Raw genomic sequence first — 72,089 nt, forward strand, 5'->3', positions numbered from 1 at the left:
AGAAGGCACAGGGGAAAGTCCCAGGCTAGACTTGGTGGTGGACAGGAGCTGGATTCCAGATCTGGAGTCAGGAATGCTTGGATCAGGATCAAAGGCAGACGAACAGGGTCCTCCTCGGACGTCAGCCATTGAAGGAAGAGAGCTGACCCTTTGATCCCTCAGCTTTTATACTGAGCATGATGCAGATGGGATGGAACACCCTGTTGGTCAGTTTTGGGTCCCCTGTCCTGTCTGCTCCTCCCTACAGGTGTGACCCCTCTACGCTTTTCCACTTCTGACCCTCCAATGGAGCAAATAACAAATTTACCTGACCTTGGCTGTTATAGCAATAAGTATAAGCAAGGACCTCTCTGCACACTGTGCCTTGTTATAATCAGGTCTCATGAGTATGAGAGTAAGCAGTTTCTGAACAATATGCTCTTAGTTTCAGAGTTTATTTAGTTAGAAGAGGCCCAGCTAAAAAAGATAAAATTGCTGAACAGAAAATTAGTTTTGTTTTACCTCAAACCAGGACATCAGCTAAAGATCACGTTAGCTGTGTTGTTAATAAGGCCATAGTTTCTTTCATCAGAAAGCCAGAGATACCTCACACACTACACTGACTTTTGAATCTTTGAATCACATCCTGGACTAGTCTTGGACCAAATTCTTCACGAATAAAACTTTGCAAAGTGTCTATAAAAGTTTGCATCTCTTAATACAAAGTTCAGGTAAGCATTTCATGTGCTAAGAGTGTTAAGAACACCTTTCATAGTTAAGTGAAACTGAAAACTTTTCACTGGACATGCTGATATTAGACAGTATTGCAAAGCAACTTCTTTAATGAAAACAAGTTCTTTTTAGGGTAAGCAGCTTTTACATTCATGAGATAATAGTTTAACAGTGATGTGCAAGTCAGGTGAATAATGAAAGACATTGTCAAATGTATTTAAAAATACTGAGAAGTTCATCAAATAAATGATTCAATCTATGTTACAGTACTTATCTGTGTAGGTATTTCTACGACCAGAGGTATCTGGCAGCCTCTAGGGTAACCATATTTTTTATTGTTAAATTATTAATGATACTTTCATACCTGAGGCCTTACGGAATACTACATAGCACCTTTTATCTAAGGATCGCATCATGATTCACAAAGATTAAGCATCATAACATGCCCATGAAGAAAGTCGGCTGTACAGTATAGTTGTACTGTACTGAGTTGTGTAAAACTACTGTAAATATAAACTCAGCACTCAAATGAACTTGGATTTTACTCCCTGTGCTTCAGGGGCTTAAATCTCAAACTCTCAGTTCTTGCAATTTGTGGAGGAAGTTCTAGGCAAAAAAGGGTGAGAGAGAAATTAAGTCTCAAAATCACTGAGTCCAAATCATTTTCAATTGACTGCTCCACCGCTGGTCATCTTTTCTGTGGGATCTGAGGAGTTCACCAACAGCTCTCATTTTGCTGCACTGAACAAAGCTGGAAAATCATTTAAGAAGGTCTTCTTCCAAGATAGCTTTGTGGCAGGTGTTTAAACATATGGACAGTGCCTTTGATCTAAGTTTCTAGATAGATGGGAAACCTGTGCTATGTTTTAATACATGTTGCAGTTGACCAGGTCCATGGTATCAGAAACTTACAGTGCCATTGGTATGAGTTCTATGATTCTTCCTTAATCTCTAATAAAAATGGGAGTTAATGTATCCCAGAGTGGAGCTGAAAACACAAGCTATAGTTTACAGTAATGAGCCTGGCCTTCCGACTGTTTAGAGAGCGATTAAACTGTTCATCTTCTCAAGTGCTCAGTAAACTTGTGGCAATGTCTGGGAACAGCTCATGTCACCTGCATACAGCATCCCTCCTGGTGAGCGTAGTGAGACTTTCTGGTTTGAAAATAAGCAGATGCCCATTTTACTAAAGGCTTAAACTAAGGCAGGAATCTTAAATCACTTGTCTGAGCTACTAGGAGTCTGTAAAATAAACATTCCCAATAGAATATTTCAACTACCAGGTTGGTTTTGCTGTTTTCCTTTATTTTTTGTTTGAGAAATACAAATGAAAGTGCCACCAGCCTGCCAACACTGACTGCTCAGACCTAGGGAAGCAGAACATCAGTTTTATACGCATATATTCCAGGCTCACTAGCATCTTGCCCTCAGCTTTTTCTCTTGTATGACAAGCACGATCAAATACACAGAAACCAAGCAAAACAATACCCACAAAATCTTGCCACACAGCCTATGGAAAGAACTTGTCTGAACACAACGGGGAAGCAGTGCATGCAGCATGCTGCTGTTGAACACTGAGGTTTCATTTCTGATCTGGACAGTCAAGTTGGGAATTGTGTCTGTGATAATAATGGCATCAGGCAGAGTGAAGCTATTTTTAAAAGAACTGCCTGCAGGCCAAAGGGTAGCCCCCAAGGGGAAAAATAATCAGCTCTGCCTTCTTTACATTTAAGCCTACAGCACTGTCAGGGCCTGACAGTACCGACCAGCATTCATTTAACATAAGCAAAGAGAAGTAAAAAATAAATACAGGAGACAGATGAGTATGCATTGGATGGACAAGTGTCCCTGACTCTAGAGTTAACCTTTGCATGGCTGAACCAAAGCCCAGCATACAAATGATGGATGCAAAACTTGTCTCCCTTGCACACCTGCAGCATTAGAAAAATTCATCTACAAAGACAAATGTTTCTATGAAGATTTCAGTTTAAATAATATGTAATGGATGCAAGGAAGAGCCTGCTGCCAAATTTTAAACTGACAACACAGTTCCCCAAAAATATTTTGCTTATTTTGAAAATCACTAAAAGAAGTAAAAAGTAGAAAAGAGTAGAAGTAGTCTGATATAACTTTTCACTGCTATGTCTGAGCTAACCAGTGAGTAGTCAAAAGAGGAAAATAGGCAAATAGGCATTCATAGTTTCACAGGACTGAAGGATAATTCAGGTTGGAAGGGACCTCATAAAGTCCTCTTGTCCACAATCTTTCTCAGGTTATTCCTAGGATGCTTGTAGTTATACCCTAAAGTGATGTCTAAAGGGGTGAGGTACATTGCCTCACGTAGCTGCTGATTCCCAGAGAGCCAGGGAAACTGGACCTAATATGAATGCCTGCATCGTGGACATCTAAATGAGGCAAAACGAATCTCACTTCCAGTGCATAGTGTTTCTGCAGATGCAGGGGTTAGAGCAGGAAGAAGTAGGAATTCTGCAGAAATACCTCAGCTTGCCCAAAGGTAAAGGAACACAGTAGAGAGCTACAGGATATTATAAGGATATTAAAGGAAGAAGTTGCTTCACATGAAATCTTCTGTGATCACAATTTGGTAAGTGTGAAGGGACACAGGGAGTTCCCCCAATTTTGAAATGTAGCATCCCAGACTTTCTGTGCAAGCAAAGCAAGTCCAACAACTGCTAACATGAGTTCTAGCAAATACTTGTACTTTGGACTCTTATTCTTTAAAGGTTTATCTGAAACACTTACAAAGGTCAATCTGGCTAGATTAAGGCTGTGATTTTTAAAAGCTAGTTGGGAATCCTGAACCCAGTCCCAATGGCAATCTAACGTGACCATAAAGCAATTTCTATTCATAAGTGGTCCATTAAGATGTCATGTTTAATATAAAATTCTAGTCCTTGTACCACTAAGTTGCTTTATTGTCACAGCTTGGCATTTTGCATTGGTTAACCACTACAAAGAAAGAACAGTGTGTTTTCAATAGACTACCTGAGACATAAAGAACTAACCTATATTTGCTTCCAAACTCTTTTCTACAAGTACAAAATAATATTGACTGCAGACCCATAATTACTTTCCTCTGAAATTACTAGTCAAACAGTGTTGATAAGAAACTGATGATATTCTATAGGAATTGCTTTATAAAGGGACATAGAGATGGAGTAGGGTCTTGATGTTAAATATTGAAACTTGTTTCTTCTATTGCCTTTTAAATGGCTGCCTGCAGTGACTCTGGTCATTGAAGAAATTTTGCCCTTTAAATAGTTAAAGGAAAATGAACACAATCTCAAAAAGTTGTGAAGGTAGCAAGCCAAAAGCAAGTTCCCAAGCACTAACTGCAAGGAGAAGAAACAGTGGATCGTTTCTTAGCCAATTAATATCTACTTAGAAGCTTATGCCCTGGTGTGCACATGTAACTCTATTTAATGTTAATGAAAGTTATGTGCATGCTATGGAGAAGGCTAGACTTCTTAAAAGGGGTTGTTCAAATTGCTTCCTACAGATGCAGGTCAAAGATTAATCATGCAATTTGGCTTCCTCTGCATTACAAAAAAAAAAAAAAAAAAAAAAAAGAAAAAAAAGAAAAAAGAAAAAGTAGATATTAACAACAATACACAGTACTTAACTGCAATAGAGGAATCTACAAGTATTATTCCTACTGTATTTTTGTCCAGCTTTCAAGCCATCAATGCCACTTCATTTTCCAACTAAAAGGAAAGTGACAGATTACTGCGATGAAATGTTGAGGTTACTTGCACAAGCGTAAAGGCAGCTCGGAATCTGGAGATTCATTTGTCATTACATGTGGTTTTGATTCTTTCACTGGTTAAGTAAACAGAAAAAAATGGAACAGAGGGTCTAAAGACTTCAGTGATACATAAACAGTAAGAGATTAGTTCTGTTTTGCTGGATTTGAGTAGCTCTACTAGGCAGATGTGGAGTTAAATAAACTGATATAGGGCTTAAAATTGGATGTCAATGGCCTATTTATCACAACAGACACAAATATAAACCCATCAAAGCATTCTTCACTAAATCTTATTTTCTCTACTCAAATGTAACCACTAACTGAGCGACAGGAATAGAGGATGTTCTGTTGGTCTTTGACTCATATGGTCATTTACATTTGGACTTCATATTTGAAATGCCACTTAATGAAATCAGTGGCTAATCAAGGCAGAATCCTTGTGTTTCCACTTTCAGTAGGCACAGATGACCAAAGAAAAATGAAACGAATTAAAAACAGGAGTTACTAATCATATTCTAATGTGAACACTTTCTTTTGGTGTATTGTACTTTGAAAGGGCTATGTTGAGGATAAGGAAAGTCTAGACTAGTAGTTCAGATAGTGACACATACAGCCGTCACTTAGGATTTGATTTAGTTGCCTAAAACCAGGCATTTCATGTCATTTGAAATGCCCTGGGGTACCCAGAACATCTGTGCAGGCCTGGAGGGTGTAATTCAAGACCCTTGGGAGAACCAAACATTTGTGGAAGTGCAGATGGATGTCAGATCCTAGGAAATCTGAAATGGCATCAGATATCTATGTTTGAGTAGCCAAGTAGAACCTCAGACACCCACATTTTGGACTATATATTTTCTATACATAGGCATCTACATGACAGCTGTAAGTCTAAGATCTTTTATAGTAATTGAAGACCTATGGCCTGACTTGTTTATTCACACATGGGCACATAGTGATATTTGAAATGCCCTAGATCATCCTGGTGTACCATCTCCAGCTGTTGGTCCAGAAGGACATGGATTTTCCATATGTTCTATGTTGTAGCTGTCAAGATCAAGCTAATGTTTTGGAGTCCTTAGTTCATATCAAATGGCATTAGGAGTTTGGGATATTTTAGTGGGTAGAATCTCCAGTCAATACACCTAAGGATAGGTTTGAAAACTAATAATCTCGGTCAACCTAATTTCATCATTTATGTATCACCTCACAAAAAACCAAACTAAAACAAAACCAAACAACCCCCGCAAAAAAACCCTTCATTGAGTGCACTGATTAGAAGTCCATTGACTAGAATATCCCTTAAACACCCTATAGAACATGTAGGCACCTCAATGTACACATCTACATGTGTCTTAGCTGTGCTGTTTATTCTCACACTCCAATTAAATTAAGCAAATCCAGCACTGAATGCTGTTTGAGATGTCCTAGTTACTCGTAATGTGTTACAAGTGTAATAATGACTGTCCCTCTCCTGGGGACGCATGACATACCACTCTAAAGACCCACTAGAGTTCTTCTGCTGCTTCTAGATTCTTGTATTCTACTTTTACCAGTTGCTCACCCATTGCAAAAGTTGTGTCAGAACTGTGATTGCATTATCTGAGGACCCAATAACAACCCTAAAGCAAGAATAACACTGGCTTGGTAACATTTAGAATCCTACAGCACTATAGAAATTACTCTTCCTTGCACACTTGACATGGTCTATAGAATAGTGGTAGTTTGAATGGACAAGGAGAGAAAAAATGGGGTTTTGTTTGTTTGGTTGGATTGGATTTTTTTCCTGAGAGGAGTGATGGTGATGTTAACAAATAATTTGTTGAATGGATTTAATTAATTAAAGGAGGTTGAGGGGAGGTCTTAACGCTCTCTACAACTAACTGAAAGGAGGTTGTAGAGAGGTGGGGATCAGTCTCTTCTCCCAAGTCACAGGTGATAGGACAAGAGGAAATGGCCTCAAGTTGCATCAGGGGAGGTTCAGATTGGATATTAGGAAAAATTTTTACACTGAAAGGGTTATTAAGCATTGGAATGGGCTGCCCAGGGAAGTGGTTGAGGCACCATCCCTGGAGGTATTTAAAAGATGGGTTGACATAGTGCTTACTGACATGGTTTAGTGATGTTATTTTTTTTTAATCAGAGTTAGGTTGATGGTTGGACTAGATGATCTTAAAGGTCCCTTCCAACCTAGACAATTCTATGATTTTATGATTTCATAAGGATTGGATGGTAGGGTTTGGCAGGTCTTTAACTTTAGAATAGGAATATGGTGGCAGAAGACAGGTAAACAGGGCATAGGCATGGGTCTGAGATTATACTGGTGATGACATAGATTTGTACAGCAGGATGGACTGGCAAGGAGAGGCAAGAAAAGCTGATAATAATACCTGCACTCATAATACCTGAAGCATGCTCTCATGTTTGCTTTTATGTCTGCTGATGTCATATATCACTTACAGCTGTGACGGAGTGAAAACAAAAGGAAACCATGCAGTTGCCTCCTCTCAAGACTTTCAGCCCATGACTCAGGTTCTCTGGTCACACTCTTCCAGTAATGCCCTGTGAGATCTTGTCCCTGCACTCTGTTTGAATAGTTGATCAGCCTGGAGCTAAGTAAGACTGTGCTAAAATAGTCAAAGTTGTTCAGGTGAGTTCATAGAGGACTGATAGACACAAGGGAGAGTTTTGACAAATGGGACATAAATGAAATGTTTTGCCAAGCATCAAGGTTTGAGCTGATAATTCTTCTATTACTCACAAAAAGACACCTGTCTGGTGGCTGAATCTTTAAGGACTTTAAGGCCCTATTTTACCTTCATGCAAACCCATATTTTCAATTAGGAAAAGTAAATTTGTCCTTAATGAAAAACAAGAACAACGAAAAAGGGAAAATGATAGGATAAGAAAAGCAGTCCTAAAAACTGCTATATAATCTGAGTGGTTTGCTTAAAGTCATTTGGTATTTAAATGCAAAGTATTTTTATTCCAATGATCCCATAAAACCTGCATCATATTTCTATGTCTTTACTTTGCTCTTCACTCTTAATGTAAAATTAACTCCAGCTAGACCGCTGAGCTTCTGACTAATACTCTCAAATCAGCCCCAGTTTTGCATTTCAGAATCTCTATCAGCTCTGCAAAACATTGTCTCCTGAGGGAAGGTAACAGTCGGCATTTTTAAAACCTAGAAGCAAGTGTTTGAGTTTGATGAGGCTATAAACTCGCTGACTGATGTTCCGTGCTCAGCAGGAGAATGGGTACAGGGAACAAAAGAGTCTCTAAGGAAAAGGTCTGCTCAGTGTCCAGACCCAGTAAATCCTTTGCTGCTTCCTGAGGTTGCAAACAAGGCTGCTGATTACAGGCAGTCTTATCCCAGGGTCTTTATCATTCTTCCTGACAGTTTGAGATTAGTTATCAGCAAGATCTAATACCTTAAACATTTTTGGCAAGTTGTCTCCTTGAAAACACTGTAAGAAACAGTGGAGACAGACAGACAACACAGTATTCCAGGAGGGGAAACAATTCTTTAATAAACCTGATAGTTCTCTATATAATATTCCGTCAGTAATATTTCTGTAATGAAGCATTATTTGACAGATTCCAACTACTGCAGGATAACTTAGAATGGCTCTGAAAGCAAGCTTTAAAGCCTCAGGAGGTCAAACTGACTACATCTTTTTAATGGGTAGGCATGGAGCAAGGCAATGACCTAAGAGCTGCGAGAAATAAAGAAACATTCTGTCATTGCTGCCTTTCTGATTAACTCCCTGGCTTTCTCCTGTGATTACTGGAGATTTTCCAGTCAAGGAACACCTTCTGCCTGACACTGATACATGCTGCTTATGTGACATGAGGAAATGTAGGAAGTTGTCATCTGCTTTCTGAGTGGTAATACAGTAGGGAATGTTTTTTCTTCAAATTCATAACACTAGTGCTGCTATAAAGGATTAGGTTTATGCTTTTGGCCAAGCAAGAGGAGGAAAGAAGAGAAAAAGAAATTTTCTTATTGATTGCAGTGGTTTAAGAATTTCATTGGAAGAGTAGTTTAATATAAGAATTTGTATTTTCATACAATTCTAAGGTTCTTTGTCAGTACTGTAGAAAAACTAATTCTTTCTGTGAGACTTTTAGGATTTCACAACAATGTAAAATACTGGAAATGGTGTGTTCATTTCCAGGGACTGCAGGTCTCCTCACCAAAGCCACCTGATGCTTTCCAAGTAATGCAGTTCACAAGTACTATTCAGCCTATTAAAATCAGTGGGCTTCTTCACCTGTGCTGTGTCACATTAGTTGCTTTAAATATACTTGTTTAAATAAGTCAAGACTTATGGATACTGTACAAGAGACATCACACCTGGGTTGCACTTATGCCGCTTGGAGACAGAGTTTGAGAAAGAAGGTTTTAATATTCTCTTTCTTTTCAAATGTATGTTGGCATTTTTTTAGCAGAGGTGTCAGACAGATGAGATCTTCATGTAACCTCTTCGGGGAGGGACTGCTTGAGGTTTCCTCTCTGTTTCTCTGTAGTGAGTGTGATTCGTTAGTGTAAGGTAGAGTTACTCAGACTTTAGCTCAGGATGTCTCGGGTCAAATGCTGGTGTTTTAGACATTGAAACTACTGAGCTCACTTACTGCTCTTGTGCTGGAAGCAGTGGAGGTGACAATCAGCAAAACTGGCAATAATACAGCAGGTCTCATTAGGACAGCCACAGTTTAATGTCCTGGATAGTTCTCTAGTATTTTTGGTCCCATAGCCAGCCCATAAGATTTCTTGTTTGGCATAAGCTGGAAATGGATTAGAAAAGTCTTCTACAAACCTGTTCTGGGCAGGCTAACACCAGGGGTACAAGCATTCCCAGTAAAAATCCAGGATGGACGTGTGTTTACTCCTTAGGTATACTGAAACAGAGGGCATAGCTATTTCAGTCTAGCGATCAGGAGGGGGAAGATAGCTGGCATTGGAATCATCCAATTTAACACACAATCGAGCACAAGCAATCACCCATCTCCTGAAGGATATGAGCCTTGTGACAGAGGTGATAAATAGCATGGAAGGAGATGGACAGACAGATCATGGCATCACCTTTTTTTTTTTTTTTTTCCTCACAGGAGCAGCACTTTCAAAATCTGACTATGGTGATGGAACAATTATTTTAGTCAGGACTAAAACACAAGGGTGAGAATATAAGAACATCCACACAGAGAGGCAGAAGGACCATATAACCCTGTGAATCCTGTCTCTGAAAACGTCCCACAGCAAATGTTTAGGGAAGAATATAAGCACACGCCAAGATGCAGTGATACATCCATGGAAACTGCAGTTCAGGGATTTCTGGGTAAAAAAGGGTGGGTTTGTAGTTAACAGATTTTACTGGATTTTATTTCTATGAATTTTTGAGATTAGTATTTGAATCTGTGCATACTCTTTTAACATCTGCAGCATCCAGAACATGGAGTTCACAGATGTGCTCAAAAACTTGACACACTCTGTATAACAAAGGTTCTGTTTCTGATTTTTTTCACTACTTCATAGCATCACCAAGTATCTTCTAGTTCTTGTGCTGGAGGAGACAGCTATCTATTTACAGTTAACATTCAACCCCATGGCACTGAACATTATGCAGATTTCTATCATACCACATCCAGTCATTTTTTTTCCACACTGAAGGATCCTATTCCATTTAGCTGTTCCTTGCACAGAAACCATGTCACATCTTTGATCACCCTTTGTCCATTTTCTCTGGGCCCATTTTACTTGTAGTGTATCTTATCTGAAAAGGAGAGCCAGAATTGTACTATTCAAGGTATAGACATGGTAGTTTAACAAAGAATAACAAAATTTTCTTCATTGTCTTCTGTGCTTTTCCTCATAATCACCAAAATTCACTTTGTCTTTCAACAGCTCCTGAACACTGATCAGATATTTTCAGCTAAGTATCAATAATAAGCTCAAGATCTAATTTCTGACAGCGCAAGTTGGTTGATCATTGTATGTATAAAGTTAAGACTGTTTTCTCTCAAGTGCATTTCTTTGCATTTATCAACACTAAATTTCATTTTCATTCTTCATTAACCCCTAGTTATTCTGTAATTTCTTATTATCTTGAATAACCCGAATGTGTTGAATAACACAGGTGACCAACCACCTCCACTGCCATTTGCAACCTTATCCAGAACACACATGTTGAATGGAATTAGTCCTGGATGAAGCGTTTTTAATTCTTTTCTTACCCATTGTGGAAGAACAAAACATGAGAAGTACTTCTTTCTCTAAAGAAACTCTTCACATTTCTTACAAGTAAAATAGGGTAGCTTTTTTCTGTAAATTCTATGACATACTTGGAAAACTCTATTGACATTTGAAGGTCCAATCGACTCCTCTCACTATTAAATGGATTTAGGTTTCTTTTAAAGTATCCAAATTGTGCTGAACAACCTGCCCTTCCAGAACTATTACCAAAATTACTTTCAGAGCACTTGTCCTAACAAGGAAGTGACAGAAGTCTGGGAACAAGATTTCTTACCTCACTCATATCCGTATCAGGCCATTTTATGGCAAAATTTGAGCATGTCAGGATAACTGGAATGGCACAATTAGAGGTAATTAGTCCAGCAGGAGAGCCATTGCCACAAAGGTGTCTGGGAAGTTTGCAATCTAAGAAAGGTCAAGATAGTCACTTGAAATGGATATATAATTTGCCTATTTAGATCACAAGCTCTTCTGGGCTCACAGAAAGTCAAGTACAATGACCTCTTTTTGGGCCTTGGAGTGCTAGAGTGAAAAAATGCAAACGTATTTAATGATAAATGTAATGATAAAGGTGACCCCCAGTGAGAAATCTGATCTAGGTGAGGAGGATACTTTCTTTCAGGGGCCATAAACTTACTGTAGACATAGTAGACTAAGTTTCAGGAGCTCATAATCACTGAGCTATCACTGAACTATGGATTACAAGGTTTGGTCTTGTTAAAAAACAGCAGCAGTCACAGTCTTCATCTCTTGAGCACAACATAGTAAGTATATACTTGCATTTACTCCTAAACTATTAGTTTATTAGGTTAATTGGACAGTAAAACAGATTATTTTCCTTGTGAAAGTTCTGCTGTTATATATTTCAAGTTTGGCATCTCGACCTTCGGTGTTGAACTTTGCTTCTTTCCTGTCCCATGGTGGTGCATAGAAGCAGCATGAGCCAGTACAGTCTAACCATTTGAAATAATCACCCTCAAACTGTGGGAAGTGGGGCAGTTATTCACGGGGAGAAAGCCCACATTAAAATGTACATTTGATGCTAACTGGTATCGCAGACAGCTCTATCACCTGTCAGGATTTCACTCGGCACTCCTCAAATTGGGCATCTCTCCATTTGGTAGTCAATAGGATTTGTCGTGTGAGAACGGCTCATTTGGAAGCAGTGACCTGGCCCAAGTCCTCTGGCACCACTTAACTCTCACATAGGTCCTTGTACTCAATGAATTCAGCGTGACTAATGGTTGCCGAAAGCTGCCGTCTCCTTCAAAATTCTACACCTGAAATGAAGACGGGCAGTTCTGTACTAGGCTAATGGAGATAACCTTGGGGAGTAGTTATGCACTCATTTCAAACACTTGAAAGAGGAACAAAAAACTATGAAGTTGCTATTGAAGTATAATTAAGATGGTGTTTTCAAGTACAGTGTAACCTTAAACTGGAGGAGTAAGAGAGTTAAAATAGAACCACTTACAAAGCAGTAAAAGCTCCACTGCATGAGGCACTCTGCGTGCACAAAATTATAGGATTAGAAACCGTTCAGCCAGTCCAGTGCCTGTGTAGACAGGTTTTTAAAGGACTTTTTTAATGTTTTTCTATTGAAAAAAAAAAAAAAAAGAGAGAAATGAGAAAAAGAAGGCTGACAAAAGAGAATAGCCTTAAGTGGCCAGAGGGGTTATTTGGCTGAAGTAAACAGAAGTCCAGAGCATCTCCTTCTGAAGCCTTTTTTGAACTTGTTTAAATTTAGATAAAAAGATTGAAGCTTCCTCTATGGCTTTAGCATATGCTTATTTTTTTCTCAGACCAGAGAGGTCTTGGGATCTGCTTACAAGCAATTTAGATTTTCAATCCTTTTCTTGCTATCAGAAAAGCTGGAAAACAGTGTTTTCTGGTGAAAAATTTAAATCTAAAGTACCCTGTCTGGAGAACTCTTGTGTGCTCCTATTTTCAGACCCTGAGCTCCACTGAGGAAAACGAGTCCTCAGTGAAGCTTCCAAGATCATGTAATGTGCTGGGGGAAAAATATATTTATATGTACATAAAAAACACAATAGAGCTTGACTTTAGAAGAGGGTTTGGGAAGATGTTATATTTTTGAGTCCAAATGTGAAAATCCCAGGTTATGTTTAGTGAACAATTGTCTAAGAAACATAAAGCTCTTCCCATACCTCTAATTCATTACATCCAACACAGTTGTCCATTACTCTCCATTAACAAATAAGGAAGAATTGGATGACTACCTTTAGAGAGACACTGGAACAGGTTGCCCAGAGAAGCTGTGGATGCGCCATCCCTGGAAGTGTTTAAGGCTAGGCTGGATGGGGCTTTGAGCAACCTGGTCTAGTGGAGGTGTCCCTGCCCATGGCAGGGGGGTTGGAACTAGATAGTCTTTAAGGATCCTTCCAACCCAAACCATCCCATGAATTTCAGACAAATGTAGTTATGTCAGATTAATCCCACTGGAAATAAATCATGACATGATATGAATACATAGCACATTTAAATTAAAAAACAAATCTCATTTTGTCAACTTAAAATTTTGAGCATGGAAAATATCGCAAAAATAATTTTTTTTTTCCTGCAACAAGTAAAAAATGCACATACCATACAGGAGAGGATTTTGGTGGTTTTTTTTTTCTTTTTTTTTTTTTTTTAAATGTGTGAGTAACAAAAGTGAAAAACAGAACTGATGAGGGCCAATTACTAGATGGATGTGGAAAAGCTGTTAATAAAATCAGAAATCAGTGGTACTTATTACATATGTCCATTTTCCTTTCTGAGTACTTCTCAGTTTATTAATGGCTAAGACATCAAACAACATCCACTAAGGGATTTTAAAATGTACAGGCTTATATACAAGTTTTTTCTCATGTGATCTCTGACCTACTAGTGTAAGTTTTAAATAATTATTAGAATGTTATAAAATTTCCAGATGATTTGAAAAAAACTAGTTGTTTAAGCAACTAATCTATCAATCCTAAACAAAATAACAGAAAGTATAACAATAGCTAGAATTGATAGAATTATAATTAATTCCAATCAGGATGGATCTGTGAAGAAATCTGTGCCAAAATGTTGTGAGTTCACATCATGTCATCTACCTTGGTAGATGTCATCTACCTCTACCATCTACCAAGGTAGATAGATGTCATCTACCTTGACTTCAGCAAGGCTTTTGACACAGTCTCCCATAGCATCCTCATTGGGAAACTAAGGAAGTGTGGGCTGGATGAGGGGACAGTGAGGTGGATTGAGAACTGGCTGTGTGACAGGACCCAAAGGCTAATGATTGATGGAGCAGGTTCAAGCTGGAGGCCTGTAACCAGTGGTGTCCGCCAGGGGTCAATACTTGGTCCAGTCCCGTTCAACATATTCATCAGCAACCTGGACGAGGGGACCGAGTGTATCCTCAGCAAGTTTGCTGATGATACCAAAGTGGGAGGGGTGGCTGACACCCTGGAGGGCCGTGCTGCCATCCAGCGAGACCTGGACAGGCTGGAGAGCTGGGCAAGGAAGAACGTCATGAGGTTCAACAGGTAAAAGTGTAGGGTCCTGCACCTGGGGAAGAAGAATGTTAGGCACCAATACAGGTTAGGTGTGGACCTGCTGGAGTCAAGTTCTGAAGAGAAAGATCTGGGGGTCCTGGTAGACAGCAAAATGACAATGAGCAAGCAGTGTGCCCTTGTGGCCAGGAAGGCCAATGGAATCCTGGGCTGCATAGGGAAGAGTGTGGCCAGTAGGTTGAGGGAAGTCATTCTCCCCCTCTACTCTGCACTGGTGAGGCCACAATTGGAATACTGCATCCAGTTCTGGGCTCCCCAATTCAAGAGGGATAGGGAACTACTGGAAAGAGTCCAGCGAAGGGCAACGAGGATGATTCAAGGATTGGAGCATCTCCCTTATGAAGAAAAGTTGAGAGAGCTGGGACTCTTTAGCCTGGAGAAGAGAAGGCTGAGGGGAGACCTTATCAATGCTTATAAGTATCTGAAGGGTGAGTTGAAGGAGGAGGGAGCCAGACTCTTTTCAGTGGTTGCCAGTGAGAGGACGAGGGGCAACAGGCACAAGCTGGAACATAGGAGGTTCCACTCAAATATGAGAAAAAACTTCTTTATGGTGAGGGTGCCAGAGCCCTGGAACAGGTTGCCCAGGGAGGTTGTGGAGTCCCCTTCGCTGGAGATTTTCAAGACCCGCCTGGATGCAAACCTGAGTAACATGCTCTGACATGCTCTGGACGATCCTGCTTCAGCAGGGGAGTTGGACTAGATGATCTTTATGGTCCCTTCCAACTCTAAAATTTCAGTGAGATTCAGTGAGATTCATGCTTTGGTGACAATAAATATGAAATTATAAATAATATACATAACGACAGATCAATGGGGAATCACCATCACATTTGGGATGCTGTGCTGTGTTCTGCATGCTGGCACTAAAAAACTAAACCACTTAATCTGCTGGAGTGGGAGACTTTTTTTTTAATCTCATGCACTACAGGAATGGCAGGTAATTTGATGACAGTGTTTCAATATGATTCGTAAAGAAAATGCTGGGTAACATTAACATTCTGAAACCCAGAACAGAGTGCCAACAATTAGCTGGGGGAACGTATTACTACGTCTTAATATCTCCGCACTCAGATATTCTACCTACCTTCTCAGATGCTTCGTTTTAAACAAATTCAACTTGCTAGGCTCAGTACAGAAGCAAACTGGTTAAATTTAATGACATATGGTATAAAGATGTCAGACCAAATGATCCAGTAGTTCCTGCTGACTTCAGACACAATGAATCTGTGAATGAATTGTGTTTAATGACTGATTAAAGCCATATTCAATGGGGAATCTAGATTTGAACAGAAGAGGAAACCCTGCAGGGATTCTTAGTGTGATACACATGCTTCTCTGAGACTTGAAGAGTCAAACGTTTCCACTCAGGCTACTCCTTTTCTTGTTTGTGAAAGGGTTCAGGTGGGCGAATATAGTAGAGGAAAAAAAAAAGTGTAAATTAAACTCATCAGTGACGTTGGATCTCAAGAGCACAGAGTCTTCCAGAGAGTTTCATAGATCACCGCTCATTTGTTTTGCTCTTCCCTGCGTCCCTGCACAGCTTGAGTTCTGGAAGTGCTGAGATTTTTGAAGTTAGGCTCAAAAGTGAGATTTTGGTGTTAGGGCCTGAGCAAATCTACAAAAGTCGGTCAGGTCAGAAAACCTGGAGGTTAGATAGGTTGACATGTTATTTGGACAGGAAACAGCTTGCTGTGGGGAGCTCCTGGTTGCTTTATATTTTTGGAGTTGTCATCAGAATCAAAACAGCTTGAAGCAGCACTTATGACTCATTTTCAGTGTGGAACAAAGCCATAAGTTAAGCACCACATGCTATGAGTGCAACACATAACAGGCCCCTTAGCTACACGGAAAAGTTTTACCCAGTTTTCAAGTGTCAATCTAGTTTTCCTTGTGCCTAAGGCTCTGTGACATCGAGACATTAGTAATCAGGTTCATTTCTATCTTCACCACCCATTATAACCTGTCACTCCTCAGCTTCTTCACTTACTATTCCACTACTACAGATTTAATCTGCAGTTTTCTATGCACTAAATTTAAGGCCTAGCAGTTTTCATGTATTATTCACTTCCATTTGCTATACTTGTTAAACAGTATATGTTCATTGGAGTTAATAAATCACCATTCACTTTCCTTTCCGCGTTTCCCAGAACAGAGTTATTACTCAGTCTACCGACAACAGCTTCATAGCTTCCACAGATTTCTCTGTATTCATGAAGCTATTTATCACTGTACCTGTCTTAAATATTAGCAAAGTAAGCTTGCTCGAAAGGCTTAAGCTATAATCTGTTGGAGGTGTATGTGGAGGCATACATATGTCTGACTCTAAATCGTGTGAAAAGTCTACCTATTGGTTGTGTGACATCCACCTCACTTTGGGTAATCTGAGGTTATTAATATGCTTATCAAAGAATAATAGAAAGTTGTGTGCCTTTTACAGATAAAGAAGGGACCAAAGTCTGAAGACCTTATTAATTTTGCATGTCTGCTTTTGCTCTCATCCCCTCAAAAGCGTATTACTGGAGTGGGTGACTGGGGTTTTTGCCCTTTCTGTGCCTCTGAAAGTAGATGCTTAACTCCTTACTTCAAGAGGATGGGGCCAGATTCTTTTCACTGGTGCCCAGTGACAGGAAAAAGGGCAACAGGCACAAGTTGGAACACAGGAAATTCTGTCTGGACACGAGGAAGAACTTCTTTACTTTGAGGGTGGCAGAGCACTGGAACAGGCTGCCCAGAAAGGCTGTGAAGTCTCCTTCTCTGGAGATATTCAAAACCTGCCTGGATGTGTTCCTGTCCAGCATGCTCTGGGTGACCCTGCTTTGGCAGGGGGGTTGAGATAGATGATCTCCAAAGGTTCCCTCCAATCCCTACCATTCTGTGATTCTGCGATTCTGCGACTCCTTTAACACAAGTATGAGGCTGCAGGTCAGAAGGTCAGGGTTACCTACACAGGCAGCTGCAGGCAGGCACCAGTGCATGCTGTCTGTGACTTTGGTCAGTGAAAAGTTACTATTTCCATCATCGAAGCTGAGTTACCAGTACTGAAGTGAACAAATCCATCCTGCCAGCATTTCCCTGTGTCATTCACAGACCCACTTCTTTAGGTATGACCTTCATTCCTATTTCCCATGTCAATTATTTTTCTCTTGGCTTCATTCAAACATGTCCTGTTCTGTTGCAATCATTTAACTAACTATATCAGATAGACAATTTTTCAGCCATAATATGACTTTTCTTAATTTACGAATTCAGACATCTTTGTGTCAGCAAAAAAAATTACATCAATGTAGCATGAACGGTAAGCAGGTTACCATTGAACATAACCCCATTCATGAACGTTTCTTCATTATATTAATCAAACCAACTCTTTGAAAAAAACAAAGAACTAATCAGAAAGTTTGAACCGCTTCTCCAGAACGTGAGAGATTTTTTTTTTTTTTCCAAAGATTATTACCTTGGACTTTTATAATTAGACATGATATTTCTTCAAAGTAGAACACTGACTTTTGACAGATTTGAAGAATGACAAATTCAGTTGAGTGACAATTCAAACAGTTGACCTTTCATTACTAAAAATCTGTCTGACTAATATGACAAAAAAACCCAAAACCTGAATAGAACCCTTTAACCAACAGGAAGGAAATAATAGTTCTAATTCTCAGCTTGAAAAGAAATATAGTCAACTATATGGCCAGCGACACTAACATGAAAATATGATTTTAAGCACAGGTTATTGGAATGTTCATAAACTAAATGTTTAGGTCCAGTTCAAAGAGCATGAAAGTGCCCCATGCACACCATAGATTCAGATCAGGTATTCAGATAATGAATTTCTTTGAGAAACAGGGTAACATTCTCTCGGGGTGGGGAGGATATTCATAATGGTTACATTTGTCAAAGGAAGAAAAGCTACTGCATCATCATCTAGAGGACTTTTTCTCTCTCCAAGAACTATGAAGTCAGGTAGTTGTGCTAAGAAAGATGTTTTGAATAAGCCCTCAGAGCCCCACTTTTACATGTGAGAAGTGGGGATAATACTAGATTGCCCTCCTTCAAAATGGCATCATGGCAAACGCTGCCAGGCTGTGGGATCTCTACAACTATCTGAGGTATTTGGGACCTAAGCTAGATATGCAGCTTCATTATCTTCCAAAATAATAATATTAATAAAAGCAGAAGCACATTTTTAATTAATCTGATGCATAGCTCTCAAGGAATCCTATGCTGTCATGATACTGCACTGTCAGAGTTTAGAGCATTTGAGTATGTGCAGTCCAGCAGTCACAGAGAACATGTGGGAGGTATTAACATTAGTTAGTGATAAGAAAGCACAGTATTTTTCTTCTCTTATAAAATTCAGCAAGATTTCAGAAATTTTGAAATCGAATTTTCACACCTTAAAGAATCAATGTAAGCATTTTGTTTTTTCATATGTGGCTTTTTGAAAATCCCACATTAATGTGTCAGGAATGAACAAGAAAATTATGTTCTTTCAGTTTTTTATTACCTTTTCCAGTTCCAAATATTTACTGTGCAAAGCAGATATTCGTTCATGCATTCACATGTACTAATGCATAGGTAGGTAACTACAGGGAAAGCAGGAATCATTACCTAATTTTATCCTTTTAAATTGCAGACACACATTTGAGGTCTCATGTAGTTGGTGGAAAAGGTAGACACCTTCACACAACAGTTCATCCAATACTAAAGTAGATGTTCAAAGTAGTTGGGACAGTCACGTAATCCTTGCACAGTTAAAATAGAGCAGATGAATCTCATCTGAATAGGAGACACAGAAATAACGGGTGTCTATAGATATGAACCCAAGCATGAACTGTATTAACTGTGTCACTCTAAAGGTGTCATCATACAGCAATTACTGCTATTCAAAGACACTGTTTCCTCTGCCTTTCTAAGAACTGAAATTAATTGCTGACCAATGATAGCAGCAAATTTTTTTCTCTCTTAACATTAGCTCTGTTAATGAAGAATGGTCGGACCAGGACCCCACGAATAACATGCTGAAAAGTGTCCAGTGGAAATCTTGTGTATTCACACTCAAGGCCTAAGGAACCCACATACACCTGCAAAAGCAAATTGCTATATCACAGTTCTAGTATGCAACTGAGAACAAAAAGTAGGTGTTTATTTGCAATGGATTGACAAAACCATAAGAAAATGTGCTTTTTCACATTTTTACTACAGGACTCTTCAGTTAGGCTCATGTATATGTGTTCTATTACTGATGGGCTAAAACTGCTCTTTGACCAGACTGGGTTATCTTCAGCTTGCCACTGCAATCTTGCAAGTATAAATTCAGGCACAGTCTAAATGAATTCCCTAGGGGATGGTGAATCTGCTGTGTCCAAGCATGTTTGGGTTACAAAATGTCTAAACCAGGTATGTGGGCAGAGAGCAAACAGAAAGCAGAACAAAACGGAACATGCCATGTCTAAGGACACTCCACGACCACTCTTTCAAGGCCTACCAGCACTAGTAGCGTTTGCAAAGAAGTTTCCTGCTACGTTCTGGCAGATTTTTGACTCAGTGGTGACAGAATTTGACATCTGTGCCTATTTATTTCCTATAGCTCCTTTTTTTTCAACTTCAGCCCCCGTAGCAAGGTGACATTTTGCAGCCAGTGTTTCCATTAACTCAAATCAAGTAGTGTCTTATTTCTGAAGTAGCCATATCTATTTTAATGGAGGTATTTAATGGCATAGCACCCTCCTCAGTAAAAATGACAGTGAGAGAATAAGACCCTCATTCTGCACTATATCACTTAGAAACACAAGACAAGAATAGGCCATAAAAGCAGGATTCATGTGAAGCTTTATCTAGTTTATCACCAAGGAAGGTGGCAGGAGTGAGCCATCATACATTTCTAAAGAATACATTAGATCAGGAATAAAATAGTGGTTATTGGTAAAAAACAGGTAAGCCTTTCAGCCTTGCTAAATATTAAACCATAAATACTAATACTTAATAAAATGTTGTCTATGAAGACAATGAAGAGTTACTTTCAAAGGAAGAAAAAAAGGAGACCTGGTTGCTTTTTTTACCAATCCTTATTCTGTACAATGCAAGCAAAAAAGAAAACATTTTATCAGATCTTAGTAGACTGAATTATAATGTTTCAATTTTGGAAAAAAAAAAAATCATGTTTCAATATTACAGAAAAAACCCAAACCAACAGAACGCACAAAGTTTGTGGCCAAGTTTTTGAAACCCACATTACAAATACAGCTGATGGATGGATGTTCTTCTGTCTCATAAACTTTGCTTAAAGACAGTTCTCTGATTGGGGCTTTCATAATCTGTTTTTTACCTTCCTACCTGGATTCTCCAGGGTCTAATAAGAATTCATATTGTTGTCTTCCCCTCATTAGAAGGTGTTCTTTCCTCAGTCTCTGATTTTTGTAAGATGTGTCAGACCTTCATAACCTTGAGACCACTATTACATCTGTAAAATCTGGCTGAAATGGGCCAGACAATTAAAAAGCAACTGGGGTGTGGTGGGGGAGAGGGAGACAGATAGAAAAAATACAGAAATTCATGCACATACTGAGCAAGTGTCTCCTTTTCTTAAGAGTCTAAGTGAATTATGTGCTTGAGAGAAAGATTTAGAGCACTCATGCTGAACAGCGATTAGCTCCCTAATTTACTTGGCAATCCTAAAAGCCCAAATTTCTTATACAGAAGCCAGACAGAAGTAGGATGTTACCAAATGGAGATTCAGGATATTTGCATCAATTATTCAGAATAAGGAATGAAAATACTATCCCTTTGTACTCGTCCTTGTTCATTTGTGACTTTCACTGTCACAAAGGGCTTCAAATCTTGTTCACTGTGCATTTTGCAACTTCTTCTCCAAATAAAGCCTGAGTCTTAAACTACAGCCTGTTCAGTACACAATCATAATTAATTTCTTGATTAACATCCATCATTTAGAGTGTTTCAAGGAGAGCTACTTTCAAAAAACAGTATCTGATGAAGTAGGTAGCACAAGGTCACCATTATGGAAGAGATTCATCTTGAATCGTCTGGCGGCTGAAGTGGGCATTTATTCATAGGTTAATCTAGAAACATTAAAGCTAGCATTTCTTCATTTCCCACTGTATTTTTACCGCAAGTAAAAATAAGTGTAATATCTAAGACCTCTATTGTAACATGAACTTTAAGGTTTTAAACCTAACATCTCTACTAAGTTGCATTTAAAAATAAAGACAACTGAAGAAAAAGTATCAGGTAGACATGAGAATCTTTGTCTAGTGTAGATCAGTCCAATTTAATTTAGCACATTGAATAAATGAAAGCTTATATCAGCAGATTTGAAAATTTAATTTTTGCTTTTCCTGGCTTATTGTGATTTTAATCTTTTGTTAGTCCATATTTTATTATACTAAACAAGAGAAGTAGTAGCTCTTCCAAGACATCAGAAAATAATTATTCAAAATGCCCAGTGAAAATTAATTGTTAAAATCAGGTACTGATTATCTAAAAAAGCCTTCACTTTACCAGGGTACCTGTACGCTGCCTACTAATTGTGCATGGACCCTTAGAGTTGTGAAAAATCTTGACAGACAATTGCTCATTAAAATCTGATAATTGTAATCAGAGTTCTTTGACTCCCTCTAATTGGTAACAACAGAACTAAAGTAATTTGTGCTTCTGGCATTCTGTCTGTCTAATGCATCTCATAAGAATTAGAACGCAATATATAGAAGAAAAAATGCTTTATTAGTTATAGGATTTTAAGGACATCAATTAACTTCTTTAAACCTCCTCTTTTTTCCCTTTAAAAGATGAGGCAATTTGTTTCCTTGATGTGTGAGCCATCATCAAATCTAAATTCACAGCAAGAACACTTCTGAGATAGTCCAAACTTATCATGAGGTTAATGAACCATTGCACTAGTCCGATCAAACCCATTTGTCAATGAATAAAATTTCTCGTCTTCTATCTTGCAACATAATTTGGAATAAAACTGCCAAAATAAGAACTTATTTATGTTTTTCTTTAGCAAACATTGCTCCTTCAGATTGTAAAATGTGTGTATAATAGGTCAGTAATGTAAGGAGGGCTTATTAACTTGCAACAAAAGTCACATATTCAGTTTGAACCAATTTCTGATTTTGGAACTTTGATGCTATGTGAGAACAGAGTTGAACCTACAATATTTCAAGTAATTTCTGTTGTGAGGCCTATCAAGACAATTTAATACACGATTATGTATGGGTTATGTGACCCAGAATCTTTCAGGGGAAATCAGGGCTGAAAATTTAAGGATAGCAGGTCACTATTACTCTGCTACTCTGTCATTGCTACTCTGTTATTGTTGCATTTATTTATTTAATTAGTTATTATACACGATAAGCACAAATTAAGCTGGATGTGGTATATCAAAACTTGAAGGTTCCAGGTTTGAACCAGTCAACAAGGGAAAGTTGCTGACAATTAATTATTGCATTAGTCACAAGGTCTTTTTTGCTGTTAACCAGAAGACAGAGGAGAAAGGAAGGTAAAGTGGGTGACATTTCTGTTGCGCAGAAAGTGACGATATAGTGGTCTTACCCATGGACACTGAGTGCAGAGATGCGAGCAAGCAGTCTGGGAAACAAGTGGTTTAGAAGCTGAGTAACGACCATATCACCCACAGGTATTGCTGCCCCCTTCAGTCACAGGTGAATGAATCTTGGAAGTTTGGACAGAGTATAGCAACAAACCAATTAAGTCGTCTTAGACCTCTTGCCCAAAAAGGGTGAAAAAGGCAAAAATGAAGGATAGGACACTTGCTGTGGAGTACACTTTCGGATTAACTCCCCTGAGAAAACTTTAGGAAATTCTGAAAAACCCCTCCTGTCTCCTACATCATTTTGTTGTAAACAGGAAAATGTTCACAGGGCTGCTTAATTCTCCCCAAGTGACCAGAGCTGAAACACAAGAGCCCTGTTAGATGCTGAGTGTGTGGGGTGACCCATTGTGTAAGTAGGGTGGTCATTGTGCATATGGAAAAATCTAGGTTTAAGTTTATATTCACTCATATGATACAAAAAGCCTCCAGTGGCACTTGGATATTTTATGTCATTTTCCCTGTCTCTGGAAGGACCAGTCCTGTGAAGCAGAAACAGAAAATCTTTAAGAGATGATAAAAAAGTCCCATATTGTTCCAGTGAAGGCCATTAAGTGCAGGATGATATTTCTGCTTATTGTCTACATACCAGTTTTTATTATCATGGCTCACTATCAAATGTTCAGTCATGGGTGTAACCTGTAGTAGAATATGGGACATAGAATCTTCCCCCAGAAACGTTACCTGGTCTTTAGACTTACAGCACACTCTTGTAGTCACCCTTCTTCCTTAAAGTTCTTTCTTTTCAAATTTCTCTTTGCAGTTCTCCAGATTATCAGCTACATTTTTCAATTAGAGACAAATTAAAAGCATTGAGAATGTGTGTTCCTAAAACCTACAACCTCATGTTTTATTATGACAAGCAAAAAGATAAAAAATTGAATACTCTGTTTCTGACACCATGACTTTTTTTCTTCCCCAACAAATTCCCATTCCTTCACAAAAAGCACCTGAGCATTCTTTTTTTCTTTTTTTTTCTTTCTTTTTTCTCTTTCTTTTTTCTCTTATTTGTTTATTTGTTTTATTTGTGCTTTCTAAATATTTCTCTTTCTTACAGGGGCAGAAAGGGAGTGAACACAGAAGAGCTGGTATTGGCATGGTTGAAGGAATGGTTCTTAAAATAAAAGTTCTCATTTTGGGAACACTATTTTGATTTATTTGTTTTCTCCGGGCTTAAACTCAGAATCAGTTACAAAAATAGAATAACACCTAAAACTTTTTCAAACATGTTGATTGTATACTTGCCAGAGGAGAAAAAAAAAGGACAAAATTAAAAATATAAATGCAGTAAAATTGTAAACATCTTGAGGGAAAGTGCTCCGCATAGACAAATAAATTCAGAAGTCATAAAATTAAAAAGGGCTGATGAGATCATTGACTCTGCCTATAACACAGATGCATGCAGTTTTAAGAATCTGTTCAAAATGTAACATAACGTCTGGATAAATATATTGAGTATTGCTGATCATGGAGCAATTGACATTAAATTATTGTAAGGGCTAAAAAACACCTCTCATTTTCATCTTGTAACTTCAACTTTCCACCAGTGGGCCCTGTAGTATCTGATCTTATGAAGAGGCTGTTAACAAAAAAACTTCTGCTCACTTGTCCTTATAGATTGGGATCAAGTCATCCTTTGAAAATCTTATTTATAACATAAAGACATTGATCAGATGGAATCTTTCATACTAAGGCTTGCAGAGAAAAATGGATAGGGCAAGTAATGCAGCATTTTGTACTCTCGGGAGCAGAGTTATGCTTGAAATAGTCAAGGATAGGATTTTTCAAAGCGATCTTCAGGAGATACCCAGCCAATTCAGCAGTAGATGAGTGGCTCACTTTTGGACCTCTTTGAAAATCCGAGAGTTAATTATCAGTGTTTGTACAACTCTTTGAACCTTCAAGATGTTCTGAAAAAAAGTAAATGCAATGATAGTTTGTATTAAACACAGCTTGTAAATTATATAAATCACACTTTAAATCCCCAAATAGATTGATCGTGTTCTGGGAGTTTTCCCCCTAGGACATGAAAAATCAGATTCAGTTACAACTCTATACTGCATAACACAAGCTTATTAAGCATATCATTGAAATCTACAAAGCAAGAGACTCTGGAACTGACCCTGAGGTAAGCATCTAAGAATTTCACCTTATTTTCAGTGTCATGTTTAAAACACACACCGTATCTGAATTCTTTAAGTGCTTCTGGTAAAACTAAATGATTCTACTTAAAGGTAATTTGGGTACTAATAATTCATGATCTACCTCTTTAAAGACTGAGGAGTAAAGGACTGTCCCACATTGCTTTTCTTTCTGAAGATTGACAGCTCTTCCAAGGTCTACAAGCTTCCAAATTGAGTCTAACAAGTAACGTATAGAGCTAAAACTCATATGGTTGGAACAGAAGAGAAAAGGTTTTGCGTAGATTGTATCAAGTTATTATTATCCTATAGCTTAGTTTTGAAAAGGATTAGTTACTCTACAATGCCACATAAGTGATTTTCCAGTCCTTCTCTGACACCCTGGTTGCTAGAAGGGGAGTTCATTTGGTGATGCTTTGGAGGTGTTCTAGGTCCATGGGATGCCTAAACAGCATTAGCTTTTTGGCGTTATCAGTGCTGCAACCAATGCGCCAAAGTCCTGAAAGGAAGTTAACGTTAGTCATTTGTGTGGAGTGCAATAAAAGCGATTACAGACAAACCAGAATACAGATATGGAAATACATCTTCATAATCAGTGTTACAATAACATTAAATGGCTATAAAGGTTCCCATTATGCTAGGTAAGTACTATCTATATAAAGCTTAGGGTTCAAGCAGATCATGTAGCCGGTGTGAAGAACAGAGGCACAGAAAGACAGGTAAAAAGGATATAATGGACAGAAGCAACCCCACCTCACACCCTGTCCTAGATCTCAATCACTGTTATACCTCTGGCATTATCTTTACTTTGAAGCAAAATATTAACTAAGATTCACGTTGAAAAAGAAAAAGTGAGGAGCAAATAATTTTTCTCTTCAGGGGTGTTTTCTTTGATAGCAAACTTAGTCAATTTAAATGCTTTTTCTGTTTTCTTTATGTCAGACCAATTAGGTTGAGAAAACCAGCCTGTTTGGGACATAAAGCAATAACAGGCCTTTGATTATCATTTAATTTAAAAGTTTGTTTATCTGAAGTTTAATAAATAGTGTCTGTTTCCTATGCAAAACCAACATTTAGTTAATATCTTTTAGCACCATTTAAGGTATTTTATTTTTGAAACCTATAAAGCTCTTGTGCTGGCATCCAGCCTGTGGGCATTCTAACATAGCAATAGCTCTTTATTTTACATATGCTTCCCTAGATATTCTCATGACACAATTTCCATACTGCCTGCAGGTATATTCTAGAAACTACACTGCAGATTTGTGCGCCTAGCAGCTACAAGGCTTATGGACGGTGGCTCAGTCTGTATACACTATGCACGTAGTGAAAAAGCCATTTGGGCTTCTGTGACTTGTCATTTGTAGCAGTATCGGCTTCCAGGTATAAAAGACTCAGTATTACAAAGGCTTGCACTAGGATGCTACTTAGCGCGAGTACCTGCACTTTAGTACCTAGCACTAAATATAGGGAAGACTAGTGGTTAAGTCAGACCTTTCTCCACAGAGAGATTACTGCTAAAAATGTTTTAAGATGCCATGTTAAAGTATTTCCTAGAATGTTATTATTTTTGTTGACTGCATAATAGTAGTTCTTTGTGGCCCAGCTTGTGCATTACACATACGTGGTATGAAACAGCCTCTGCCATTCCTGCAGAAATTTCAGTTTAAATAGAGGACAGTGAATCCTCCAAACTACCTAGCACAGTTGTACTACCTGCCTTATTCTTTTCTTTTTGTCTTTTAATTACTTAAATGATGACAATTATTAAAATTATGACAATTAGTGAAAGGGTGATATTCATCCAATCATTTTTTGGTCCTAAAATTGGATTATATTGTAAGGACAAGTAGAGTTTGTTCTTTGTATTATAGAAATTGGAGAAAAGCTTGATTTGCTTTTTCTTGAAGAAAAAATATCTGCCTCCTGGTCATTAATGGATGGAAGTAATTCTCAAGGGAACTGTGCCCAAATCACCAATTCATATTCCTAACTTTCTTATTTAAATGTGTTAGTCCAGCTTTCACTGAGACACACCAAGTTAAGTGAAAATGGAATAGTTCCAGCAGAATTTGCGCAATTAGATAAATGCTTTTCAACCAGCTTAAGTTAAACCAAGGAAAAAACCAGTGCACTTACACTAGAACAAATGTAATTCATTTTTATTTATTAATAAGATACAACTCCTCTCTTATCCCTTAGTTACTCTCACCTTTAATAGGACATTGTTAGGGTTTTGTTACAGAAATGTCTCCACAAAGGCAAGTCGCTTATGGGTTCTGATTCCATTCCACTCCACAATAAACACAACAGGAGGAAATCATGGCTCCATTGAAGTCAAGGAAGAGGAATTTCAGCACCCTGCAGTTCAGAGTCATTTTGCTAACTTCACTGAAGTGATGTTTCACACAGTAATGTTTGCAAATAAAGGTAAGTTTTTTGAGTGATGCTGGTAAATAAGGCAAATAAAATGAGTTACATCACCCTGCTCAAAATTCTTCGTATTGAAAAAATATGTTTCCTTTAAAAATACATTATCTGATCCTAGTTAGTCTGGGAGCTGGAGAAGAAAGTTACAGAGATCAAAGAAAATATTCACAGTGACAATGGGAAATGATAATACATTTCTAAGTATAGGTACCTTTGACTAGATTGGTGGTTTAATAGTGTACAACACAGTGGTGTTAATTAATTTATTTTTTTTCCTCCAAATTACATTTACAGTCCATATATAGAAACAAAGCAGTACTTGACTGTTAACTGAGGAGCTTTGCGTGTGCATTTCTGGGTCACACTATCTGTGTTTATCTCAACTACCTTCTATGGATTGCTTGTCTTGGTTAAGTGGAGCTTGTGAAAGAAATGGAACAGATATGTTCATAAAAAGCAAATGTCTGACTTAATTCCTCACTTTCACTTTGTAAATGTTTTATGGTCAGATCTTTCTGTTTTCAAAATCTTAGATATTTTCAATAACTTGGACACTTCTTGATAATAGAATTCAGCATATAAAGAGACCTCTCTTTTCCCCATAGAAGAGAATATAAATTCTAATTACCTTCCAGTCCTCTCTGGAAGGTATTTTTCCAAAAGGCTGAGTTCTCATGTTGTTCTACAAAGGCCAAATTACACTCTGCTCTCTGATATGTTGCACTGGCCAAGACTGCTCTGCTTGCTTTATTGATCTTTTTTTTATAACTATCAGCACCAAGTGGCTTTTACATATATGACTGCTTGTAACAACTGTGAGCAAGTATTTCTTCAACCTGAAGAGAATATAAATCTAACCGGATTCTTAATCTCAACTATAGTGCTGTGTTGTTGCAATACTGTAATAGATGTTCGATTTGGTGATATATAGAGGTTGAAAAAAAGCGGAAGCTATATATGCAGTTTCTTGGGGGAAAAAAAAAGTGGCTTTTTTGATCAAACATTAAAAAAAAAGTATTAACCTTGGCATAGGTACAGGAGTGGATGTTTGGCACTGTTGGAAAATATTAGTATTGCCAATCAGCAAATATTTATAAGTAGGAAAAAGATCCATAGAAGTCATGGTTAGGGATTTCTTTTCTTATTTTTCTCACCATGATTCCTCTTGTGTTGGAGTAGCAACAATCAGCCTGAGCAGAGCGTGTCTGGTTTTCTGTTCCAGTTACAGAACAAGGGATGTTAATTTATTGCCTTGGAAGTCAGTTCTCAACCGTTTCCAGATTTCTCCTGAAGAAACTGGCAGACAATGTTGGACACTGGTGAAGCAGGACAGTGGTGGTGGGAGCAATGAAATCATGTCATTTGTGATCTGTCTCGTGAATCTAATGGATAGAATAGGCTCTGGCAGTCAGACAGCTTGCTGCTACACCATGTGTTTTCTTCATGCTTGAGAGGCATTGACAGTAGTCAGGTAGCCACCAGAAAATCAGGTCAGCAGATAGCAATGGTTATTGTCCATTCATCACAAATTTGATCCATTTAAGAGCACAGTTATGGAGTCATCTAGTCCCTCTTACAATTCTACTACTCTCTGAAAAAGAAAATACAATATGAATTGAAGGAGTAAATTGTAAAACTTATGATGGACGGCAGGCTAACGGAATAAATTTCTTCTACAATGGCATGAGAAGTACAGCATGGTATGATAATGATGCAAGTACTGTGTAATAGCACAGATGCAAGCAGCAGCATTTTGAGTTATGACTGTACTTTATTCTGAAATGAGGACAACACTGTCCAGTCATGGCTAGTCTGGAGTCAAACCAGCCATCCGCAGAAGACAGCTTCTACCACAAGCTGTCTTCAATTCCCTTAGCCATCCAATATTACTCTAGAACATTTATCTGAAAAGAAAACAACCTTCCTTAAGGCAACTTTGTGTGTTTTAAGTAAAATGGAGGTATTACTAAACCATGTTCTTTTTTAATAATACAAAGTACTTTTCATTCAAGCCAGAGTTTTGACAGAAAGAAAAAGTATTTTGAAATGAGAGTGGTTCATTTGTGAACATCTAATGGATATTTGATATAGATAGAATCTAATTTGTAGTGGCCTTTAGGTTTTATAAAGTTTCTCTGATTATTTCGTAGGAAACTAACTTCACTGATATGGAGATTTCACACTGAGATGTAAAAAGAAGTGCCACTGATTAAGGGCACACTGCAAACAATACTTTTGCCTTATAGCTATTTTATTGCTCACCTGTGGTTATGGAGATTTTTCTGCTTTTCTTCTGAAGTATTTTGCAAAAGGCCTCACTATATTGCTCGTTGAGTTAATGGGCTTGCTTACTCATCATGGTTTGGAGAACAACAAAGGAAACTGCATGTGTCCCAATTTATACTGCAAATGGAACAAATGTCTTCTGTAAGTATAAAAGGATGATTTCTTTTAAAGAATAAAGCCCTTTGAAACCAATTAATAGTTGACCTACATAGTAATGCACACATCTCCATGTTTCCTCCCTCTTTTCATGGAAGTGATTTTTCAGTAGCAGAAAAAGAGTAAATAAGTATGTGTGATCATCCACTTCTACAACAAAGATTTTGAGGTTAAATATGCAAGCATTTTTTTCACCATTTTCATAAAATTAAACCCATTTTATCTTTATACCTGCTACTATAGTAGCGGAAGAAAATAGGCTACAACAAATCTTTCTCTACCTAACAGCTTCTTTGGTATCTTTGTGCGATGTACAATGGCCAGTGAGAACTTGAATGCACACAAACAGAACCTTGCATTCTAAAGATCCAAATCCCCCAAACATTTGTGTAGCTGGAAGCATTTTTGGTCTGTGATTCTTCAACACACAACCAGGGGAGTTATATGGAGGCTATGGGGAGCAGCGTTGTGCTTGCACAACATCTTGTTTGTTGCAACATCCTTATATCATTGCCATCCTTGCTTATGACTCCTGATGTGTATCATTACTATTCTTGCTTACAACTCCTGATGCGAGAAAAGAAACTAAAAAATATGAAATATGGATTTAATAAAACATAGTATGTATACTGGGACAGAAGTAGTGTGTGTTAAAGGGATAACAACTGTGCCGGTTGTTTTAATGGCTGTGCAATCAAGGAAACCAGAGCAAGAGGGGCCTAACACTGTATTGTACATACACCATGGAAGAACAGTAAATGGTAGGATTTTGGCAAACAGGTGTGCTCTGTATGACCCCTTAAATTAAGGTTACTCTCTCAACTTGTCCCAAAAAATGAAGTTTAGTGTTGATCTCACCTTATAATCAGCTGAAAATCCTGCTGATCTCTCACTAGTGTGATGTACTCACAGTATATGAAGTCTGACACAAATCCCATCCTGAGGTTTATTTCTATTAGAAGCATAGCTGTGTGCAAAAATGTTAAAATCAGGCTCAAACACTTACATATGAAGGTAAGTAGAAAAATATCTATTCTGTGACACTGAGACTAAAAGTCCCAATCAAAATTCACAAAAATTAAAGACTGAATCAGAGTTAATGTCATTCCTCAAAATACTACAGAGAAGGAGAAAGGTTACAGAGCAATAGTTGCATAAAAAAATTTTTCTGCATTGCTCAGGAATATCTTCAGGCTGGAACCTGAAAGGAAGGTGCTAACCATCAGAGTAACGAAGTTCTGCAACATCTGTCCAACATGAAAAGAGGAGGAACATAATTTTAATTACTTTCAAAACAGATATTGTTTCATTTATGGATGAATTTATATAATAGACTTGGCAGAACTGGCAGGTGACCAGTCTCAGTGATCCAGTCCTACATCCCAATGAAAAAAACCAAAATGCTTCTGTTTTCCAGCAACAGCCCTTTGATCCAAAATTTATCTCCCTCTGCATGTTATACATTGACTGGGTCTAACTGAATGCTTTTGGTACTAAAACTCATCAACAATTTCACAGTGTCTTTGTGTTGCTTTCTAGCATCTGTTAAATGAGTGGCTCAAAAATAAACCTGTTACACAATCCAGAGATGTACAGATGAATGTAATTAGGAAGACACCTCCATTCATAAGCAAAGGGAAATTTATGTGTTGGCACGGTAGATGAAACAACTGAACCATTATTTTCTGCTTTATATGTAAAGATATGAAAAGTGATATGGCCCTTGTACAAGATAATCCCTATGAATTTAAATGGGACTGTATAAATCCATACTTTTTGTTCTGCCCATTTCTAGAGAGGTGACTACCCACAGTATAAACTAGTGCTTTCTTCTTAGCTTGCTTCTTGCCTTGCTGATAACATTCTTTGTTCAGTAAATAGAGCCATATTTAACAATTAGGCTGCACACTTCCTTCTATTTCAAAGGGACGCAGCTCTGCCAGCTTTGTATTTGCATTATATAGCCTTCAAATACAATTTTTGGATCACTGCACCCTAAGCTTATTTTCACTTTGAACCATTGTCTCCTCATTTACTCTTCCTAATATTATCAGTAAATTATTCTTTTGACATTTTGTGTTATATGAAACCATTACTCACTGTCAATGATCTCTACCTTACTCAAATTCTTTCTCAGGCATTTGCTGCTCTGTCTTTATATACCTCTCTTCTACACTAAATTATTATTAAAACTAAATAACAATATTTTCCATTTATATATCAACTTATATGATGCCTCCATATGGCTACATCTATATCATCTGCAGAGGTAAAATGCAGTAATTATTATACAGACTATAGTAATGCTTTTTAATAGTTCAGGGCAGCTGTTTTCAACCTGCAAACTCTGTGGGCTGCTTCTGAGACACTCACAAAAATTAACTAAGAAAAACTAGTGTATTTGCTAAGCTAATATGCCCTGCACAGAAGCATACATCAACACTGGTGTTTTCTCAGAGGTCCATAAAAATATCCAGCACCACTGGTTTAACATAAAATGTTAAAAGAGGAGACTTATCAAGTAGTAACTGAAGGAAGATGCTTGTGTAAGCCAATGGAAATTGGATAAAATTTCAGTGAATACTAAACCTGCTCTGCAAGCAAACAGTAAGAGATCTCTCAAGTCTGAACTGTTCTAAAAATTGCATTTATATTTCTTCCAGAAGACTATGCCACCAGTACAGCCATGCTTCATAATACCCTTCTTTGCCAGCAGTAATTCCTGTATGCCAAGACAAAGTAATTTTGGGTTATCTCCCTAGAATTTCTTCCAAAAGTAAAGATTATTTGGAAGGTTTTTTTTTAAAAGATAACAGACAGAAGTTTTTGTTCTTCTCTAATAGCTGGGTTATAAGTATAGCTTATTCCACGTAAACCATTGAAACATAGGTGTAAATTGTTGACTAATATAAGGTTAATATCCCAAGCTTCTACCTCTGATTAGCATTTTCACCCAATGTAATAACCCATAATACATACTCTCCACTCTCATTTTGAGATAGTTAGTGGCAAAGTGATAAGAAAGACATGGAACCTTTTCCTCCAGGGGAGTCCGGGACTTTACGCACACAATCATAGAATCATAGAATCATAGAATGGTTAGAGTTGGAAGGGACCTTAAAGATCATTGAGTTCCAACCCCCCTGCCATGGGCAGGGACACCTCCACTAGACCAGGTTGCTCAAAGCCCCATCCAGCCTAGCCTTAAACACTTCCAGGGATGGGGCATCCACAACTTCCCTGGGCAACCTGTTCCAATGTTTCACTACCCTTACAGTAAAGTATTTCCTCCTAATATCTAATCTAAATCTCCCATCTTCCAATTTAAAACCATTACCCCTTGTCCTGTCACTACATCTCCTGACAAAGAGTCCCTCTCCGGCTCTCCTGTAGGCTCCCTTCAGATATCGGAAGGCTGCTATGAGGTCTCCCCGGAGCCTTCTCTTCTCCAGGCTGAACAACCCCAGCTCTCTCAGCCTGTCTTCATAGGGGAGGTGCTCCATCCCTCTGATCATCTTCATGGCCCTCCGCTGGACCCGTTCCAACAGGTCCATGTCCTTCCTGTGTTGAGGGCTCCAAAGCTGGACACAATATTCCAGGTGGGGTTTCACGAGCGCAGAGTAGAGGGGTAGAATCACCTCCCACAACCTGCTGGCCACACTTCTCTTGATGCAGCCCAGGATGCGGTTGGCTTTCTGAGCTGCCAGTGCACACTGCCAGCTCATGTTGAGCTTCTCATCCACCAACACCCCCAAGTCCTTCTCCTCAGGGCTGCTCTCCAGCCATTCTCCGACCAACCTGTATTTGTGCCTGGGATTGCCACGTCCCAGGTGCAGGACACTGCACTTGACCTGGTTGAACTTCATGTGATTTGCATGAGCCCATATCTCAAGCCTGTTTAGGTCCCTTTGGATGGCATCCCTTCCCTCCAGCGTGTTGACCATGCCACCGAGCTTGGTGTCGTCGGCAAACTTGCTGAGGGTGCACTCTATCCCACTGTCCATGTCTCCGACAAAGATGTTGAACAGCACTGGTCCCAGTACTGACCCCTGAGGAACTCCACTCGCCACTGGCCGCCAATTGGACATTGAACCATTGACCACAACCCTTTGAGTGCGGCCATTCAGCCAGTTCCTTATCCACCGAGTGGTCCATCCATCGAACCCATGACTTTCCAATTTTGAGACCACGATGTCATGCAGGACAGTGTCAAACGCTTTGCATAAATCCAGGTAGATGACGTCTGTTGCTCTGCCCTTGTCCACCAAGCCTGTGGCAGTATTGTAAAAGGCCACCAAATTTGTCCGGCACGATTTGCCCTTGGTGAAGCCATGCTGGCTGTCTCCAATCACCTCTTTATTTTCCATGTGCCTTAGCAGAGATTCCAGGAGGATCTGCTCCATCACCTTGCCAGGCACAGAGGTGAGGTTGACTGGCCTATAGTTCCCTGGGTCTTCTTTTTTTCGTTTTTTGAATATTGGGGTTATGTTCCCCTTTTTCCAGTCAGCGGGAACTTCACCAGATTGTCACGATTGTGTATCACACAACTGGTGTTACATGTGTTAGACTCACCACTCCAGAGGGAAAGTGCAAGAGATGGTGTTTATTTGATTTGGGAAATGTGACCTCCTTTGTACAACTTCTCATTTTTCTTTATGTTTGCAAACACAGGAAGACGTGAAAATATGTCTTTCCAGCAACAACTGACAATGAAACTGTATAGTAGCTACGTACAAACTATTAATACTCTTGCAACTGCTTTCTTGCTGCCTTTAAAATCACTCAGCAGAAATAGCTGCTGATGAATACATCAAATCTTGTACATTTTGATAAAACCCACAAAGTCCTAAAAGCGTAGCTAAAGTATTTCAGCGTATGTTTCCTTAAAAATATGTGGTGCTTTAAAATCTCAGAGGGAAATATCAGCATCATGTGTTGTGGCCGTTGCTATGGTAACTGTACTTTTTGCTTTTATTCAATAACAGTGTGAACTAGCTCTTAAGCCTGTGCAGCAACATGACCTGCTGAAGACTAAATTACTAAGGTTTTACATACTTACACACACTTTCTTTTTTGCTACATTTTGCCCCTCAAGAATAAATGGATTTTAACATAAAAGCAAAGATTTTGACCAATGGAGTCCTTTCCACTACCTGATGTGCCGCTCTTTTTGTGGTTCATAAAAATATGAGGTAGGCAGTTAAGCAAAAGTAGAGGGGTCTTCATCAATCCAAAATTTTTATAATTTTTTTGAAATAACACTAGGGAAAGCCTCATTTTCCAGTACAGTAAAATTCAAATACATTTTTTCTCAAAGATTAAAAAAAAATCCAGACTAAAGCAGTGCAAGATGCACAGAGATGTTAAAAAATGTTGACTAGCAAACCAGATATTCTTATTAATGTATTCTTTGTCTCACAGCAGCACATATAATCTCCATTTGAGATTAGCTCCATTCAGCACAGTGCGCACACAGAGAAATAGAGCTTGTAGGAACAACCTGAATTGCATAACTTCAAAACTTATTTTTTATTTGCTTATTTTTCAGAAGCTAGAGTAAGGGAGGAGAATGACAGTCACAGCAACTGAGATACAGATATTTACAGGAACTGGGGAGAACAAACAGATAAAGTGAAAGACCACAGCATTGCACAAGAGCATGGACTTGGATGCTCTTGTTTGAGTCTTTTCTCCAGAACTCGTTATCATCTTGTAAAACTATTTCTTCTCGGGATTTGTGAGATATGGTAAAGCAAAGAGGCCTAATATCGCAACTCATACTGGAGAGAGGAAATGTGAAGAAAAGAGTTTGGGAATACTGCAGAAATACATCTGCACTGCAATGAACAGATACACTCTGGGATTTGCCAACCTCTAGTAATGCACAGTCCCACTATCAGTGCTCATAACGGGAATTGTCACATTTGTTAAGTCTCAAGGATGAGTATTGCATGCAAACAACAAGTGAAAATGCAGTGGTAACAGCCAAACAGCTTATTTAAGCAAATTTATTATTTGGAATGCAGAAGAAATCTTGCACCTTTCTTAGCTAATAGGAGAGTAAGAAGAGCCTTGGAAGTGTGTGTGTGTATAGATGTGCAAATATTATTCCTTTGGACAGCTTCAGTGTTTGGTTTCTGTCTTATATCCCTGTAGAAACCATTGTTATTTTTCCAGGAAAGAATTGGATTTTTGTTGTTGTTTGTTTGACTGCCTTTTACAAAATGTTGGAATCACAGCAATCCCCGTAGGTGCTCACTCTCTCTCACCAGCACAGACGTTTTTTATGGCAACCTGTTCCTCCCTGCTTAGAAATCTCATTTTCCAAGAAATTAAAATCTGCCCCAATATCTTTATATGCTCTAACTACCAGAAGTGGGAATCAAGTGATGAGACTTTATTTGTTTACCCTATGGACTTCTTCATATGAACTGTGACTTCCATCAGAATCAATGGAGAAGAAACAAGAACTTTCAACACACAATTTATCTGACTTATTGCAGACACTGATTTCAAGATTATATAGCTTGCACATTAGAGCATTTTCATTAGAGTTTCCATAAGGAAAGGATGACTGGATGTTTACATTATACAGCACTACAGTAATTTAGATAAATGCCACCCATGTGCAGCAGGATTCTGAATAGAGGATGAGTCCCAGAGTAATGTATCTTCAGTCAAGAGTCCAAGAAAGTGACAGACTGGGGCCCAGGAACAGGAAAACGAAATGCAGTCTTACAAAACAAGGCAAGTTAGACTCTGAGCCTTTATCACTTACCAAATTCACAGTATTTGTCTAACTTGTTCTGAGTTTTCCACACTGAGTCATCAATTAATGATAATATTCACCAAAAACATGTTGACATTTTCTAACTACACAACCTCTTGAGAATGTTCCTTGGAATTTATACTGTAAGAATAACATATTATGATACAATAACTTTTTATTTCTTTTTTTTTTTTTTTTTTTTTTTTGGGTGTGGGTGTGTGTTTTTGGTTTTGGTTTTAGTTTCTGGGGAAAGTTTGTCCTGAGGAAGGTGTTCCACTGAGTGGTAGAAAAAGTAGTCTTCAGTCATAGATTCTCAGGAATGATTTGAAGGGAACTCCTTATAAAACTTAAGAAACTAAAATTCTCTCATATTCTATGTAGAAGGATGAGCAGTTTGAGTTTTATCAGCAAGGACTTTCCAGGGCTTCCAAGAACTTTGTTTCCATTTCTGCAGCATCTTTTAGAGAGGACAAATGAGTACAGATGGGTAATCAAATCTCTGGGGGAGGAATTGAGCAAGCAGCAGCTTCTGAAGCTGACATGGTTAGTCAGACACTTTTGAGTCTCAAATGCCTGTAATATGTAGTCTCATCCCAGAGCTGACAAAAAAAGCCCACTTGGAAGCCAATTTAATTTTCTGCCTGCAAACCATTCCTAGAGCTTACCTTCTCCTGCGCTTCTGAAATGTATGACATATATCTGGTGAGCTCATCCAGTCAAGCCAGGACTACAGCCAATGTTCCTATATAGACTACGTTCATAATACAAATTCTTGATTTATTGAAATGTTTATGAGAATACCACCAAGAGCTCAGCTGATCAGAAGGGTTCCAGCATCCAAATCCTCAATATTTCGGAGCCTGGCTCCCATAGACATCAATGTTGTGGGTGTCTATTATGTGTCTAAATGCTTCCGAAGATCTTGCTCCACCTGGTTGCAATTGACTTTGGATCTAATCACATATGTTTGGATAAAAATAATAAACCTTGGGACCTCCTTGGTAAAAAAAAAAAAAATATGAAAATATCACAGATGATGTTGAAGGTAAAACTAAATCCCGTGCATTTCCTTATAGCTATTAACCTTGAGCTACTGACCTTGAAAGACCAACAAAGGTGCAATTACCCTTTGCTCAACAAAACAAACTTGATTTAGACAGACAAAGGGTGTGTAAAATAAAGCTGTCACTATATGTTGAACTTTCTGACCATCTACAATCACCAATTTCAATGTTAAGTACCCAGCATGGAAAGAAAACTCTGGCTGAGACATCTGAGGTCCCATGCAGATGCTGTTGAAGAACCCAAAGTTTGCAAAATAACCCAATGTGCTTATCTTGCAAACTCTAAATTCTTAAAAGCACGGAAAGGTAAGCCTTCTTCAGAATTAAATAGAAATTGAAGGGGAAATTTTTTGGGCTTCATCATTCTTGTGCCAAAAACTTATCTTGTATATGACTGTGCATGAGTCAACAAAGTGTCAGTGAAGCTCCTCTGAGGTTCAAAGGCATACACGTGCCTGAATGACCTTGTGGAGCACTGACATAACACCTTAACAAAGCAGTAAGATTATGATGCTTCTTGGCACCTGCCGAACTTGCACCCAGTGGTAGTTTTTGCATACTAAGCCTAAAACACTTTAAAGGGTTTACACCAGAACAACGTCACTGGTCTTTTCCAAGTTGAATTACAGGAAAGAAAAGAGGAGGTCAAGAGGAGAGCACTTTAACAGTTTTCTTGACCCTTTTTGATTTATATTTTGTGTATAACATTTTAGATTAATGTATATTGAATTGCTTTTTTGCTGCAGAGCATGTTAAAGAAGATTATATTTCATAGCAACATTGCTTAAACATTCTATGCGGTATCGGATTCTATGGGAGAAATGTTATTTCTATTTTCATGCAGTAGTTTTACAGTGTAATAGTGAAGTAATGAACTTTGCAGAACATTTAAATGCTAGCTCATTGACTCAAGAAGACTACGATCTGAATGCCAAGAAATTTCTTTTAACTGGACAGGTGTCTTATAAAATGGCCAACTGTTTTTTGATTGACTTAAGCATTGACAGTTATTCAGAAATAAAAGACAATACTTAATCTTAGGAAAGTAATAGCATAATGGATTTAATAATATATTATAATATTGTTGTAGTTCTTTGTCAATAAGTGAATGACAAGACACAGGGAGTGGAATAATCAGATTTGCTGAGGACTGGGCTGGTTGTTCCCATGCATTCAGTCTGAATTTGGCCATCATCTTCAAAAGAAAAAGGCAGATTTTTGCAAATACTACTCCTGGTGTGAGTTGTTCAGTGCACCTTCACCTTCATTGCCCCAGAACATGGAGAAGCTTTGCTTCCATGGTCAGCATTTTATTATGGGTATCGTATTCCACAATTTAAATCAGTACCAAATTATGTTTTAGATTCCAAGGAACAGCCTACACACAGAATGGCCCACAGGCTTGGTAATTACTCTGTTGACGATAACACCTAGGAAACTCTTCTCACAGTAAGAAATATCTTATTTATAACAGGATTTTGCAATACTGACAAAAAATGGGACTAATTTGCATTAGCAAGCATTATGCATCATGGTTTTGAAGAATTGAGGAATTTTTGACCCTGGGTCCTTGCCTTCCATACTGCTACATCTACACTTGTAGATGTGTTTGTAGATGTAGATGTAATTTCCCATGCTGCTAATTCCATTTCACAGAATCACAAAATCACATGGGGTTGGAAGGGACCTCTGGAGATCCTCTAGACCAATGCCCCTGCCAAAGCAGGTCCACCTAAAGCAGGTTGCACAGGAATGTGTCCAGGCGGGTTTTGAACGTCTCCAGAGATGGAGACTCCACCACCTCTCTGGGCAGCCTGTTCCAGGGCTCTGCCACCCTCAAAGTAAAGAAGTTCCTCGTCATGTTTAGGTGGAACTTCTTAAATTCAAGTTTGTGCCCATTTCCCCTTGTCCTATCCCTGGGCACCACTGAAAAAAGACTGGCCCCATCCTCTTGACACCCATCCTTTAAGTATTTATGAGCATTTGTAAGATCCCCCCTCAGCCTTCTCCAGACTAAAAAGACCCAAGTCCCTCGGCCTCTCCTCATAAGAGAGATGCTCCAGGCCCCTCATCATCTTTGTAGCCCTCTGCTGTACCCTCTCCAGCAGTTGCCTGTCCTTCTTGAACTGAGGAGCCCAGAACTGAACACAGTACTCCAGATGGGGCCTCACCAGGGCAGAGTAGAGAGGGAGGATAACCTCTCTCGACCTACTGGCCACACTCTTTCTGATGCACCCCAGGATGCCATTGGCCTTCTTGGCCACAAGGGCACATTGTTGGCTCATGGTCATCCTGTTGTCCACCAGGACTCCTAGGTCTTTCTCCTCAGAGGTGCTCTCCAGCAAGTCAGGCCCCATTTCTCCTGCTTATTTCCACAAGTAATTTAACTGAGCTTATTTCAAGTAATTTAGTAATTAATTTCTTAGTGCTTGATATTAGGTATTTATCTGTCCTCATCTGCCAACTTTTCAAAGCAGCTTTATTCACAGTACACCCTGACCTTGAAAAGGACAAGATATCAAATTATATGAGTGTTTCTAGGATTTCAAGACCTTTTCCTGTCCAAAGTTGGGCTAAATTGTGATAATGATAATGATGGTGTGACATGAAATTACTTTCAAGAAACTTCACAGTGGATCTGCTGAATTATTTCTTTTAAATACTTTCAGTATACTCAACATTTACTTTTATTTCTACTGTTACTATTTTTTTTTTAATTGCAAGTTAGCACAATTTAGCACAGCCATGGGGGGTGTGTCATAATTTCCAACTTTCTTTTCTTGAAAACACCCCGATAACGTCAGATATTTTCAAACATATTTCAGTAAAAGAATTCATGAAAAATGAACCTTTCCTGTAGAGAGCTTCCTTTTTGACAAACTGGAGCTTTCTAATGAGGACAGCTGAAAAATCTGCTAGCTGTTACTAAAAGAAAATATACAGAAAGTGTGTACTGAAGGAAGAGCAGACTTTCAATTTAGAAAAGAGCACAGAATCATGTTGGTTACACATATAGTTCCCAATTAACAAATCACAGTTATTCAAAGTCTATTGGAACACAGATGTATGTAGAAGGTACTATTACTGTCTTACTCACGCTAATTGGCATTACTTCATTTCCCGACCTTTTAATCAATTGCATTGTGTTCTGCGTTAAGGAAAATACATTTTTCCTTACTGTCTTCTGATAATTCCTTAATTTAAGGCCCCCATTGCTTTTGCTCCCTGTGATTTGAATTCAGACACGGTGTCATGAACAACAGGGTCCTGTAGCTATTTTGCACAGCATTCATCTAGGAACTTGCAAAGTAAATATTCAGGTGTAAAACAGGGAGAGGACACAGTCAGGAAGCAAGGTGTAACATGTAGAGTTGTGTCCCAGCGGTTTCCCTACCTTGATGCAACTGCTTCTAGGGTGATTTGTTAGAGGCAAAATGTTTTACATAAACTATTTCTTCTCCTCAGAACACCATTACAGTTTCTACTCTATATATTTTCGCATGCCACTTTCACCATGGCAGAATCTGAACACCTTCCCATAGTGCATGAAAGAATATGAGCAACATCTGTCGTAGGTGGTTTGTTCTTTGTCTCATCTTCTCCCTGGAGAGAGAGATGTGTATGTAGTGGATAGGGATATAAATAATAGATTATTCCTCTCCACAGTCAAACTAGGAAAAAAAAAATAATGGTTTGATCCAGACTGAAATTTGTTTTGTTGTTTTTCCTAAGCAAAACATTAAAAGAAAAGTCAGTGGCATACGAAACTTTCTATTCAGCTTCAGAGAAAATACTTTTGTTTTGTGGAACAGACAAGAGAAATGGGAAATGAAAGGTTAGATTCATAAACTTTGCTAGAGAAGATGCTGGCAAAAGGAAGGCCTCTTCATGCCTGGCAACTCAATGATTATAATACTCAGTCCAGAACATGACATAGCATGGATTAGCTCCCTACAGCCTCTTTCATCTTGAGAGGTCCCTCCTCACCACCAGTCAGAAAGCTTTTTTAGGAAAAAACACCCTGTTTCTATCAAAATACAAAAACAAATATGTAAATAAGCCTTCAAGCAGTTAATAAGCATGAGCAAGACATCTAGAGTGTGGTGGTTTGGATTATCACTCAAATCATTGCACATCTGGGTTCCAGATGATGCTCACGGATTAATTCACTGTTCAGGGCAAAACCAAGAAGTCTTAATGGGAGGAAATGAAAAGTCTCAGCCTGACAGGGTCTTCTCCGTAGTGTTTATGGCAGTTTCCTAAGACAGGATATCCCATTTTCTTGTGGTTTTACAGGGAATGACTCTTTTGCTTTCCATCCAAAATATATGTCAACTTTGAGTAATGTGTTAATAATTTCAAGATGACTAGAATCATAGTTATTCCAGGGGATATTTTATGCAGTTCCAGAAGAAAGTTTTATTTAGAAGGAATTATTAGGTTTTTAGGTAAATCCTATTTATCTCCCACTTTTTGGCTTATTCTTCAGGAGTTCCTGCATGATTGTAATTTTTTTAAGCAGCTATTTACTAGTAAAGAGTAACTTTATTTTTTTTTTTTTAAGTGTTCTTGTTATATATGTTGATTATAATTCTCTTGGCTCTCAATCAAAGAATCTCTTTACAGGGTGAATTCTTCCTAGGAGGATTTTAATGCCAGAGTGGATCGCCCGTGACATAATTAGCACATCTTGGTATTTCTATAAGCTATACTGTTCTTTACCTCTATCCAAGCGACATCAGGAAATGTAGGAAATTATTTCTTACTATTAAAAACAAGTAATTTTGTGAGCAGTGAAGCTAATGAAACCATCTTTCTGATGGACCACATGGTACCTTTTCTTTGTTCCTTCCTTGCCTCCAACAATAACCTCAGCTCTGCCCTGTATCCCTTGGATAGCCCCATCGCATCAGCAGCAGACTAACAAAGACGTGATAGTAAGGGTAGTTGGGAGCTCTTCATGTGTTCGTTGCCACCGAACACCTCACTGCTACCAAACAGAATACTTGTCAGCTGATCTCTGTCTGTTTTTTCCTCACTGATTTGAATCTATGTCTTCTCTCTGATAGCCAACATTCACAAAATCCACAACAATTTAATTCTTTCTTAAATGACACTGTTTCTGACAAATTTAGTTGAAAGCGACCAATGTACTAAAGCTTATTGGGCTGAGGAGCACTAACAGATAGGTAAACTCAATTGAATTCCTTTTGCTTGCATAGGAAGGTTGTCTATACAGGGAAATAAATTCAACTAAAACACTTCCAATCTCATCTACATTTTAGAAATAAATTACATACTAGATGTCAGGTTGTCAGGTGCCTATTTGCAACACTGGAGGTTACAGTGTTCAGGGTTCCATTTTTGGCCCATTAATGTCATTTTAGCCCACAAAATATTCTGTTTTAAACTCAGCTTTCACTTTAGCTAGCTTAAAATGACAGGTATAAAAAGCCACTGTGTAGATATAGCAAAAAAAAGCCCACCATCACTCTGTGGTTCCAAATACTGATGTTCGTTTTCAGGTCTTCTGGTCGCTTCCTCTCTAACTTTGAGCAAGTCTTTAGAAGATATGAAGTAGGTTGACTTTCTGTTAAAAAAATAAAAAAAGAAAAAAGAGAAGAAGGAAAAAGAAAAAGATAAAAAGAAAAAAAAAAGAAGCAGCTATATGAATATATCTATCCATAACTACCTTCCAAAGCCTACACAACTCAGATCATGGTCACAAGTACATTCTAGTAAATTCTAGAATTGGGAAGGAAGGCTATATTACTTCCCTTCTGAAAGAACTCCATTCTACCCATTCCAGTGTGAATTTAGTGGGACTGTATCACTTCAGGCTGCTCTCAGTCATGTCTCTCAGATGACATCTAAGTTCTGTTTTCCAGTTTTTATTTCTATATTTTTCTGAAATTTAATTGTGAAATGCTTTCTTGCTTTGTTAAGAACAAGGATGTTTACCAAGAAAAAAGTCTCTTAGAATTAAATCTTATTGCTGTGTTGCAATCCTTAGTAATACACAGACTCTTGCTCCCTTAACCAGGATGTCTGGAAAGAGAAGGGACAATACAGTATGTCAATCAAAATAATTTTCGCTCTTCCTTTTCTCTCTCTATCTTTCCTTGAGGTTCACAACTGCTTTATCTCAAAAACCAGGGAGCTAATTTTATTATTATTTTTCAATTTTTCAATCTTTTTCCCCTATGATTATTGCATATTTTTCAGGGCAGAGAAGCTGTTATCCTAAAACAATAATGTTATGGAAAAAAATTGTACAAAGCAGAAGCGTTCTTGAAGATTGTTCATGTTTTAGTAGTCTGTGGATTCCCCTGGTATTTTTATTGCACACTAAGTGCTATGATATAGAAACAACGATTATATTCACTCTGGAGAACGCAGAGCTTTCTTCTGTTACTAAACCTTATTTTAAAACACAAAACTCCCTAAATCTTTGTGGGTCCAGTATTTGTGAATCTCACTTTGAATAAGTCTGTGACTGCTCTCTGATCAACACCTTTGAATTGCAGCGCCAACCTAAATATAAATGACAGTGCCGTATTCACAAATGCAAAAAGTCTCAAGTGTACTTTTTTTTCCTCCATTTACATTCTGATTACAGAAAAAGCATAATTTCCAGTGTTAACATCAAATATCCTCAAGCAATATAAATCTTAATTACTGTATGCTGGAGGTAGTGCTAACAAATGCATGAGGTACTTTACAAGGAAGTAAGTGTGTCCCTATGTACACGTAAAGAATTTCAGCAATTTCTTTCCTGCAGTTAACAAGAACTAAATCTGTTTAATGGTGAGTAATGTCTAAGAAGCAATATAACATGGATAATTATTCAGAACTTCAGATTCTCTTCCTACTTTTCTGTCAGCAGTGTTTTTCTGGAAAATCTCCACACTAGATCCGACATCTACTGAACTATGGATCTATGAGTGACATTCATCATTTAAAATTATTCATAGAACAACTTAGACTGAAGTTTTGAGTCTGGATGATCCTGTATGCTGGGAAGTCAGGTGCAGAGATGCTTCAAAAGTGTTCAGCAGAAATCCATCACAAGCTCATTTATGCAGGAGAAAGGTTTCAGGGAAAGAACACTTGAGACATGTTAAACAAAATTTGTGTTTCTGCAGGCAGAGAAAGCAGATAAAATAACACTGGAATTGAGAGAATTGCACCTCCTTATGTTAGCGTTGAAGCCGGCTGCAACATCACTTGTACTCAGGCTTCCATGAGCTTATCACCTAGAAATAAATGATAAAACAAGAGCTTCAAATTCCCTTCTAATTGTTTTGCATTTCTTATGGTTGGGAAGACAATAGTTATATCTTCTTGGATCTGCGGGCTGTGTGAAAATAAAACTCTCCTTTCTTCATCTTACGGAGCTAGAAATCCAGGAGCAGCTTGCCTTCCCCAGGAATTTACTGCTTGGACAGCATGGGCTCTATTGGCACAACTGGTGCTGGATCACTACCCTGAGACACCTACCTGCAGGAAAAGTGATAACAAGCATTACAGGTTGTTCTCCTGCAGGTAGCTCAAAGATATGTATGGCCACGATGCAGAGACAGTTGCCCCAGTGAAGGAATATTGGAGGTACTCTTGAGGCAAACATAACCTAACTCAGCCACCACTCTGTTGCTACTACTGCATATATCGTAGAATCGTAGAATGGTTAGAGTTGGAAGGGACCTTAAAGACCATCTTGTTCCAACGCCTCTGCCACGGGCAGGGACACCTCCCACCGGACCAGGTTGCTCAAAGTCCCATCCTTGCCCTGAACACCTCCAGGGATGGGGCATACACAGCTTCTCTGGGCAACCTGTGCCAGTGTTTCACCACCCGCATAGTGAAAAATTTCTTTCTGATCTCTAGTCTAAGTCTATCCTCTTCCAGTTTGAAGACATTACCCCTCACCCTATCACTGCATGTCCTGCTAAAAAGTTCGTCTCCAGCTTCCTTGTAGCCCCCCTTCAGATAGAGGATGGCCTCTATAAGGTGTCCCTGGAGCCTTCTGTTCTCCAGACTGAACAACCCCAACTCTGTCAGCCTGTCCTCTTAGGAGAGGTGCTCCAGCCCCCTGATCATCTTTGTGGCCATCTTTTGTCACCTTTGTGACCTCCGCTGGACCCATTCCAACTGGTCCATGTCCTTCTTGTGCTGAGGACTCCAAAACTGGACACAGTACAATGTATATGACATTGGTGCTCCTAATGGCCAGCCCTTTTCTGTGAGGTGGGCAGAGATGATGCTCAGTGTCCTGGGGAAGTACCAAAGCACAGAAGTAACATCAGAAGTGTAAACAGTTGAAACAGTATATAAATTTTTTAAAGTTCTCAGTTTGGTTTTTTGGGTTTTTTTTTTGCTTTGCATTGAGCTAGAGAAGTAGTAAGCAGTCATATTTTTGTTAACCTCTTTTGGCCATTACTGGCTAGTTGCAAGGAATGGCAAACTCTGTTTAACTTTAAGTAATTTCTATACAGTCCAATGGACGTTGATTAATCATCATAAAACATTTTTTCTGATTCTTTTTCAAAACCTTGAAGAGAATAAAGTTCACCTACAGCAAATATTTACAGTCATTTTAATCCATTTTAACCTTTTTTGGCAGCAGACAGAACATGCTTCTCTGCTCTACAGCTTTTCAGCACCTCACTTAAAATAACAAATTGGCCCCTTGGGCTCTGGGGTTGCCTAGCCAGATATGGGGATAAATAGCTCCTTAAAACCTTGGGACATTTCTCTTGTCTCTTTGGCGTGATTCATTCACTGAAGAAAATGTCACAGCTAATGTACTCTAAGACTACGATTTTAATTCAAAATCACTACATGGATACTTCTTCCTTGCTACAGGCTAAATAACTATACACAGAAAAACTTTAGTCACACGTATAAAAAGACTAGTTCACTGAAGCTGCTTCACGTACGTACTTGCACGAGAATGTCTTTGCAGGATGAAGTACTCAGCAACATATTAAATTCTTCCGAATTTCCTTCCAGCACTGCAATGTGTCCTTGCCACATGGATAACCATGGTGGGGTTCCAAGAAGGACAAAGACAAGTGGTTTAACAGAGGTTTGGTATCAGGACATCTAGACAGTGCTCATCTAATGCAAACTGGTTTTAATGCAGCCTGCAACATAAGTGAATATCATCCGATTGTTTTAGTGAATCAGCATCACTATATAATTATCAGCATGCAGTCAAAATCAGAGGTGGCTGATATTTCAGGAAACTTTTGACATTTTGGAAAAAAGTAATGAAAAAAATGGGAGAAAGATTCTAAAATGTTTCCTTTAGATTTTGGCGATCCCTATTTAAAACCTGCAACTTGGGAAGATAAATTTAGGCTTCTAGATACATAATCTCAAGTAAGTGGACAAATTCAAGGAAAGTTTTTTCTTTTTCCCTGTTCTCCCCCCAAAACTGAGGTCGAGTATCCTGCCAAACACTTCTCAGGGTCAAGTGGTAAGACAAGAAGGTTTCTGGTTTGTGAGCAAGTCTAATATGATGGTAATCGTGCTTTTTGGGTCCACCTATCTTACGAACAGGAGATATGAGTCTGTGGAAATCTTCCTTTTTAGCATTTTCTGCAGTCGCTCATAGTCTAATCTGTAATGGTTTGTAATTTAATTCCTGCTGCGTCGAGGGATTTGGTAGCCATTACAGCAACTATTTCGGTTGGTTGCATCGTAGCTCGGTCTAAGCTTTGCGAAGCTCAGCAGCTCCAGCCCTGCACGAGCACCAACCTCTGCTTTGCCACTGTCAGGCCTGAGGTAACTCAATAACGAAGTGAAACAGCCCGGTGCACCAGCCTGGGTAACCGTGTGGCCGGGTTTGTGTCTAAGCTAGTGAAATCACTGTTTCCCCTGTATCGTTTTCACCTGAAGATATAATAAATTGCCTTAGGATTGCTCACCTTGAGAAGCCGGGCCCAAGCTCTTGCTCCATGAAGAAGCACAAAACTAAGCAAAACTGTGGCTCAGTTTCATTACCAACACTTTGCTCAGCTGTAATATTAAAACATTTTCTTTCTCCTTTTATCTTTCAGTTGTCACCTTCCCTAGGAAGGCACCATTTTCTTTCATCAGAGCTTTAGAAATAGCACCAATTTGTTTCCACCTCCTCTCTGTACAGCTGTGATCTTTAATCCCTGGTATCAATCTCTTTTTCTGCGGTTCCTGCCTCACTCTGTAACCCCTGCAACCTTGGAGCAAATGAGTCTATTTTTGTCTCTGGAGATTTGATGGCAGATAACACAGTTATTAGGGACATCTTTTTCTTGCTCTAATAATGATGATCTGCCTTCAGTAATTTTTCCATGCCTAAATTGCCAGCATGGCTGGAGGGATACTCTGACATGTTTTTTTCCTGGGTGTGCAGGTTGCTACTTCCCCCTCCCCCTCCCTTTTTTTTTTTTTTTTTTTTTTTTTCTTCTCTCTGAGCTATTTATTTATTTCAATTTTGGTTTCATCCAATCCCCTGGTAAGGCTTATCCATTCATGTGTAACTTATAGCTGTCAACATTTACACTAGGCTGCTGAAATTTATTGCTGACCACTCATACAGCTATAATTTCATTTTGGTTGAATACCTTAAGCTCTCTCACATTCCCACAGTGTAGTTCTTATGCCAGTGCCCCAGGAAAGGAATCCCCACTGCAGCTTTTCTGCAGCTTTCCCTGATTGTGACACTGGGTCGTAGAGTGAGGTTGGATACACTGGGAAAGACCTATTATTGTGTTCTCTCTGATGTATCAAGACTGTGGATGATCACAGCTGAGTATAAACTGAAGAAACAGAAAATACCTCAGGTCACCACAACACCCAAAACTTATAAGGCTAGAGGGGGAATGCCACATTTGCAAAATCCCACAGTCAACTTGTGTGGTCTGAAGAACATGAGATATGTGATGTGATCCATGAGATCCAAGGGGAGAGTTTCATTTAATATTTGACCTGCAACACCATGGATTATCTTCAGCTTCTGAGGGACAGGAGCTATAGATTTGGTTTGCACTCTTGCACACTGATGACAGTTTGTTTATTGTGAAAAGACAAAAGAAAAACCCAGTGAATAAAAACTCCTGTGTGTCATTGTCAGCAATACCAGCCTATCAAGAACCTGCCATGTTTCTAATTAGGTTGGCAGGTGAGATATTTTCTAAAAAATATCTTGGTTTTGATTATTTTTTAATTTTTTTTCCTCTATGTTTTCACAATCTTTTGTACATGTAAATCTTCTTGACTGAAAAGAAAAAACACTCTCGAAGAAGACTTCTTTTCTGAAAAAGATGTTCTCAGCTTTCCGTCCAAACATGGTTAATTAAATATTTACTTTTTCACTTTGAATAAGTAATGTTGTTTAGGAACATATCTTTTAATACTTTTTATTGCTAAGTCTGAAAACTTTGCACTCACTGGAACAAGAACCTATCATAGCTTTAAGTTTAGCTCTCAGATTCTTGCCTGGTACAGGAAAGTTTTCCAAACATTTTTGGTCCCAGAATCTTCAAGATTTCCCTCAGAACCACCACCACAGCCACGCAGAAGTAGGGACAGTGCTGAAGGAATAAACCACGTTGTTTGGCACAGTTTTGTGGGCTCCTGTAGGAGAAACACTACAAGAACCATTTCATGGTGCTTTCGGAAAAGGGAGACGGCCAGATGGACTATTTTGGGAAATAATATCTTGAGTAAAAGCATTCATCCTTAAATTTCTAAAAATCAGAAATATCAAAGGATAGTTAGGAATGCCTTATTTTCTTCCTGCTAATACATTCTCGTTCCCCTGCGTCCTTTGTGATTCCTTGTGGTGCATAGTTCACTCTACTTATAACTGAATCAAAACAAAGGACTTTCTGATGGTGGAAAACGCTTCCTTAAAGTCATTGCTGGGTGTTATTACAGTTACCCTGACCTATAACTTAAATTCAACTCTTATTATGATACAAAACTTTTAGCTTGTGCTGCAAATATATGTGATGTACCAAAGTCAGACCGACTCCTGGAGGAGCCAGGGAAAGACTTCGGGAAACCTTGAGCAGCTCTGATTGCTGACTGTGTTCCAATAGGAAGCATTTTATAGAGAAGAAAGCTTAAACAAGTCAGTCCAGGATACAACCATAGTATTTTCTTAGTAAAACAGGGTATAGTCAAGAAAAATATAGTGGTGACCTGATTAAAGGTATTTAAAGAGAAAGAGCTCCAAGTATTTCATCACAGGTAACTGAGTCTATTCTTTTCCTGCTTGGTCAGTTTTATGACTGTTACTCTGTAAATTGTCAGAATAAAGGAAACTGTGTGACAGATTTTTTTCTTTTTCTTTTTCTTTTTCTTTTTTTTTTTTTTTTTTTTTTTCCCAGTATGTGTGTGCGTAAAGGTAACTGAGGCAACCAAGTCTGGTGGGAAAAGCAGACTTGAATCAGTCAAAAATTATTCATAGAAGTAAATAAGTCACTATAAGAGCCTGGAGAAGCATACTTCTAGAGAAAAGGATTGGCCAATACACCAGGACTAATATCTCAGAACTTCTGCATGAGACAGTACTGCAGCTTCAGAGACAGAAACAGGTGTCTCACAGATTTCACCATCTTCTTTCTAAAAGAGTTCAAGAAGACACAGTCTCTTAGTATTTTCATAGTGACATCTCTGAAAATAAATTTAATCTCTGATAATGTACCTTTTGATTGTGAATAGCTTTTGTCAGAAGACAAACTTTGGATCTTTGTTAATTTTTTTTTTTCCTAATTCCCTAGCTCAGAGAAAACTACATTTTTTTTTTTTTTCTCTTTTGCTTAGATCCAATAACTCTCTCAACAGTGACTCTTCGCTCAACGTTTGGCTGGGAGTGGAATTTTAATTTCCTAATCAGCCTATGTGAGCTGTGCTGTTCAGACTTCATTTGAGCCATCTCAAGAATTTAGTAGGTTAAGACCATTTCTGTCTCAGTGGGAGGCATAGCCTTTGTGTTTGCAGCCTTCCTTGACCATTCATTGTATAGGTCCCTGCTTTGCACAAAATTCAGCATCTAGAATGGTCACTTACATCCATCAGCTTATCACACTGCGATTGAGGATACTGGCTTCCTGTCAAACGCATAATTGCTTTTACAGTACTTACATACTATGCACATCTTTTTTTCATCTCTACTCACCTCCCTGAACAGCTGATCAGTCACTGTCTTTGTAACTGAGACTTGCAGTTGCCCTTTGTTAAAGATCTGAAATTTTTATAAGTTGCTTCCCATCAGAGCTGTGAGAAATTTAATTTTTTTTTTTATTTTTGGTGGGGTTTTTTTTGGATGCCTCATCTTGACTTCTCTAGCAGAAGTTCTGTTTAATTGTAATGTAGTTTAAGTGTATAATGCCATGTGTTGCTTCTGCATGAAGTGTGCTATATAAATGCAAATCAGCTAATTAATTCATAACAACAAGTATTATAGAAACACATTGACTGTCATGCTCTGCAGTTTCCAGTTGAACACTGTGTATGTGTTTTGTTGGTAGTGGAATTGCAGCAGGAAGATTAATAATTTTAAATCTAAGTAGCCTTGGCTTTTTATACAGACCTATGAGGATCTATCTGAAGTTTATACAGATTAAGGGGCCAAAGTTTCTGCTCTCAGCCCTAGTTGACGACATTCTTTGTGAATGTGGGAGAAATCACTTCTTTGGCTGCTTTCAGACATCACCTGTTTGTGAAATGGGGATAAAGATTCCTTTTCCCCTTGGAAAGGTTCGCAGAGAGCTATGGATAAATTGCATTATGTAAGTGGAAAGTACTGAACATGATATAAATTCTTATAAAATCACACTGAGTCCAGCTTTAGCATTCTTTGTACCAGAATGTTACAGAAACTGGTAAAATTACACTAAAATTGCTCCTCTGTTTCTCAACTGTTTCAAAACCCAGTCTATGTAGAGGATCTAAATTCTCTGAAGTTTCAGCAAGCTATATGTAAGCCAGTATCAGACAGATACAAAACACTCTCCCTTCCAAGGCAGGATTCATGTAAAGTTAACAGCATGGAGGACCAATCTTAGACTTTTCTCAGAAATGCAAAATTTTTATTTAAAAATGTTTAATTTTAAGCTTGTCACTTTAATGGCAAAAGCACTGAGAGGAACCTGAGTGCATGAAATTTGTTTCATATGCTTCCAGCGGACAATGAAATCCCTGAGAACGCTGCTGTGTGTGCATTAAGGGTAAAAGTCTGACTGCTCAGAGAAGGGCTTCACAGAAAGAGTTTTGTCACTGTCAGAACAGTTCTCTAAACAGAATTTCACAAATGAAAAAGAAAATTTCTATTCAACTTTTCAATGGAGATTGTTGGCTAGTTATTGAAAAAGAAATAGAAAGCAACTGAAGACTTTAAAACCTTGAAGATATTCAGGTTTTAGAAAGTTTGCAAGGAAATAAATGTGCAGACACTTTACACAAAAAATAAAACATCCCAAATATTCTTCTTTTAGAAAGCACAGGTGGAAATATTATCACTGATTTTCATGCTCTACATCAGGTTCTCTGGTACAACAGAAGAATGATTGCTATTCAACCATTTTCCCTAACGTAAGGACAATGACATCTTTATATAGCAGTTTCTCAACTTTTCTTCTTTCCATTGCGCATCGTCTGAGCAAGCCTACAGAGGCTGAGACCCAAAATTCCCTTCCTTAAAATAATGACTGCAACTTGAGTGCTGAAAAGTCCTTCCTTTCTGCAGCTGAGTGATGCATGTTAGCCCTTGTACAACTGCCAAGGCAGATTTGCCCTGTATCAGCTTCTCTCAACCAGCAGTCGGCAATCACCGTGCACCAAGGTACACAAGGTGCACCTGGATCTAGAGCAAAACATTTGAGAGGTATAAACAGTATTTCCAATTGGAGCTGTTTCTGTCATTTTTCCTCTCTTTCACAAATATAATATATCTTAAACTCAGTGTTGTTCCCTGCAGTTCTTTCTAAATAACATCAGAAGGGTGACACAGCCCCCCAAAATGGCTTATTATCCAACAGTCTTCAACAATTCATCACAACAAATATCTCCACTGTCTTCGTACCAGCAAAGCTTTCCTCAATTTATCAAAGAGTGATTAATAACCACTCTCCAATGTAACTTCAAAATAAGCAGATGCTTTATATGATTATGCTTCCAAGGTCCCACAGTTGATTAAATACTTCTTTATGAACACATATCTCTTTTAATTTTTATGTGCAAATGTGCTTGTGTATGCGCACATATAAATGCATATGCATGCATATTAGACAGAGAATATATACAGCTATGAATATTTTTCTGTGCCTCACTGTTTCCGCACACATACGCAAACTGAAAGCAAATGCTTCATGCTTAGACACAGACATTTAAAACAGCAAGGAGGAAGAAAAATTAAAAAAAATCTTAAATTGCCCAGTTATGGAGAAAATTGCCAAGTGAAAGATTGAAAAAGACTTTCAAAAATATAATGTTGAAAGTAGCTGTGTAATTATGCAAACCATCATATTTCTTTCTACTGTTTTGTTGCATAGTTAAATTACATATATGAACAGTGCAAAAAAAAAAAGATTTATATTGTACAAAGGCAGTTAAACACTTCATATTGCTAAAAAGATTATCTTAATTATCCGCATATTATGCTCAGAAAAAAATCATTAGCTTCCTCTTTATGAGAACTGTCAATGCCAAAAATACTTCATTCCAGAAAACTGGATTTAAGGAAAATGTTCAAAACAACTTATATGCAAGTCATGAATAGTTTTCTTTGGACTTCTTGTTTTTAATCACCTCAAAATTAACTTAGCTAGAGACAGGAGAATCTTCTTCACTACATCTGTGAGCTTCTGGAAAAAGATTGACTCCTTTGGCCATTGTTTAGTAATGAGAGAGAGAGGATGGGAAAGGCAAAGGTCTTTCACAGTAGAAAAATACATAATCCACAGTATAATAAAAATGAGATGAGAACTGAAATGTCTATACATTGTTGTAACAAAACTAGATCAGGTAATTACAGAAAGGAAGATAGAAGTGGGAGACTATGAATTGCAGCCATCCAAACCTGAGGTCTCTAGTTTAAGCTCATCAACAAAATTCCCACCCTGGTTTAATAGAGAGAGAGAGAGTCAGATACTTCCAGTGCATGATTCCCCCCTTGCCCATTCTGTTGGACAGGAAAAAAAAACACGCAACAATCTTACGCTTAGAACAGGACTTCGGTACTTGATTTGGAGTAAGAGAACCGCGATCTGTGTCCTGAAAGAGGAGTCACCCAGTCACAAAAGTTACAATGAAATGAGAAAAAAATAGCTGCACCTAATCACAGAGCTTGGTATTAAATATCTAAATGAAGTTGTCAAAAGACAATCTCTTTAATCAGTACGCCAGATGAATTATGATCCTACAAAACATGTCTTGAACAGTTGCAAATAGTGCAAGAATTAAGAAATCACAATCTGTTGGTAGAGATAAGAGTTTAAATGAGCCAAAATCATTGTTTTTGAATTCTTAATTTTTAAATATAAGAAGTTGGGGGTTAAGGTAAGGCTTGACTACAGGCAGGACAAGGGCATTATTTTTGGCTTTATCACTGACTTTCAATGTGGCTTAAGGTATGTTATTTAATAACATCTGTCCTCATGTGCAAAAGATGGCGAAGGTGTTCCTTTCCATTTTTCATCTCTATTCATCTCATCCACTGGAACTCTTTCTTAACTTTTTTCCCATCAAAGGTAGATAAGAAAAAAAACTCCTGTATGTTTGTATAGCTTTTGGTATACCTGAGTTCCAAGTTCCAGAAGTAGCTTCTAAGTATTTCTACAATAAACCTGACTGCAATAAAATAGTTGCTCTTAGCAAATTCCTAGATTAATAAACAACTAAACCGAAAAGTTGGCCTGGGACTACGAAGACTTTAGCCTCCTCTACTAAGTGAGATTAAGCTCAGAGATCATCCATCCCTTGTATTAATGATAGTGCTAGTTCATAAAAACAAGTACTGAGTGAAGAGTTCAAGCATGAAATTCAAACGACTTATTTTTCAAGCTGCTGTAATGGCACCTGACCTTTTGCAAGGTCAGATGAGGCAGGAGGAATGCAGAAATATGACAGGGTCAAGGTAATGGCCCAAAAGTTCATTGAAGTGCAGGATTACACCCCTAGAGCAGGGGAAGAGCTCAGAATTCAGTTTAAGAGACGTGGTGTTATTAACAGTGGGGCTGGTATCTAGAAATAACAATGGATGACTGAAAACATATATACTGAACCTAAAAGGTCTGTGAGCTGCCTCTTGAGAAAGTAGACAGATAATAATTTATAGACTGTGGCATATCAAATTCTGCGGTCACCCCGGGGAATGGACCTCTTGATTTCTGATTCCTTCTTGCACCACTCCTTCTGCAGCCTTTGTCATGTCACTTAAGGCATGAGTTCCAGAAGCTGCCTTTGATTTGGAGTACTTCCTTAATGCAACACAAAGCCTGAGACATTTGGGATCTTTTTTCATCAGTGCTGAGAACTCAAAACCAAAAATTACCTCAAAAAACTTTGCTTTTAACCTGTCTTTCAGGACCCCATCAAGTCTCCACTTTCACATCAATTCTAAAGGTTAGCTGAAGTTTCAAAGCATTATGCTAATTATAAATATGCGTGATAGTAATGAAAAATACTTTTTCTCCGGATTTTCATTTTAAAAAAGTGTAAGTAAAAAATAATGCTAACACAGTCAGTGGTACAAGGAAATTAGTGATCACTGATAGGTGGTACTTTATTTATTCATTCATGGGGAAAAATTACAACACAATATATACTGTATGGAATTAAGAAATGATCCTAAACAATCTTAGCCTTGAATATTTCTAGCTTTCCTGGGTGTGTGTCATAGTAAAACCTGTGTTATTTACCCAATGGACCAGAGCATTTTGTCTGGAAAAGATGAGCTTGTAATGGAAATGCTGACACAACCTAAACTATAACAGCATGAACGAAGACACTTTAATAACATTTTTATTGCTGTAACATCTTTTAAAAATGAAACACCTGGGACTTGTGCTTAAAAAAAATCAAGAGCAGATTTGTAAGTTTTTCTCTCTTCATATGATGGAAAATTAATCCAACAAGCCAAAGACCTGGAAGTTAACTTATCCTACCAACATTTAAAATCATTCAAGGGAAAGATAATTAATAGGTATATTAATGTCTTTCCCTGGAAATAAATTGTTATATGAGATAAAACTTAGAACTTCCTACCTTTTAAAAAGATGGTGGATTCCTGCTATAACTCCACAGATACAGAACACATATAAACAGAAGAGGTTTTGCACTATAGTGAAATTATTCTCTGAAATTACAAAACAAGAGTGATGAAGATTTTGTGAAACACTAAGGCTAATGTTCAAGGACATATTGGTACATGAGCTGTATCTTGAGAATGATAAGCTATTAGCAAAACTATGAAAAGCAAATAACATCTTTATAATGACTGTGCTGCATTGTGTGTGAAGAATGTTCCTAGGAACTGGTCCAAGCAGTGCTTGGATCTCCCTCCAGGAAAATCTCAACTTTTGGGTTATAGAGGGAGAAAATAGAGAAGAGAGAAATCAAATGTCAGAAGGTCAGAAAGGGAGGACTGTGGGACTATTTCTTGTAGGCTTCCTGTACCTTGAGACTTGCACTTCTGAACAAATTACCTCAACACTGCTGGGAAGGACAAGGCTGAAGGACAAGTCAACAGACAAGAGCAACAGATGTCACCTACCTGAACTTATGCAAAGCATTTGATACTGTCCCACATGACAGCCTGGTCTCTAAACTGGAGAGACACGGATCTGATGGATGGACCACTCGGTGGATCAGGAAGTGGCTAGATGGTTGCACTCTAAGGGTTGTGGTCAACTGCTCAATGTCCAGTGACAAGTGGTGTTCCTCAGGGGTCAGCACTGGGACCAGTGCTATTCAACATCTTTGTTGGTGACATGGACTGGTGACATGGACAGTGGGATAGAGTGCACCCTCAGCAAGTTTGCCAACGACACCAAGCTGTGTGGCACAGTCCAACCAAACCTTTCTATGATTCTATGAGGTCATGTGAAGTAGTCTTAGAGGTTTAACAAGCGTTCATGCTCAAGTGTCTATGTTCAAGCATAAATGTTGCCAGGACCCAGAGTGGTGGTTCACTGAGTCTTGGCCTTTAGTGTTGTTAAAGTTTATGGTAAAACCTGTCTGTTGCTGACACAGTCTAAAAGATAGCAGGAGAAGGGGCAACCAAGGTGCTGATCTCCATCCACAAGGATGCTGGACCAGGAACTTGTCTAAAATGAGAGAATATTAGCATAATAACATTAAAAAAACTGAATGGAAATATTTTAATTGGTAAGGTGACTTTTAGTGTAGCACAGAGAAAGAATGACAAAAATCAAACGGTAATGTGTTATAGCTATCATTATTACCAAGAACAGTCACTATGAGAGCATAAGTATTGGATTCAAGTATGAATCCTATCCCAGATGCCTTTTCAGTGTCCATCTGGGTTGAAATCATATGGTGTCCTACTGATTTAGATTTCATTCAGGATTCAAACTTTTTTGAAATTCAAGAATGCTGGGGCATCATCTATCCCAGATGACTGGTTTGTTTTACTCTTTTATTTGCCCTGGTTTTGGGATAGTATCAAATTGTTGTGAGCCTTCATTAAATTCTATCTAAGCAATTGAGTTCTTTTACACTATGGGAGTAGTACAAAAGTACCCTTTATTGGACCATCTGTGCTCTCTCTGAAGCATATGCCTCAAAAGATAATCCAAAAATGAGTGCTTTTCTAAAAAGTCATACTCGATTATAAATGGAAGATTAAAGAAATGAGACTTTACCAAAATGATAAAATCTATTTTAAAATTGGCATATTAATTTAAATAAGCATAATCTAAACTGGGCACTTAATTGGGAACCACAAACCTAGTGATTTGTATTGCTTGAAGAGCTGGTGCTGTTGATGGTACAGAATTGGACTTATGTTCATAGACTTGACACTAAAGCATCCAGGTGGATAAATTATGGGAATTTCCAGTGTGCCTTCAGAAAGCCTTTTTTTTTTTTTGCTTTCTCCTCTGCATAGCAACGTCATGAGTGCCCTTGAACTTCCTCTTCTAAATAGCATGTCATATAACTAATTTAACATCATAGCAATCTGTATTTCCACTCTTTTTTACTTACCAATCATGCACCTTTGAGACAGATTTTATGAAAAAGGAAAACTTTCTCATGCCTACCTGAACTATCCATTTTATAGTCTTTCCTTCTTTTGGTCTGTTTTAGATAATTACAAGAAAGGTGATTGTACTATTCATTCAAAGGCGAAGAGTTCCAACAGAAGAAAATAAGTAAGACTTACCTAAATCTTCTCAATATTCTCATGATTTCATAGGAGGTGAAGGAGTTCGAAGTTCAAGTCACTGCTCTACATCAAGTAGAGTTAATTTAGGAGTACAGGTTGGTAAGTGCAGTGAGGTGATATTTGGTTAGTTTTCATTATTTTTTTTCACTCACAAAAACAGTCCAAGAAAAGCCACAGCTTTCACCTGAAAATACATAAATGAGAAGGCTTTTGGAAAGGTTTAGTTTTGTCCTGACACAGAAAGCAAAACTTATGAAATCTTGCAATCTTACAAATGGAGAATCCATCGACACTACTTATACTAGGAGCTTTTATCTGCAATGCACATATTGTGGAATACAATGGGCTGAATTCTACTTTGAGACACTTTTGTATGGTCTGTTTCCTCTTTTGCAAATGATAAATCACTCTTTTCAGGTTTCAACCATTTATTGGAAGTGTGTCTGGACACTTCAAGGCAAAGATTCTGCATATTATATTGCTATAGGTCTTGCCATTCCAACGCCTCCAGAACGTTGGTTTTTTTTTTCCTATTCCATTTTTTTTTTTTCCTATTTCTCTGCATACTACCAGAATTGGACACAATGAATTCTTCTCTAAAAAATGGTTCCAGGAGTAGTAAAATGTTTGCTTGTATAAGATTTCTGGTCAGTAGATTTGTCTAGAGTCTACGTTAATTTACAAGTCATCCAAAAAAATCACAATCTATTGTGGCTTTAATCTTTTTGCTGAAATACATTTTCAATACCAATAGTTTTCTATTCACTAAGAATGAGAAGCAGAAGTAGTACTGAGAAACTGAGCTCTCTCCCAGTAAAAGTAGTGAAGGAAATAAAGGTCAGAATTTGCAACCAGGACCCAGAATTTCTGGAGGAATTAACCCAGAGGTTATTCCTAATAATATAATTCCTAATAATAACCCAGAGGTTATTCCTAGCTCTATAAAATATACATTCTATATTTATGATTAAATAAGACAATCATTATGGAAAAATAGGGTTCTGGGAAAACAGGAGGAAACAAAGTACTTAGAGTAAATTGCAAAGAAAATGGTCAGGATGAGTGGTAGCCATAGCTCGCAACTTTTCTACTTCATAGAATCATAGAATGGTTTGGGTTGGAAGGGACCTTAAAGATCATCTAGTTCCAGCCCCCCTGCCATGGGCAGGGACACCTCCCACTAGACCAGGTTGATCAAAGCCCCATCCAGCCTGGCCTTGAACACCTCCAGGGATGGGGCATCCACAGCTTCCCTGGGCAACCTGTTCCAGTGTCTCACCACCCTCATATCTCTCATTCTCCCTGATATCTCATCTAAATGTCCCCTCTTTCATTTTAAAACCGTTCCCCCTCATCCTATCATACACTCCCTGATAAAGTTTTCCTTTATTTAACAAAGACAATAGAAAAGTTAGCAAAAAAGCAGTCTCCAACGCCACCTACCAGCTACTAGTGTCCTGAATCCTTATCAACTGGACTTCCAGTTACTGTGAGATATCTCCCACCCACAGGTAAGACAAGTCCATCCAGTCTCACTCTCGTAGATAATTCTCTAATGTCTGTCAGAAATCATCACCTGTTCCTATCCTGGCCCAGGAGGGAGCAGACTGATTGTAAATGTTTTGAAATGCTTCAGGTCCTCTGTCTCAGATATATCTCATGGTCTTTTTATGTACAACTAAGGATTTGTATGGGCTGTCTGGGTATCTTGACTTTTCCCATAGAAAGTACTTACGTATTTTTGTGATTTGTTGCTATGGAGAAGGCTGTTCAATGAAAAATAAATGCACTGTGACTATACAAATTTTCTGGCAGAAGGTAGAGAAACCCAACAGAAATACCTTCTGAGATACTTAGGAACAATTTAGTGTATATTTTTCACAATGCAGAACTTCTTTGCCTCAACACTACAATTACAGCAGCTGTTAGTGTCATGAACTGAAACAAAAGCACTTTAGTTAAGATTAGTTTTTAGTTTTCTTCTAAACGTGAAATGTCTGAATTACAAAAATTCCCTTTTTTTATTTTCCAGTACATCTATCCTAAACATCCCCTTCTGCTCCTTCATAAACTGCTCTAGAGGAACCATAGTTCCAAATACTATGAGGAATGAAAAAAATCCACCAATTTGGATGTTTTTAGAATGCTTGGGCTAAAAAACAAATTACTAAATAAATAAATGGGTACTTCAGATATTGTGCACTTGCTAAAGCAGAAATCTAGACAACTGCTTAGATCGTTATTCAAGACGTGGAGCTATCTTTAAACATAGAGATAGTTTTATTTAAATCACAGGGAATGTGCATACATTGAAGTTAACTTCTGCTTTAGTATGATGCTGAATTGTGGCCTCAAGTGAGAAATGCAATCTTTAATTTATTTTAAGTACCAGAGAGATATAAAATTTGAGATAGAGAGAAATCATTCGGTAGTCTTTGTTATTCCAGCCGTCAAAGTAGATGTCTACTGCACCTGCTCAGCACAGCACTGAGCAGTAAATAAAATCTTATTTACATGTGAGCTGAAATGAAGGGCTCCTTCTTACTTACACAGAAGGCAGTCAAACCTCTCCTTGATTGAAATGAAGAGGAGGTCAAGCACAGACTGGGCATTGTAAATAACTTTCTTTTTGTTCAATCCCAAATGGAATCTGTTTATGAGTCAGATGAAAAATAGATACGTGACCACGTACATACAACTTAACATCTGTGTGCTCGCTGTGAAATTAAATAATCATGTTGTTACTGCGCAACATTTTTAATGTATGAAAAGTGAAAAAATATTCAGTGCTTAAGATGCTCCTGAAGTCTAATGCTATCTCATAAAATGCAGAAATGTTACTTCTTTGTGCTGTCCAGCTCTGAGAGAAGCCTTAAGAGTCTCAATGTTGATCTGGCTAAAGGTGGCAGGGTTCACTTGCATTTTGAAGCTGTGAGCCTGAACAGTTTTGCCAGACATCTTTTGGGAATTAATACGTCTTTTATACTTTCCAGAACTTCCTGTTTGGGGGTTTCTGAACTAGGACCGCAGAGGGAGTAGTCATAATTTAAGGATATCAGCACTGCAAGTGCCACGTGGAATTTGGACACCTACAGAATTTCATCCATGAAATGTGATGGGCATAAAAGTTAACAAAACATTCTGTATGTTTAAAAAAGAAGGCTGGATTCATTTTTATTTTTGATTATTAAAAACATTCTTGCCCAAACTGATCCTTCCTTAACTACTTTTAAAGACAGCTCCTATGGCTGTGACATTTATATAAGGTACAGTTGTTTATCTGTTTTTGCAAACTTTGAATGTTTATACTAATCCTGAGGAGAAACTAGTGAAAATTTTAGGTGTCCATGTTAGGAGAAAGAGAACTGTAGAATAAAATAGTCCTGCTGCCTTTCCAGTGGTAATTAGAAGCATCTAAACCTGTCTTCTATAATACCTGCCTACCCTTTGTTTCAGCAGCAGCCTGAAAAAAATCCCTGAAGGTCAGCAGAGGGAGAGGCAGGGATAGTGTTCTCTCTGGATTCTGCTGAGGACAAAAAACCCAGCTCCTAGTCTTCAGACTGTCCTACAGTATTAGCAGTAATGTCTCATATACATACAAACTGGAATATGTACAGTTATCTCGAATGTCTGTTACGTTTCTAAATACTTTATAAATTCTGAAGTTGATATTCCCTAATTTTAGATTACTGGACAGGAAAAAACTTTCTGTATTGGAGTTCATATACTAATGAATGCAATGTCCAGCAAAAGACAGAATACTGTATTACAGTTCATATCTTTGTCATGTGCATAAAACTTGTAAGATTCCTTTTATTCATATATTGATGAGGATATGATTTTTCCAGTTAAAGTAATAATGAAATCTTATAAAGGATTTGGTAACAATGGAAAATTTTCATGGTGATTGGTCTAAGAAACCTATGCCAACAGCTCCCTCTATGTACCATGAAAAGGATGCTAGCAAATGCATTGCCTGGAATATGTATTTCTCTTCCAGAGAAATATATTACTACGGAAAAAGGATCATTGCTGTGTCATTTAATCTGTCTACATTGAGGATTAAGAAAGTTTCAATAAAAAGCATCAATTGGTGTTACCTGCATAATTATAGTGATGCATTTTACTGTTTAAAATTTCCTTGATTATTTACTATATGACTCTGGCTGATTCATTCAATTCCCTTCTTAATCCCATTTTACATACATAGATTATTGTAATGCAGACAGTTCTTTGAGTACACAAAACGGAACAATACAATAAAAGGACAGTAACTAATGTTATCTGCATAAAGCTGGGAAATGGAAGATGAGGGAGTGTGGAGGATTATCTGTAATGAGAGCTGTACATCTGCTTGAAAAAGAGTGATACACTATTAAAAGAGGAGCAGCACTGTCTACTGGGGAGGGCACTACTGAAGAAATCGAGAGATTTTGTTCCTCCTTCTAACTTGTTGCTTCTCTTCTGTAAGGAAGCAGATGGGTGCCCTCATCTCCCTGTCTTGCGTCCCTTCCCTCCTTCTTTGTTTAACTGGTGAAACGTCAAAGTGGGTTTGATCTGTCATCGTGGGCTGAAGCACATCCGTCACTATGGGCTGTGTCTGTTAAACATAATTTAACTGGCTACTGTGTGTCGGAATGGAGATAATCTCTGTGCTGGTAAAAATCATGGAAAATGTGTTTTTTTTTTCGTCCTGTTTCATAGCAGGTTATACAGGGCTACGTTAACTTGCATTTTCTATAAGCTGAAGTATGCTTACAGTCCCTGGCACTCAGCTGACACACAAGCAAGCTGTTAAACTGCAGACATTTGACTGTGACTCTAACCATCGGTGGTGCCTGCAGCATCTACCACAAATTTGTCTTGATAGATGTTTTTTGCCACCAGCTTCCTAAAACTAACAGCAGAATTAGTGAGTGCTCTTAGACCTGAATTCAGATCAATTCCACTAAGTACTTTTTACTTAATTAACAGAAAGTGATCTGCTTGTGAATCGGGGAGAAAATAAATGAAACTGCACGCGTGGAAAACAAACACCTTTTTTTGGGGTTTTTTGTTTGTTTGTTTGTTTTCTTTTTTTTTTTTTTTGTTGTTGTTTTTTTAACTGTAGATTCACAGTTAGTTATAGGACATTGGGCATGTCTACTTGCCAAAGAATTTATCAAGTACATTAAGGAGTCAGAACATGACACAACCACCACGTGGAAGTTTATTTGGCAGAGTGAGTCAGAAGTGCACACTATTATTCTGCTGAAGTTTAAAATTGAACCTCATTTTGTGGGAAGGGAAGGAAAGGGAAGGGAAGGCAAGGCAAGGCAAGGCAAGGCAAGGCAAATTAAGTTCATTCTGGGTATTCTGTGTTTCTGAGAGTCAACCAGGAAAATATGTATGTGACTGTGTTCACATGCAAGCACAGAAAGCTCTTCAGTGTGCTTGGACAGGTGGAAAAGGAAATGAGCGGAAGCTCAGGAAACCCTTCAGAACTGCTGTTCCCACTTTTTCTGATTCCTTCTCAATTTGTGTGCTCTTCCTATGTGGTTTTACTGTTCTCTAAACAAAGCAGCATCAGAGATGTCCGTTTTAGGCAGTCCCCTCCTCTCTTCCCAAAAGGCTGTGGGATACAAAGCTGTTATTATCTTTAATATTAATGTCTTTTAATTTACTGGCACCTAGATGTTACAGTGGAAATTTTTTTTTGCCCTCAGTACCATATTAACGTATCTATTTGCATCAGAAAACTTGCAGTTGAATCAGTAGAGTCAAAGATGAAACAAAGTGCTCAAGTCCCAGTAGCTCAGGGACTTGGGGTCCAGACCCACCACAGCACCGTACTGTCAGCTGTCCCTTCAATGAGGGATGAGACTGTGACAGTTTTGACTGCGGCCAAACTTCTGCCCTCCAAAGCCCTCCATCCCATCCATCCTGCCCACACCTCTGATTTGGCTCTTTTCTAATCCCTTGCTGGCTCCTATTCCCTTCAAACAGGTGCCCCCTGTGTCACACACTCCCCCAAATGCCATCTGTGTGGTTTCTTTCAGAACACTAATGCAAAGCTCTTGGATAGCCCCCTATTTACTTGCTTCGGAGCTGCACTTACAGGTCCCACTGCCTGAAACACTGCAATCAAGCTGACAACACAACCAATCAAGGTCTGACCTGCAGCCGTTTCCTAGGAAACTCAAGCCACTGCCACAGAAACAGATTGTACACAGTGGAAAGAAACATATATTTTGGGTGAAGGGGGGGGAAGAAAAAAAAAAAAAAGAGGCATTTCAGATTTTTTCCCAGTACTTCTGAGTTATTACAAAGCACTTCTAAAATAATAGTAATGAAAAATATTCTTGTTAAGAAAGATTGAGTGATGATGGTCATGTAAGTACTTAAAGCCAGGCAGAGAGCCTCTGAGAAAGACCGTGAGCCAGGGCTGCTTGAGTGCTTGTTCCTGTTTTGCTACTGAGTCACTTCATAACCCTTGCCAAGTCATTGCAAAAAGATTTCCAAGTCATTAAGTCCATAGTTCCAATGAACAATAAGTTCAGATCAAAACAGGTTGAGTACCTGAAGAAGAGAACTCCAAAGAAAGCAACAAGATTATCACGGCGTTACTGGAAATCCTGAGAAAATTACCAACAGGCAAGGCCATCTCTTCTACTTGAAGAACCAACGTCACTACATTTTATGCCAATGTGTCTGCTTAGTGGGTGTATTTATCATTTGGAAAAGATTTAAGTATTATTTCTCCTTGGTAGAACATTTTATTATATGCTGTGATTTACAATTTACTTGTAAATCAAGTACATTCACATTTATTTGCGAATCAATGTCCAGCTGCTTGAACATAGGATGCATAAAGGAATAATGATATTTTTTGTAAAATGGCTAATGGGTGTAACAAAAGTAGTGTGCTGCAGCCTGGGACCTAATAAGATCATCAGAATGGAATGAGAAAAAGGTCCCAGGATGTTTTTCAACAAAGTCTAGACAATGAACATGATGAGAAAGTCTTCTAGAGTACCTTTACTGTTTTGGGTAAAGACCCTTACTTCTAGGATGTGATTAATTTCCACTTAAAGTAGATTTCAAATGGATTGTACACTAAGAACAGGTCTTTATTTCCACTGATCATGAAGGGAACCCAGGGTGACTAGCTAGGTGACAACTAGTAGATGTCTAACTCCAGTTCTTTACATGTAGTTAGATTCTGCCCATCACTGACTGTAGGAAAGTGGACATTGGGAGAAGACTGTGAACATTAAGGAGTAAAGAAAAAGTTCATTCAGATAAGTTTTGGTGAATCTGGGAGAAGGACTTTGTGAGAAAGGTGACACAGTTTGGTTGGGAGAATGAAAGTCTCCTGGACTGTTATTTTGGTCCACAAACAATTACCATGGAGGATATAGGAAGCTGAGGTTTTTCTGACTTTTAGTGGTGACTGTGAGGAAGGAATCTCAGGAGGACAGGAAAGAGAACTGAGGACTTCCTGCTGTGGTTTCACACCTAGTCTTTGAAGAATATAGTTTCACTGTGTACATGCCTGGCTAACTCATGGAACCTTACCCATAAGCCTGTGCAATAGGTATATCATAATCAATTAAACATGAGCTCAACCTTAGTGTAATCGTGCAGTCTTAGCCAGCGAATGTTTGGGTTCTGGCCAGAGGCTAATGATTGACCCCTTCCAACCAACTTGGAAATGATTGATTTGATACCTAATGTAGCTTGGTGGTGATTTTTGATGGTTTGGGACCCTGGCAACTGCCTTCTATTTGCATCCAGAAAACAAACCAAGAAACTAATATGTAGAGACAGAGTTGGGTATTGCAAGTAGTATTCGGACAACATCACAGTTCTGAAAGGGCATGGAAATGTTTTGTATTTTTTTTCCCAAGAGAGCAGCACTTTTCTTCCTACCACGACTGCCCGTTGTTCCTCGTTCAGTTCTCTGTCAAGCAGTTTCTGATCAAAATCTTTCCCTGCTTTCTGGTGTTGTGTCTCTTCACAGTCCCCTCCTATCCTGTGTAGTGGCTGTATATGCAAGGCTGTGCCTTTATTTTTACTCCTGGTGTTAGCAGTACACCATCATACATTGGCTCAAACGGAAGAGACTTCATGCGGTGGATCTTATGCAATGAAAACTCATTATTCTCCTTACATAGAGTATGAAATTTAGAATATAATCTGTCTATGCCCATAATTTGAAGGCAAGCGTGTTATTAAGATAGAACTGAAGACAATATTTGTGGTCCCTAGTGGTTGAGGAATAAGGAGAAATTCAACTGCATTGTAATTAGTGTAATCAACACACTATGGATTCTCTTTTAAATCAAGAGACAGACATGAGTTGTTTTTTATGGACTGGAAACACTTAGCTCAAATTCCAGTTGTGTCAGATTTTGTAGTAGCCATTTAAGTACGGCTATATATGTGCTGCTCAGCAGCATTTTCTCGTTTTATATACATAATTTTTAGTGAACTATTTATAATGGCCATTGCCTTTTTTCCCATCTAGACAACTATAGCACTGTCTCTTTGGCTATCACTGAACAGTTAATTATTAAAAGTCAGGTGTCAGATGCTTACTGTCAGCTAAACAGCACTACCAATATGTCTTGCAGATCCCAGGACTGCTAAGACAGCTTCTGACTGATCTGGCAGGACAGAGCAGGTATAATGCTACAAGGTGGAACAGACTTGTATTTTACTTGGCAATCCTAAGAGACTTCATTGATGGTACTATCTTGGCTCCTATCTTCCTGGCATACGAGGAGCACATATATGAAGGTTCTCTGAACTTCCAGTCATTCCTGACTCTTTCAACATCCTGCAAGACCTCTAAGAAGAGATTTTTTTTTTTACCCAGTGGTATTATTAGTTCATGTTTGAAAGGGAAGGGAGACCTAGAGTTCATTGTTGTTGAGGTTCAATTTCCTCTTTCTCACAAGATTTCTCCAATTAATACTTACAAGATTTCTAAAGCCAATGATGTTACTAGGTACAATATGATTTAGGTGGATGCATTTATCATCCAAACTTTGTAGAGTTCAACACTAACCAGGCACCTTAGACCTGATTATTTTCAAGGTCTCTGGGCTACAGACCTGTCATCACTGTACCATGCTCTTCAACAGGGTTACAACAAACAGAACAATAGCGAACCTAGGCTGATAACGTTGGGGGGTGCACACAAAACCAGCAGTGATTGTAGCTGCTTCATTGTTAAAACCAGACAGAAAAAAACGAAGAGATTTGGCCTCTGTCCTCTTTTCTTTTTAAAATTTTATTCTGAGCATGAAAGCAGTCTGGGCTTCTACTTAGGAATGCAAAAAATGAGGGGCCAAAGAAGATGGAAAAAAGAGTGGGTCTCTGTGTACCCATAAAGATATTTACCTGGGAGGAAAAGTCCTGAATTTTTTGTCATGCCTTTTGATAATTAGTCTGTAGAGCCACTGGATGAAAATGGACACAGTGTTGGAACAGGCAGTTCAAACCAGGGCTCCCCCTTTCCATGTGATTATGCCTCAAATACATGCTTCTCCTTCGCCCCTCCTGCCACCTTGCTTTCCTCTCAACAGAGTTGCAAACTTAGGAGGAATAAGAAGTGATCTCAGCTAGCTCATTCTCTTGGTACTCAATCTAATTTAGTAGTGGTTGGAGAACATGAGGTCTTGCCACTTTTGGGGACAGTATTTTAACCAGGAGACTTATTCATATATAAAAGATAGACATGACTGAGTCTTTCTTCTCCAGCTGTGTTGTAAAAAGCATTTATTCCAGATTGAGTTCTGGGTTCATGGAGAGTCTTCTCAGGTGCCCTGACTGGGATGCTTCTGCTGCATCATAAAGATGAAGTTTGGACACAAGCTTTATACATAATATTAGTATTAAGTGGCTCTACACAGCTCCTTATTTGATACCTTCTTTCTGAGGTCAGCATTAAACAAGACACTCAGGTGTGTACTTTTGATTTTGGATTCTATTTTTGAATCTGGATCCCTTAAAGTTAGTCAGTAGAGATTACACAATTTATTGGACCTACCCCTTCATTTGTCAGGTGTTGTTAAGTGCAAAGCAGGGATAATTAGCATTTCCCAAACCTACAGAAAATTGTGAAGATAGTTGTATTAAAAAGAGAGAATTGCTCAGAGTTTGAGGTGACAAATAGGACTGCATGGAAAATAATTTTAATGAATTCTGGAGAATTCAAAACTGTGTGTGTGCTGCACTGAAACAAAAACAAGAGAGAGATCCGTCCCACATCAATCAGGTCAATAACCTGCTCTACTCTTACACCCATAATCTGAGCCAGTCAGAGGCAGATCTTGCACTTTATTCACCCCTATGAGTGCCTGGTGGTGCATATTAACTATGCCAGAATGAGTCTTTTCCAGTCTACCATAGACCTGTGATATATTTCCTGTCGAGATTGCTTTGAACACTTCTGAAAGAAGTGGGGTTGTGCACAGATTTTTAATGAACAGTCACTTCTCTGAACAACTTGCCAATGAGCTCTAGGGATGAGATCCTGTGTAAAGCTGTTTGCATTTGTAAAGGTATTTCCACTTTGAGAAATATTTCTCTTTCAAGTGGAGAGTGTATTTTCTAGAATTCCTTTTGTCCCAAAAACCAGAACAAACTTTCTTAAGAGAGTTCCCACCAGGTCTAGCAATAAAGGCATTTATCAAAACTGAAGACAAAGCCTGTCTTTAATTTCAGCTTTCTTATAAGCTGTACCTTTCTTGGAGAGGTACCTTAACTAGACATTCAAAATATAGTTAAGAATTATTGATCTTTGCTGAAATTCAGCCTCCAGGTATGTTTAGAAAGAGAAACAGGAACAGATTGGGTCAAATTCACAGAAAAGGGAAGTAATAACACACATCACACCACCAACTTGCTTCACTCTGACACCAGCACTCAACCCACTGGACACACTATCTTTTCTTAAAAAAACATTGATTGAATACAGTATGGGGTTTTGTTTGCTGGAATGCATTGCTTAGAATTGTTTGCAGTGTATTTACTATTATTATTTCCTTACCCATTCTTTGTCTGTTTTGCTGTTTCTCTAGTTGATAACCCTGTTATTCTCCCATACGTAATCCTCCCCTGGACTCTGCTTCATGATTGTATGAGGGTGTTATCACTGCTGATTGACCGGGCATGTCTTTTATTCCCTTTCTGTTTGTGTGGGTAGGGGGTTAAATCACTGAAAAGAAGGATTAGATGCAGGTTTACAGTGAGTAACTCAGCACTTACATGACTGACGTCATGGTAATTAGGCACTGGCAAGTTCCAAGTAATGCCATTGCATAACAATTTAAAGTCCAAATGGGTTATTTGCATCCTGTAGTTCTTTCCAACCTTTTTTTTTTTTTTTTCTTCCACTGAGTTCGAAATCTCTTTTCCTCCTTAGAAACAGAATTTCTGCTTGTCTCTGTCTACAGCTGATTGCATTCTGGTTGCTACAAACTTCCTCTCCTGGTTTGTTTAATCATAGATTTATTTCTTTTTCTTCTTTTCATCACAAATTCTTATGTATGGTGTCTGACCTGCTTGAAAGAAAATTACCATGTTACCTGCAAACCAGCTTGACTACCTTTGACACTAGACAACTATTATATTGATTTTCAGCAATGGTTATTCACACTCAAACCTTAACAGCCTGGCACCAGTGTATTTATCGAACCCTTTTGGTAGCCCCTGTTTCTGTGCATCCCCTTGGGTCAATGAATAAACTGCTGCTGTCGATTGTATCCATTTGGTCAGCATCTCTAGGGAACAAAGAGGAATCACAGCTACAGAACCAAAGGTTAGGAAAATTCATTAAAAAAAATAATGAATCCCTCAGTTCCTAAGCACCAGTCTGGCAAAGGCAAAGATATTTAATTACTTGCTGGTCTTTACTCATATTCTTTTAGTGAGGTATGTGTTTTTGAACTTCTGGTAGATTGGAATCAAATACAGTTTGAGTTCAGTGTTTAAGATTAAAAACAAAAAAAAAAAAAAAAAAAAAAGACTTTCCAGATTAGATTTTTGAAATGATTGTGACAATACTGAGACAGAAAGATTGCAACCATTTTAAGCATGGCTATCTAGTAATTTTGGTTTTCTTTTATAAAGGCACAGTTCCAATTTATATCTAGCAGTGGGTTATGAATGCTTCTTTATCAGCTGGAATAGGATATCTGTGCACATAAATTTGCCCAAGTACACAGCTACAAGGTACGTCTTTCCGGCTATTCCTAAGCATTTTGAAGACAATTACATTTTTATTATGAGATTCCCTAGGAGGTACTGCCAAGATTTGCAACTCCATTTATTTATTTATCTCTACTAAATAATGCCTTTATGAAGTTCTGGAATGGTGAGACCAGCAAAATTCTGCAATAATTTAAAAAATCTCCCCAAGAAACTTCTGCCCCCTTGTCACCCTCTTCTTTTATGTGTCTGGGACCTTCCAAAGTGTTAGTAAGTGTCTTTGTCAATCTGTAGTTACTTGCAATCTTTCTCTTTGGTATATGCCATTTACAGAAAATAAGAACAAACAGAAAGAGAGCAGAAGCAATTGAAAACTCTTTAGGCTAATACCATGATTTAGTCAAATACAGTTTACCAGTGAGTGTGGTGTGCAGCTGTTTCTTGAAAGGTCTGAGCATTTTCACTCAAGATAGAAACATCTAATCTTTTTCTGTTGACGTGCCTCAACTTAATGCACTGTACACTGTTGGTTGACTGTCTCAGGAAACTGCAGGTGGAAGGAATCTGAGTGGAGCTAAGGACATAACAGTGAATTCCATAATACAAATTGAAATATCTTAAAATGTATTCGAAGGTGCTAAAATCTGAGGGATGTTTGTGATCATGTAGATTAGGATTAAGTTTTTGGTTTTGTTTTTTTCCCTCTAGAATAAAGTTTTCCTTATTAGCTTTCTCATATAGAGTGAGTTATGACACAACTTATCTGTCAATATCTTTTCAATAGCACTGTGAGGGTACAGTAATTTATTGTGTAGATCCATTGGGATCCAGGAAACAGGATTTATGTCTACCACTCGCCTAATCACAAATTATCCCTGTTTCTGCTTCTCAGTTGCTTTTTATCTGTAAAACAAAGATATTGCTTCCTTCGTAAGAGGTCTTGAAGTTTCCTGGCTGCCTGCTATTGTTGATCTTCTTTACATTTATGAAAGGCCTAGTCCCTTTGTTGAAATGAACCCCTTCAAAATTAATCATCCTTAAAACATCTGAGTTCATTATCTACCTGGTTTATTATTTCTGTGTTTTGGACAGGCCTGTGCTACTTCCCTCAACACAAGAACACTTCCAGGAAACAACTTCATTAATGTATCTAAGAAATAAAGCACTGCTGTTCTCACATTTGACAATGTAAATCTCTTTGGCTTCTCCAAAGGCATCTGTGTCTACTTCAGTAGATTCTGACATTGTTGTGTATCCTATGATTGTTATTATGGCACATTTCCAGCTTTCTAGAACATATAAGAATACAGAGAGCAGAATTAGCACACTTCCCTTAGCATCATTCTTTCTAGTTTCTAGGAAGATAACTCTTTCATGACTTGGTTTTGACACAAGGATTTTGTTTGCTCTTGAAATAAAATGGTTCATCCTCCTTCTAATAGCATGCATTGCCTGAAAAAATGATTAAACTGTTTTTTTTTTTTTCTTTGTAATTTTTTTTCTTCCACTTTGGTCTGGGAAGAGGTTTTCTGGGGGTTAGAACAGGATGATCTCTAAGGTCCTTTCCAACCTAAACCATTCTATGATTCTGTGACATCGATTAACCCGCACAGGTTTATAGGATGTTAATAACATTCACATTACTTTTCAACTAGTCAGAGCTTAAATTCTGAGCAAAGTTCTGTTAAAAGGAGACTAAAAAGAAACGGAAGTAGTGATGAGAAT

Source organism: Numenius arquata, chromosome 2 (assembly GCF_964106895.1).
Source record: "Numenius arquata chromosome 2, bNumArq3.hap1.1, whole genome shotgun sequence".
Lineage (NCBI taxonomy): Eukaryota > Metazoa > Chordata > Aves > Charadriiformes > Scolopacidae > Numenius > Numenius arquata.